Source organism: Triticum urartu, chromosome 6A (assembly GCF_056163025.1).
Source record: "Triticum urartu cultivar PI428250 chromosome 6A, HENAU_Tu73, whole genome shotgun sequence".
In the NCBI taxonomy this organism is placed as follows: Eukaryota; Viridiplantae; Streptophyta; class Magnoliopsida; order Poales; family Poaceae; genus Triticum; species Triticum urartu.
In genome coordinates, this window is record NC_141878.1 from 581202955 (window position 1) to 581274535 (window position 71581).

General features: G+C 43.6%; 2 protein-coding genes, 1 long non-coding RNA gene, 1 other non-coding gene and 1 pseudogene across 6 annotated transcripts; 2 read left to right on the forward strand and 3 right to left on the reverse strand.

Annotated features, from left to right (window-relative positions):
• The first annotated feature begins 23787 nt into the window (after positions 1-23787).
• On the forward strand, positions 23788-25045 carry LOC125512981 (uncharacterized). Its single transcript, XR_007285625.2, has 2 exons — positions 23788-24173; positions 24700-25045. It is a non-coding gene; the product is annotated as an uncharacterized LOC125512981 (long non-coding RNA).
• Positions 25046-26148: 1103 nt separating this feature from the next.
• On the reverse strand, positions 26149-30628 carry LOC125515355 (protein FAR1-RELATED SEQUENCE 5-like). Of its 3 annotated transcripts, none has more exons than XM_048680807.2 (7): positions 30283-30628; positions 29965-30008; positions 29268-29357; positions 29115-29189; positions 28289-29031; positions 26698-27573; positions 26149-26621 (listed from the first exon to the last, which is right to left on the reverse strand). In XM_048680807.2, the coding sequence occupies exons 3-7, from the start codon at positions 29349-29351 to the stop codon at positions 26588-26590; spliced, it is 1812 nt and encodes a 603-aa protein (XP_048536764.2). In that variant the 5' UTR covers positions 29352-29357; positions 29965-30008; positions 30283-30628; the 3' UTR covers positions 26149-26587. The 3 variants fall into 3 exon arrangements, with proteins under 3 accessions (XP_048536764.2, XP_048536762.2, XP_048536763.2); XM_048680805.2 differs by having other exon boundaries at positions 29965-30016; positions 30283-30627; XM_048680806.2 differs by lacking the exon at positions 29965-30008 and having other exon boundaries at positions 30283-30626.
• Positions 30629-37441: 6813 nt separating this feature from the next.
• On the forward strand, positions 37442-48083 carry LOC125517014 (F-box protein PP2-B11-like; annotated as a pseudogene).
• A 1763-nt stretch (positions 48084-49846) lies between these two features.
• Positions 49847-51993, reverse strand: LOC147966616 (F-box protein PP2-B11-like). The gene is made up of 4 exons (XM_087530890.1): positions 51940-51993; positions 51687-51805; positions 51038-51370; positions 49847-49949 (listed from the first exon to the last, which is right to left on the reverse strand). The coding sequence occupies exons 2-4, from the start codon at positions 51800-51802 to the stop codon at positions 49847-49849; spliced, it is 552 nt and encodes a 183-aa protein (XP_087387016.1). The 5' UTR covers positions 51803-51805; positions 51940-51993.
• A 1048-nt stretch (positions 51994-53041) lies between these two features.
• TRNAV-CAC (transfer RNA valine (anticodon CAC)) lies at positions 53042-53115 on the reverse strand. Its single transcript has one exon. It is a non-coding gene; the product is annotated as a tRNA-Val (tRNA).
• Positions 53116-71581: the final 18466 nt, after the last annotated feature.

The following is a 71581-nucleotide window of genomic DNA, read 5'->3' on the forward strand; positions in this document are numbered from 1 at the left end:
ATATATTGTTCTTCGCTTATTTACTTTTCTGTTGCTATTGTTATCATCACTACAAAACACCGAAAATATTACTTTTGCTACCGTTACCTTTTACCACCGTTACGACTACTATCATATTACTTTGCTACTAAACACTTTGCTGCAGATATTAAGTTTCCAGGTGTGGTTGAATTGACAACTCAGCTGCTAATACTTGAGAATATTATTTGGCTCCCCCTGTGTCGAATCAATAAATTTGGGTTGAATACTCTACCCACGAAAACTGTTGCGATCCCCTATACTTGTGGGTTATCAGTGACCTGCCCTGGCCGGCCCTCTCTCTCTCTCCACTAAGGCCCATGTGGCCCATTACTTCTCCCGGGGGGGGTTCCGGTAACCCTCCGGCACTCCGGTTTTCTCCGAAATCACCCAGAACACTTCCGGTATCCGAATATAGTCGTCCAATATATCAATCTTTGTGTCTCGAACATTTCGAGACTCCTCGTCATGTCCGTGAACAATTCCGGGACTCCGAACTACCTTCGGTGCATCAAATCACATAAACTCATAATACCGAACGTTAAGCGTGCGGACCCTACGGGTTCGAGAACTATGTAGACATGAACGAGACATGTCTCCGATCAATAACCAATAGCGGAACCTGGATGCTCATATTGGCTCCTACATATTCTACGAAGATATTTATTGGTCAAACCGCATAACAACATACGTTGTTCCCTTTTTCATCGGTATGTTACTTGCCCGAGATTCGATCGTCGGTATCTCAATACCTAGCTCAATCTCGTTACCGGCAAGTCTCTTTACTCGTTCCGTAATGCATCATCCCGCGACTAACTCATTAGTTGCATTGCTTGCAAGGCTTATAGTGATGTTCATTACCGAGAGGGCCCAGAGATACCTCTCCGATAATCGGAGTGACAAATCCTAATCTCGATCTATGCCAACTCAACAAGTACCATCAGAGACACCTTTAGAGCACCTTTATAATCACCCAGTTACGTTGTGACGTTTGGTAGCACACAAAGTGTTCCTCCAGTAATCGGGAGTTGCATAATCTCATAGTCATAGGAACATGTATAAGTCACGAAGAAAGCAATAGCAGTAAACTAAAATGATCAAGTGCTAAGCTAACGGAATGGGTCAAGTCAATCACATCATTCTCCTAATGATGTGATCCCGTTCATAAAATGACAACTCATGTCTATGGTTAGGAAACATAACCATCTTTGACCAACGAGCTAGTCAAGTAGAGGCATACTAGTGACACTCTGTTTGTCTATGTATTCACACATGTATTATGTTTCCGGTTAATACAATTCTAGCATGAATAATAAACATTTATCATGAAATAAGGAAATAAATAATAACTTTATTATTGCCTCTAGGGCATATTTCCTTCAGTCTCCCACTTGCACTAGAGTCAATAATCTAGATTACACAGTAATGATTCTAACACCCATGGAGCCTTGGTGCTGATCATGTTTTGCTTGTGAGAGAGGCTTAGTCAACGGGTCTGCAACATTCAGATCCGTATGTATCTTGCAAATCTCTATGTGTCCCACCTGGACTTGATCGCGGATGGAATTGAAGCGTCTCTTGATGTGTTTGGTTCTCTTGTGAAATCTGGATTCCTTTGCCAAGGCAATTGCACCAGTATTGTCACAAAATATTTTCATTGGACACGATGCACTAGGTATGACACCTAGATCGGATACGAACTCCTTCATCCAGACTCCTTCATTTGCTGCTTCCGAAGCAGCTATGTACTCCGCTTCACACGTAGATCCCGCCACGACGCTTTGTTTAGAACTGCTCAAACTGACAGCTCCACCGTACAATATAAACACGTATCCGGTTTGCGATTTAGAATCATCCAGATCAGTGTCAAAGCTTGCATCGATGTAACCATTTACGACGAGCTTTTTTTCACCTCCATAAACAAGAAACATATCCTTAGTCCTTTTCAGGTATTTCAGGATGTTCTTGACCGTTGTCAAGTGATCCACTCCTGGATTACTTTGGTACCTCCCTGCTAAACTAATAGCAAGGCACACATCAAGTCTGGTACACAACATTGCATATATGATAGAGCATATGGCTGAAGCATAGGGAACACTTTTCATTTTCTCTCTATCTTCTGCAGTGGTCAGGCATTGAGTCTTACTCAACTTCACACCTTGTAACACAGGCAAGAACCCTTTCTTAGCTTGATCCATTTTGAACTTCTTCAAAACTTTATCAAGGTATGTGCTTTGTGAAAGTCCAATTAAGCGTCTTAATCTATCTCTATAGATCTTGATGCCCAATATATAAGCAGCTTCACCGAGGTATTTCATTGAAAAACTCTTATTCAAGTATCCTTTTATGCTATCCAGATATTCTATATCATTTCCAATCAACAATATGTCATCCACATATAATATTAGAAATGCTACAGAGCTCCCACTCACTTTCTTGTAAATACAGGCTTCTCCAAAAGTCTGTATAAAACCATATGCTTTGATCACACTATCAAAACGTTTATTCCAACTCCGAGATGCTTGCACCAGTCCATAAATGGATCGCTGGAGCTTGCACACTTTGTTAGCACCCTTTGGATTGATAAAACCTTCAGGTTGCATCATATAAAACTCTTCTTCCTGAAATCCATTCAGGAATGCAGTCTTCACATCCATTTGCCAAATTTCATAATCATAAAATGCGGCAATTGCTAACATGATTCGGACAGACATAAGCATAGCTACAGGTGAGAAGGTCTCATCGTAATCAACTCCTTGAACTTGTCGAAAACCTTTCGCAAAAAGTCAAGCTTTGTAGACAGTAACGTTACCATCAGCGTCAGTCTTCTTCTTGAAGATCCATTTATTCTCGATGTCTTTCCGATCATTGGGCAAGTCAACCAAAGTCCACACTTTGTTCTCATACATGGATCCCATCTCAGATTTCATGGCATCAAGCCATTTTGCGAAATCTGGGCTCATCATTGCTTCCTCATAGTTCATAGGTTCATCATGGTCAAGTAACATGACCTCCAGAACAGGATTACCGTACCACTCTGGTGCAGATCTTACTCTGGTTGACCTACGAGGTTCGGTAGTAACTTGATCTGAAGTTTCATGATCATCATCATTGGCTTCCTCATTAATTGGTGTAGGTGTCACAGGAACTGGTTTCTGTGATGGACTACTTTCCAATAAGGGAGCAGGTACAGTTACCTCATCAAGTTCTACTTTCCTCCCACTCACTTCTTTCGAGAGAAACTCCCTCTCTAGAAAGGATCCATTCTTAGAAACAAATGTCTTGCCTTCGGATCTGTGATAGAAGGTGTACCCAACAGTCTCCTTTGGGTATCCTATGAAGACACATTTCTCCGATTTAGGTTCGAGCTTATCAGGTTGAAGCTTTTTCACATAAGCATCACAGCCCCAAACTTTAAGAAACGACAACTTTGGTTTCTTGCCAAACCATAGTTCATAAGGCGTCGTCTCAACGGATTTGGATGGTGCCCTATTTAACGTGAATGCAACTGTCTCTAAAGCATAACCCCAAAACAATAGCGATAAATCAGTAAGAGACATCATAGATCGCACCATATCTAATAAAGTATGATTACGACGTTCAGACACACCATTACATTGTGGTGTTCCAGGTGGTGTGAGTTGCGAAACTATTCCGCATTGTTTCAAATGAAGACCAAACTCGTAACTCATATATTCTCCTCCACGATCAGATCGTAGAAACTTTATTTTCTTGTTATGATGATTTTCCACTTCACTCTGAAATTCTTTGAACTTTTCAAATGTTTCAGACTTATGTTTCATCAGGTAGATATACCCATATCTGCTCAAATCATCTGTGAAGGTGAGAAAATAACGATACCCGCCGCGAGCCTCAACATTCATCAGACCACATACATCAGTATGTATGATTTCCAACAAATATGTTGCTCGCTCCATAGTTCCGGAGAACGGCGTTTTAGTCATCTTTCCCATGAGGCATGGTTCGCAAGTACCAAGTGATTCATAATCAAGTGATTCCAAAAGTCCATCAGAATGGAGTTTCTTCATGCGCTTTACACCAATATGACCTAAACGGCAGTGCCACAAATAAGTTGCACTATCATTATCAAATCTGCATCTTTTGGCTTCAACATTATGAATATGTGTTTCACTACTATTGAGATTCATTAAAAATAGACCACTCTTCAAGGGTGCATGACCATAAAAGATACTACTCATATAAATAGAACAACCATTATTCTCTGATTTAAATGAATAACCATCTTGCATCAAACAAGATCCAGATATAATGTTCATGCTCAACGCTGGCACCAAATAACAATTATTCAGGTCTAAAACTAATCCCGAAGGTAGATGTAGAGGTAGCGTGCCGACGGCGATCACATCGACTTTGGAACCATTTCCCGCGCACATCATCACCTCGTCCTTAGCCAATCTTCGCTTAATCCGTAGTCCCTGTTTCGAGTTGCAAATATTAGCAACAGAACCAGTATCAAATACCCAGGTGCTACTGCGAGCTTTAGTAAGGTACACATCAATATCATGTATATCACATATACCTTTGTTCACCTTGCCATCCTTCTTACCCGCCAAATACTTGGGGCAGTTCTGCTTCCAGTGACCAGACCCTTTGCACTAGAAGTACTCAGTCTCAGGCTTAGGACCAGACTTGGGTTTCTTCTCTTGAGCAGCAACTTGTTTGCCATTCTTCTTGAAGTTCTCTTTCTTCTTCCCTTTACCCTTTTTCTTGAAACTGGTGGTCTTGTTGACCATCAACACTTGATGCTCCTTCTTGATTTCTACCTCCGCAGCCTTTAGCATGCAGGAGCTCGGGAATTGTTTTATCCATCCCTTGCATGTTATAGTTCATCACGAAGCTCTTGTAGCTTGGTGGCAGTGATTGAAGAATTCTGTCAATGACACTATCATCCGGAATAACTCCTAGTTGAATTAAGTGATTGTTATACCCAGACATTTTGAGTATATGTTCACTGACAGAACTATTCTCCTCCATCTTGCAGCTGTAGAACTTATTGGAGACCTCATATCTCTATATCCGGACATTCGCTTGAAATATTAACTTCAACTCCTGGAACATCTCATATGCTCCATGACATTCAAAACATCGTTGAAGTCCCGGTTCTAACCCGTAAAGCATGGCACACTGAACTATCGAGTAGTCATCAGCTTTGCTTTGCTAGATGTTCATAACATCTGGTTTAGCTCCTGCAGCAGGTTTGGCACCTAGCGGTGCTTCCAGGACATAATTCTTCTGTGCAGCAATGAGGATAATCCTCAAGTTACAGACCCGGTCCGTGTAATGGCTACCATCATCTTTCAACTTTGCTTTCTCAAGGAACGCATTAAAATTCAACGGAACAATAGCACGGGCCATCTATCTACAACAACATAGGAAAAATACTATCAGGTACTAAGTTCATGATAAATTAAAGTTCTATTAATCATATTTAAGAACTCCCACTTAGATAGACATCCCTCTAATCATCTAAGTGATCACGTGATCCAAATCAACTAAATCATGACCGATCATCACGTGAAATGGAGTAGTTTTCAATGGTGAACATCACTATATTGATTATATCTACTATATGATTCACACTCGACCTTTTGGTCTCAGTGTTCCGAGGCCATATCTGCATATGCTAGGCTCGTCAAGTTTAACCCGAGTATTTCTGCGTGTGCAAAACTAGCTTGCACCCGTTGTATGTGAACGTAGAGCTTATCACACCCGATCATCACGTGGTGTCTCGGCACGACGAACTTTGGCAATGGTGCATACTCAGGGAGAACACTTGTACCTTGAAATTTAGTGAGAGATCATCTTATAATGTTACCGTCAATCAAGCAAAATAAGATGCATAAAGGATAAACATCACATCCAATCAATATAAGTGATATGATATGGCCATCATCATCTTGTGCCTTTGATCTCCATCTCCAAAGCACCGTCATGATCACCATCGTCACCGGCACGACACCTTGATCTCCATTGTAGCATCGTCGTCATCTCGCCAAATATTGCTTCTACGACAATCGCTACCGTTTAGTGATAAAGTAAAGCAATTACAGGGCGATTGCATTGCATACAATAAAGCGACAACCATATGGCTCCTGCCAATTGCCGATAACTCCGTTACAAAACATGATCATCTCATACAATAAAACATAGCATTATGCCTTGACCATATCACATCACAACATGCCCTGCAAAAACAAATTAGACGTCATCTACTTTGTTGTTGCAAGTTTTACGTGGCTGCTACGAGCTGAGCAAAAACCGTTCTTACCTACGCATCAATACCACAACGATATTTCGTCAAGTTAGTGCTGTTTTAACCTTCAACAAGGACCGGGCATAGTCACACTCTATTCAACTAAAGTTGGAGAAACTGACACCCGCCAGCCACCTGTGTGCAAAGCACGTCGGTAGAACCAGTCTCGCGTAAGTGTACGCGTAATGTCGGTCCGGTCCGCTTCATCCAACAATACCGCCGAACCAAAGTATGACATGCTGGTAAGCATTATGACTTGTATCGCCCACAACTCACTTGTGTTCGACTCGTGCATATAACATCTATGCATAAACCTGGCTCGGATGCCACTGTTGGGGAACGTAGTAATTTCAAAAAAAATCCTACGCACACGCAAGATCATGGTGATGCATAGCAACGAGAGAGGAGAGTATCATCCACGTACCCTCGTAGACCGTAAGCGGAAGCGTTATGAGAATGCGGTTGATGTAGTCGTACGTCTTCACGATCCGACCGATCCAAGTACCGAACGTATGGCACCTCCGAGTTCAGCACACGTTCAGCTCGATGACGTCCCACGAACTCCAATCCAGCAGAGTTTCACAAGAGAGTTCCGTCAGCATGACGGCATGATGACAGTGATGATGTTGCTACCGACGCAGGGCTTCGCCTAAGCGCCGCTACGATATGATCGAGGTGGATTATGGTGGAGGGGGGAACCGCACACGGCTTGGAACAATCAACTTGCGTGTCCTAGGGTGCCCCTGCCCCCGTATATAAAGGAGCAAGGGGGAGGCTGTCCGGCCCTTGCAGGGCACGCCAGGAGGAGGAGTCCTCCTCCTATTAGGAGTAGGACTCCCCTTTCCTACTCCTACTAGGAGGGGAAAATGAAGGAGGAGAGGGAGAAGGAAAGGGGGGCGCCGCCCCCCTTCCCTAGTCCAATTCGGACCAGAGGGGGAGGGGGCGTGTGGCCTGCCCTGGCCGGCCCTCTCTCTCCACTAAGGCCCATGTGGCCCATTACTTCTCCCGGGGGGGTTCCGGTAACCCTTCGGCACTCTGGTTTTCTCCGAAATCACCCGGAAACACTTCCGATATCCAAATATAGTCGTCCAATATATCAATATTTATGTCTCGACCATTTCGAGACTCCTCGTCATGTCCGTGATCACATCCGGGACTCCGAACTACCTTCGGTACATCAAATCACATAAACTCATAATACCGATCGTCACCGAACGTTAAGCGTGCGGACCCTACGGGTTCGAGAACTATGTAGACATGACCAAGACACGTCTCCGGTCAATAAACAATAGCGTAACCTGGATGCTCATATTGGATCCTACATATTCTACGAAGATCTTTATCGGTCAAACCGCATAACAACATACGTTGTTCCCTTTGTCATCGGTATGTTACTTGCCCGAGATTCGATCGTCGGTATCTCAATACCTAGCTCAATCTCGTTACCGGCAAGTCTCTTTACTCGTTCCGTAATGCATCATCCCGCAACTAACTCATTAGTTGCATTGCTTGCAAGGCTTATAGTGATGTGCATTACCGAGAGGGCCCAGAGATACCTCTCTGACAATCGAAGTGACAAATCCTAATCTCGATCTATGCCAACTCAACAAGTACCATCGAAGACACCTGTAGAGCACCTTTATAATCACCCAGTCACGTTGTGACGTTTGGTAGCACACAAAGTGTTCCTCCGGTAATCGGGAGTTGCATAATCTCATAGTCATAGGAACATGTATAAGTCATGAAGAAAGCAATAGCAGTAAACTAAAACGATCAAGTGCTAAGCTAACGGAATGGGCCAAGTCAATCACATCATTCTCCTAATGATGTGATCCTGTTTATCAAATGACAACTCATGTCTATGGTTAGGAAACATAACCATCTTTGACCAACGAGCTAGTCAAGTAGAGGCATACTAGTGACACTATGTTTGTCTATGTATTCACACATGTATTACGTTTTCGGTTAATACAATTCTAGCATGAATAATAAACATTTATCATAAAATAATGAAATAAATAATAACTTTATTATTGCCTCTAGGGCATATTTCCTTCAAATAGGACATATGAGTTTGCTCAAAATTCACCGAAACAGAAATAAATCGACATTTCGGCAAAACATAAGAAACTCGAGGGCATTAATGGGGAGAGAAGAGAGGTGTAGGAGAAAGAGAGAGGCCATTTATGGAGGAGGGTGCCATTAATGAGGAGAGAATAGAGGTAGGAGGAAGAGAGAAGAAGAGAAACAATGGTGGAGCTAGAGTGGAGAGGGGAGAGGGGAAAGGAGGGGGGAGGGCAAAGTGGGGGAGAGGGATGGGAAGGGGTGGAAAAGGTGGCACCAGTCGCAACTAGCAGTAGCGCCGCTTTGCAAAAAGCGCTGCTGGTATTGGACTTAGTAGTAGCGCTTTTCAGGAAAAGCGCTACTACTAAGGAGGGCGCACTAGCAGTAGCGGCGCATAAAAACGGAGCGCTACTACTAAACTGTTAGTAGTAGCTCTTTTTTCTGTACGCCGCTACAACTACGAAAACATTCGGTGGCCTGGTCTGGTCCCACATAGTAGTAGCGCTTTTGTAACACCCCGGATATGATTTTCCCAATTTGTAATCCAACTCTTGCCATTTTCGGCGTAAGTTATTTTATTTTCTCGGGTTCGGGTCTTTGTCTCCGTGTGTTGTTATCATTGTCATGCATCTCTTATCATGTCATCATGTGCATTGCATTTGCATACGTGTTCATCTCTTGCATTTGAGCATTTCCCCGTTGTCCGTTTTGCATTCCGGCGCTTCGTTCTCCTCCGGTGGTCATTTCTAGCTTTCTTTCGTGTGTGGGGATTAAACATTTCCAGATTGGACCGAGACTTGCCAAGCGGCCTTGGTTTACTACCGGTAGACCGCCTGTCAAGTTTCGTACCATTTGGACTTCGTTTGATACTCCTACGGTTAACCGAGGGACCAAAAAGGCCTCGTGTGTGTTGCAGCCCAACACCCCTCCAATTTGGCCCAAAACCCACCTAACTCTGCTCCATCATCTAGAGCGTTCGATCACGACCGTGTGGCCGAAAACCACACCTCATTTGGACTCTCCTAGCACCCTCTATGCCTATAAATAGGTACCCTCCGTTTTCGGATCTCCTTCCTCCCCGAAACCCTAAATTCACAACGCGCGCGCCGGACATGTCCGCTTCTCGCCGGACACGACGCGCCGCCGCCCCGAGCCAGTGAACGCGCGCCACATGGCGCCGCGCCCAGCCGCTTCCGCTGAGGCCCGCCGGGCCCAAGCCGGCCCCCGAGGGCCCAGTCAGCGCGCCGCCCTCCCGCCTTCGTCCTCCACCGAGCCGTCGCCGCCTCTCCGCCGCGAGCCGCAGCACGCCGCGCCCAGCCGCCCCTCGCCGGCGCCCGCTCGCCCTCGTCGTCCGAGGCCCCACCGGCCGCCGCCGCCACCTCGCCCGGCCTCGCCCCGTCGCCTCTCCGGCGAGCCCGTAGCCGGATCCACCCCGCCGTGGCTCCCCGTCTCCGGCCGCCGTCGCCCCGTCTCCGGTGAGGTCTTCCCCGGCCATCTTCGGGAACCGCACCGCCGGTGAACAGTGCTCTCGCCCGATCCAGATCTGGGGAACAGTAAACCCTAGGTCATTTTTTCCCTAAGTCCTGAAATTTGTAGATCCATGTGCCCTTTTTCATCATGCTATATCTCCGCATCCGTAGCTCCGATTCATGCATATAGCATATCAAAATGTTCGCCTCAGAGGGTACATCATTTCATTCCATTGCACCATTTTCATTTGAGCTCATCTTGATGCCCGAAATGCTGTTAGAAGAGGGCTACTTGAGTTAATTGTCAGATCTGCTACTCCATCTTAGACATTTGTCATTTTTGCCATGATTATTGTGTGCATGATATGCCCATGAGTTCTACATATGTTTTGTTAAGGGTTTTGTCATCTTTCCATAGGTGCAACCCATGTATTTTTGTGATGTGTGTGGTGCCTAGTGCAAGCTTGCAAAGTGAGGCACCCGTTAAATCTGTTTTCAGGGACTTAGTAATTTCACTAAGTCCTGGGATTGTTTAGTTCATGATGCCATATGTTCATGTTGTTTCCTAGTGATCCGTGCCTCTTTTGAGGATGATCAGTAAAGGAGTGTTGTTAATATTTTAGTGCTCTATCCATCTGGGTCTTTGTTAGCATATATGGAGCAGCCTAGCTTGAGTCAATCGAGCTCTACTTTTGCTTCGTTGTGAATCTGGGCATATCGTCAACTTGTTTGCGATTTTGCCGACGTTATTGTAATTGATCCGTGCATGCTATGCTATTGTTCTTGCCATGTCTAGCTTGCATTTTGTGCCTTCTTAATGGAAGTATGCTTGTCTTACCATGAGTTGCACCGTGGTGAGTGCATCGAGCTCGTAAACATGCCTACTTGAGTTATGTTTCAGCATGTCCCAGTTTTCACTAAGTCTCAAAACTGATTATGTTTTTGCTATGTTCGTGTGCTTGTTAGTATATTTTGTGATCCCTTTTGGCTCAAGTTCACTAAGGGACTTTTGTTAAACTTGTTGAGTAGCTCCATGCCATGTCTTACTTTGTCATGTTCAGGTCCTGTAGCATGTTGTTTTGTTGCTCCGAAGAGGGCTATATGATCTGAAATTCCAGACAAGTGTTAATTTCACTAAGTCTGAGATCTGTTTACCATTTGCATTTTTTCCATACTTGTTTGAACCTGTTAATGGATGAATTGGCCGTATCTCAGTGCTAGACTTTTGTTAAGCATCTTGAATGCTTCCCTTCCATGTATTTTGATGCCATGTTTGAGTGCTGTAGCATGTTCATCTCATTGCATTTAGATGCCTACTTGCTGTAAATCGCAGACCGGTGTCATATTTGAATCGCTTGCCATTTCCAAACCGTAACTCCGATTCCGCTGATCTTTATATAGTTTTCAAGCGATTTCAGCTCATCTTTCCAGTGGCACACTTGGTTTTCCAAGTTGAGGCCAGGTTCATGAATTTCCTATCATATCTTGCATATGCATACCGCATTGCATCCCGCATAGCATACCATGTTTGCATCTTCTTGTTTGATCCTTGCACGTGGTTGATTGTGTTCTTGTTGCTTGTTTGTCTTGTTTTGGTAGAGCCGGGAGACGAGTTCGCTATCGAGGAGCCCGTTGAGTTTGCTTTCGAGGATCCAGGCAACTCTGACAACTTTGTAGGCAAGATGATCATACCCTTGAAATCACTATTATTTTTGCTATGCTAATTTGCTCGCTCTTTTGCTATGCCAATGCTACGATGCCTACCACTTGCTTTCAAGCCTCCCAAATTGCCATGTTCAACCTCTAACCCACATTGTCCTAGCAAACCGTTGATTGGCTATGTTACCGCTTTGCTCAGCCCCTCTTATAGCGTTGTTAGTTGCAGGTGAAGATTGGAGACCGTTCCTTGGTGGACCATTTATTTAATTGTTGGGGTATCATTATCTTGCCATGTTATCTTAATGCATCTATATACTTGGTAAAGGGTGGAAGGCTCGGCCTCTCGCCTAGTGTTTTGTTCCACTCTTGCCGCCCTAGTTTCCGTCATATCGGTGTTATGTTCCCGGATTTTGCGTTCCTTACGCGGTTGGGTTATAATGGGAACCCCTTGATAGTTCGTCTTGATTAAAGCTTTTCCAGCAATGCCCAAACTTGGTTTTACCATTTGCCACCTAGCCCTTTTTCCCTTGGTTTTCCGGAGCCCGAGGGTCATCTTATTTTTAAACCCCCCCCCCCCGGGCCAGTGCTCCTCTGAGTGTTGGTCCACCTGTCAGCTGCCGGTGGCCACCAGGGGCAACTCTGGGCTGGCCTACCCGTACCTAAGACAATCTGAGTGTGCCCTGAGAAAGAGATATGTGCAGCTCCTATCAGGATTTGTCGGCACATTCGGGCGGTGTTGCTGGTCTTGTTTTAACCTGTCGAAATGTCTTGTTGTACCGGGAGACCGAGTCTGATCGGAATGTCTCAGGTGGAGGTCTATTCCTTCGTTGACCGTGAGAGCTTGTCATAGGCTAAGTTGGGACTCCCCTGCAGGGATTTGAACTTTCGAAATCCGTGCCCGCAGTTATGGGCAGATGGGAATTTGTTAATGTCCGGTTGTAGATAACTTGAACCTTAACTTAATTAAAATGAATCAACCGTGTGTGTTACCGTGATGGCCTCTTCTCGGCGGAGTCCGGGAAGTGGACACGGTGTTGGAGTAATGTTTGCGCAGGTTGCTCTCTAGTTTCTCGCTCGCGCTTTGCCTCCTCTTCTCGCTCTCTTTTGCGAATAAGTTAGCCACCATATATGCTAGTCGCTTGCTGCAGCTCCACATATATTTACCTTACCCTACCTATTAAGCTTAAATAGTCTTGATCGCGAGGGTGCGAGATTGCTGAGTCCCTGTGGCTCACAGATTACTATTACACCAGATGCAGGGCCAAATGATACAGCTCCAGATGGCGCGCTTGAGCTCAAGTGGGAGTACGACGAGGACTCTCAGCGTTACTATGTTTCTTTTCCTGATGATCAGTAGTGGTGCCCAGTTGGGGTGATCGGGACCATGTCGCTTGTTGGGTTATCTTTTATTTTGGCACCGTAGTCGGGCCATGAGTGTTTGGATGATGTATGTTATTTATGTACTTGGTTGACGTGGCGAGTGTAAGCCAACTATGTTATAACTTTTATTTACCTATATTACATGGGATGTTTGTGATGATTGCCTGACTTGCGACATATGCCTTCAATGCGATTATGCCTCTAAGTCGTGCCTCGACACGTGGGAGATATAGTCGCATCGAGGGTGTTACAAGTTGGTAATTAGAGCCTTCCCCGACCTTAGGAGCCCCCACTGATTGATCCTTTTTAGCGGCCGAGTTGTGTCTTGAAAAATGTTTTGAGTCATTTAGGAATTATATATCGGAGAGCTTAGGAATTCTTTTTACTTCCCAGTCTCCTCATCGCTCTGGTAAGGCATCCTGACATAGAGTTTTGACTCTTCTCTTCTCAAATTTCACTAACAAAAATTTTAGGATCATGCGGGTATCTTGGAATCGTTCCGATGGTTTTATGATGAGAACATTATCTTGGTGCCTCCTGTCAGGGGTTTAGTGGAAGTGTCCCGGGGAGTTGAGCTCTGAGGTGTTGTCATCATAATTTTATCGTTGCAGTTCTGGAATACCTGAGTTTAGTACGCCGACATTGAAAATCTCTTTTATGCAGTTCGTTGGTGAGATAACCTCGACGCCACCCAGTACTGGGGCGGGAGTTCGGGAGTATCGCCATAACTTGTATAACGGATGTTTTTCGAAGGTTGAGGTAGATGGTTCCCGAAGGTTTCTTGGTTATGTGTTGAAGGATGGATACAGCTGGATGTAGGATTTGCTAGTTTGGGTGAGATATTATGCTTCCCCTGTATCCCCAACACCTGATTGCATAACCGGAAAGGTTCGGGAGTTTCATAGGTGGGAATTCTTGTAGCTCTAGTTCTTCTTCCATGGATATTGGTTTGAGATTGGGATTTCTTACCGATTATTCGTTCTTGGTCCGTACCTTGTTTATTTACTTCTTCTACCTAATTCTATGTGGCTTCGCAATTTATGGATATGTGACCATTTCAAGAGGAATGCATTCATTCATTTTGTTCGGATGTGAAGACTTTATGTTGCTATTTTCATTCCGTTGGATTCAGCTTCATTTGTCTATCAATGTGCTAATGGATGTCAACCTCTTCAGGATGGCTCCTCCAATGCGCACGACTCCGAATCAAGATCCGCCACCACCTCCACCTCCTCCGGAGGCATGGCAAGCTGTGTGGCCGCAACCAATGCAAACACGCAGTTGATCATGCAAATCCTCCAAGAGCACAATCAAGGCAACAATCAGTACCACTTTGCTACACTGAACCAGTTCCTTGCTAATGGGCCAAAGACGTTCAGCAATTGTGTTGAGGCAACCGATGCTGACGATTGGCTTGTGGATCTGTGTAAGCATTTTGAGTGCAGCAACGTCAGGCCTGAAGATTTCGTCAAGTTCGTTTCCTTCCAACTCAAAGATCAAGCTGCAGAATGGTTCCAGCAGTACAAGGATTCCAGAGGTGGACGTCTGATCACTTGGGATGAATTTCGTCAAGATTTCCGAGCTCATCACATCCCTCAAAGTGTGACTGAAAGTAAGCGTGAGGAATTCCGCAACTTGAAGCAAGGCTCTTTGTCTGTCTATGACTACAACAAGTTGTTCTAGAAGCTCGCCCGCTTTGCCAAGCAGGACGTACCTGATGAGAAGAGCATGATATACCAGTTCAGGGGTGGTCTCAGAGAAGAAATTCAGCTCGCTCTTGTCCTCTTTGAGCCGTTGAGGTACGATGAGTTCGACAACATGGCACTGAAGCAAGAGGCTGCTCAGTTGAGGTGTGATGCTTCCAAGAAGCGAGTCAGAGATGTTACTCCTTTTTCCTCTAGTCAAGTGGCCAAGCAGCAGAAGTATTGGCTTCCTCCTCCTCCGTTCCGTCAGCCGTATCAGAAGAGCAAAGGTGGCAGTGGTTCTTCCCACCCACCCAACCCTGGCTTTCAGAACAAGACTTCGTCGCAAGCTCCAAGATCGAGTGCTCCGTACCACCGTCCGCTTTCAGAGGTCACGTGCAACAAGTGCCAACAGAAGGGTCACTATGCCAACAAGTGTTTCAACCAGAGGCGTCTTCCTCCTCCTCCTCCTGTCAGATCGGCAAGTACAATAGTGGTCAAGCATAACCCCAAGCAAGCCAAGGTCAATTTGATGAATGCAGCTCAGGCAGAGGATTCGTCAGATGTCATCATGGGTAACCTTCCTGTTAATGATATTCCCGCAAAAGTTCTTTTTGACACGGGTGCATCGCATTGTTTCATCTCGAGACCGTTTTCATCTAAGCATGGTTTGGCTTTGCAAATTTTGCCTAGTCCATTAGCAGTTGTCTCTCCCGGTAGGCGCATGCAGGCTAACTCCATTGCTTCGGATGTTACTATCACCTTGGGGAACTACAAGTTTCTGGCTTCTCCATCGGTTCTTGGTGACTCGGATATTGATCTTATTCTCGGAATGGATTGGCTCTCTAAGCACAAGGCTCAGCTTGATTGTGCAGCCAGGCAGATTCAATTGACTCATTCGTCTGAGGATGTAATTTTCTTTGCCGCTCATGATGATACAATCCGGTTGTTTTCTCTTAATGAGAAGGGTGAACTGGATGCTATCTCGCAAATTCCAGTCGTTTGCGAATATCAAGACTCTTCCCAGAAGAGCTTCCAGGAATGCCTCCGCACCGGCCAGTTGAATTTGTCATTGATCTTGAGCCCGGTACGGAACCTGTGTGCAAGCGTCCTTACAAGCTCGGACCTGAAGAGTTGAAGGAGCTGAAGAAACAACTCGATATTCAAGAAAGAATGGGTCTCATCCGGCCTAGTTCTTCTCCGTGGGGTTGTGGTGTTCTTTTTTGAAGAAGAACGATGGAACGGATAGACTTTGTGTTGATTACCGTCCATTGAACAAGAAGACCATCAAGAACAAATACCCACTTCCCAACATCAACGAGCTGTTCGAACAACTCAAGGGTGCCCAAGTATTCTCCAAGCTTGATCTCCGTATGGGTTATCATCAGATTCGAATCTGTGAGCAAGATATTCCCAAGACGGCCTTCAGGACAAGCTATGGGTCATGTGAATACACTGTCATGTCTTTTGGCGTCATCAACGCTCCTCCGACTTTCTCTCGCATGATGAACTTCATCTTCAACCCCTACACCAATGACTTCGTTTTGGTCTATCTCGACGACATTCTGGTTTTCTCGAAGAACAAGGAAGATCATGCCAAGCACTTGCGTTTGGTTCTTGATAAGCTGAGGGAACACCAGTTCTACGCCAAGTTCTTCAAGTGTGAATTTTGGCTCGATGAGGTTCTTTATCTTGGTCATATCATCTCTGCCAAGGGCATTGCCGTGAATCCTGAGAAGGTGTCTGCAATTGTGAATTGGGAACCTCCTCAGAACGTGAAGCAACTCCGTAGCTTCCTCGGTCTCGCAAGCTACTGTCGAAGATTCGTTGAAAACTTTTCTAAGATCGCGAAGCCTCTCTCAAATCTCCTCCAGAAGCACGTCAAGTACGTTTGGTCTCCGGAGTGTGATATTGCTTTCAACACTTTGAAAGAGAAATTGATCACTGCTCCAGTTCTGACTCCGCCTGATGAATCCAAGCCGTACGAGGTCTTTTGTGATGCCTCTCTCCAAGGTCTTGGTGCAGTATTGATGCAAGAGAAGAAAGTTGTTGCTTATACCTCTCGCCAGTTGAAGCTTAATGAGAAGAACTACCCCACTCATGATCTCGAGTTGGCGGCAGTTGTGCATGCTCTTTTGACTTGGAGACATCTTCTATTGGGAAGAGAAGTGGACATTTTCACTGATCACAAGAGTCTCAAGTACATCTTCACTCAGCCTAATCTCAACCTCAGGCAAACTCGATGGGTCGAAATGATTCAAGAGTATAATCCGAGTATCGAGTATACTCCAGGCAAGGCCAATGTGATTGCTGACGCTTTGAGCAGGAAAGCGTATTGCAACAGTCTGATTCTCAAGCCTTATCAACCCGAGCTTTGTGAAGCTTTCCGCAAACTTAATCTTCAAGTTGTTCCTCAAGGTTTCCTCGCCAACCTTCAAGTCTCTCCTACCTTGGAAGACCAAATTCGCCAAGCCCAGCTTCTTGATGCTATGGTGAAAAAGGTGAAGATTGGGGTTGCCAAGAGTCAATCCAAGTACAAGTGCTACCGCCTTGATGACAAGGACACTCTCTTATTTGAGGATCGAATTGTTGTACCCAAAGGTGACCTCCGCAAAGTGATCATGAATGAGGCTCACAATTCTCTCCTCTCCATCCACCCTGGGAGCACGAAGATGTATCAGGACCTCAAGCAAGCTTATTGGTGGACTCGAATGAAGCGCGAGATTGCTCAATTCGTGAATGAGTGTGATGTCTGCAGAAGAGTGAAGGCAGAACACCAAAGGCCAGCTGGTCTCCTCCAACCTCTTGCCATTCCAGAATGGAAGTTTGACCACATTGAGATGGACTTCGTGACTGGCTTTCCAAAGTCCAAGCGTGGCAATGATGCTATATTCGTTGTCATTGACAAACTCACTAAAGTGGCTCATTTTCTGCCTATCAAAGAGTCGGTCACTGTAGCGCAATTGGCGGAACTCTATACCTCTTGAATTGTCTCTCTGCACGGTATTCCTCAGGTGATCTCTTCAGACCGTGACAGCATCTTTACCTCCAAGTTTTGGGATTCTTTTCAGAAGGCCATGGGCACCAACATCCGCTTCAGCACAGCTTTCCATCCTCAAACAAGCGGTCAAGTTGAGCGTGTCAACCAGATTCTTGAAGATATGCTCAGGGCTTGTGTGATCTCCTTCGGCATGAAGTGGGAGGATTGTCTTCCTTATGCTGAATTCTCCTACAACAACAGTTTTCAAGCAAGTTCGGGCAAGGCCCCATTTGAAATTCTGTATGGCAGGAAGTGCCGTACCCCTCTCAACTGGTCCGAAACCGGTGAACGTCAGCTGCCGGGTAATGACTTAATCACAGAGGCAGAAGAAATGTGCAAAGTCATTCGTGATAACCTCAAAGCAGCCCAATCCCGTCAGAAGAGCTACTATGATAGTAAGCACCGTGATTTGGCTTTCGAGATCGGAGATCATGTTTACCTCCGCGTCTCTCCTATGAAAGGGACTCATCGTTTCGGTATCAAAGGGAAGCTTGCCCCTAGATACGTGGGACCTTTCAAGATTGTCAGCAAGAGAGGCGACCTCGCCTATCAACTCGAGCTTCCGTCAAACTTTGCAAATGTTCATGATGTGTTCCATGTCTCTCAGCTCCGAAAGTGCTTCAAGACGCCTGATCGCACCGTCAACTTCGAGGACATTGAGCTCCAAGAAGATCTCTCTTATCGTGAGCACCCAGTTGCTATCCTTGAAGAGACTGAATGCAAGACTCGCAACAAGTCGATCAAATTTCTCAAAGTCAAGTGGTCACACCATTCCGACCGTGAAGCTCCATGGGAACGCGAGGATCACCTCCGTTCTGAGTACCCGGCGTTCTTTCAGTCCTAGATCTCGGGACGAGATCTTTTCGTAGTGGTGGAGTGTTGTAACACCCCGGATATGATTTTCCCAATTTGTAATCCAACTCTTGCTGTTTCCGGCGTAAGTTATTTTATTTTCTCGGGTTCGGGTCTTTGTCTCCATGTGTTGTTATCATTGTCATGCCTCTCTTATCATGTCATCATGTGCATTGCATTTGCATACGTGTTCATCTCTTGTATTCGAGCATTTTCCCCGTTGTCCGTTTTGCATTCCGGCGCTTCGTTCTCCTCCGGTGGTCATTTCTAGCTTTCTTTCGTGTGTGGGGATTAAACATTTCTGGATTGGACCGAGACTTGCCAAGCGGCCTTGGTTTACTACCGGTAGACCGCCTGTCAAGTTTCGTGCCATTTGGACTTCGTTTGATACTCCTACGGTTAACCGAGGGACCAAAAAGGCCTCGTGTGTGTTGCAGCCCAACACCCCTCCAATTTGGCCCAAAACCCACCTAACTCTGCTCCATCATCTAGAGCGTTTGATCACGATCGCGTGGCCGAAAACCGCACCTCATTTGGACTCTCCTAACTCCCTCTATGCCTATAAATAGGTCCCCTCCGTTTTCGGATCTCCTTCCTCCCCGAAACCCTAAATTCACCCCGCGCGCGCCGGACATGCCGCACCGCTGCCCCGAGCCAGTGAACGCGCGCCACGTGGCGCCGCGCCCAGCCGCTTCCAACGAGGCCCGCCGGGCCCAAGCCGGCCCCCGAGGGCCCAGTCCGCGCGCCGCCCTCCCGCCTTCGTCCTCCACCGAGCCGCCGCCGCCTCTCCGCCGCGAGCCGCCGCACGCCGCGCCAAGCCGCCCCTCGCCGGCGCCCGCTCGCCCTCGTCGTTCGAGGCCCCGCCGGCCGCGGCCTCCACCTCGCCCGGCCTCGCCCGCCGCCTCTCCGGCGAGCCCGTAGCCGGATCCGCCCCGCCGTGGCTCCCCGTCTCCGGCCACCGTCGCCCCGTCTCCGGCGAGGTCTTCCCCGGCCATCTTCGGGAACCGCGCCACCGGTGAACAGTGCTCTCGCCCGATCCAGATCTGGGGAACAGTAAACCCTAGGTCATTTTTTCCCTAAGTCCTGAAATTTGCAGATCCATGTGCCCTTTTTCATCATGCTATATCTCCGCATCCGTAGCTCCGATTCATGCATATAGCATATCAAAATGTTCGTCTCAGAGGGTACATCATTTCATTCCATTGCACCATTTTCATTTGAGCTCATCTTGATGCCCGAAATGCTGTTAGAAGAGGGCTACTTGAGTTAATTGTCAGATCTGCTACTCCATCTTAGACATTTGTCATTTTTGCCATGATTATTGTGTGCATGATATGCCCATGAGTTCTACATATGTTTTGTTAAGGGTTTTGTCATCTTTCCAGAGGTGCAACCCATGTATTTTTGTGATGTGTCTGGTGCCTAGTGCAAGCTTGCAAAGTGAGGCACCCGTTAAATCTGTTTTCAGGGACTTAGTAATTTCACTAAGTCCTGGGATTGTTTAGTTCATGATGCCATATGTTCATGTTGTTTCGTAGTGATCCGTGCCTCTTTTGAGGATGATCAATAAAGGAGTTTTGTTAATATTTTAGTTCTCTATCCATCTGGGTCTTTGTTTGCATATATGGAGCAGCCTAGCTTGAGTCAATCGAGCTCTACTTTTACTTCGTTGTGAATCTGGGCAGATCGTCAACTTGTTTTCGATTTTGCCGACGTTATTGTAATTGATCCGTGCATGCTATGCTATTGTTCTTGCCATGTATAGCTTGCATTTTGTGCCTTCTTAATGGATGTATGCTTGTCTTGCCATGAGTTGCACCGTGGTGAGTGCATCAAGCTCGTAAACATGCCTACTTGAGTTATGTTTCAGCATGTCCTAGTTTTCACTAAGTCTCAAAACTGATTATGTTTTTGCTATGTTCGTGTGCTTGTTAGTATATTTTGTGATCCCTTTTGGCTCAAGGTCACTAAGGGACTTTTGTTAAACTTGTTGAGTAGCTCCATGCCATGTCTTACTTTGTCATGTTCAGGTCCTGTAGCATGTTGTTTTGTTGCTCCGAAGAGGGCTATATGATCTGAAATTCCAGACAAATGTTAATTTCACTAAGTCTGAGATCTGTTTACCATTTGCATTTGTTCCATGCTTGTTTGAACCTGTTAATGGATGAATTGGCCGTAGCTTAGTGCTAGTCTTTTGTTAAGCATCTTGAATGCTTCCCTTACATGTATTTTGATGCCATGTTTGAGTACTGTAGCATGTTTATCTCATTGCATTTAGATGCCTACTTGCTGTAAATCGCAGACCGGTGTCATATTTGAATCGCTTGCCATTTCCAAACCGTAACTCCGATTCCGGTGATCTTTATATCGTTTTCAAGCGATTTCATCTCATCTTTCCAGTGGCACACTTGGTTTTCCAAGTTGAGGCCAGGTTCATGCATTTCCTGTCATATTTTGCATATGCATACCGCATTGCATCCCGCATAGCATACCATGTTTGCATCTTCTTGTTTGATCCTTGCACGTGGTTGATTGTGTTCTTGTTGCTTGTTTGTCTTGTTTGGGTAGAGCCGGGAGACGAGTTCGCTATCGAGGAGCCCGTTGAGTTTGCTTTCGAGGATCCAGGCAACTCTGACAACTTTGCAGGCAGGATGATCATACCCTTGAAATCACTATTATTTTTGCTATGCTAATTTCCTCGCTCTTTTGCTATGCCAATGCTACGATGCCTACCACTTGCTTTCAAGCCTCCCAAATTGCCATGTTTAGCCTCTAACCCACATTGTCCTAGCAAACCGTTGATTGGCTATGTTACCGCTTTGCTCAGCCCCTCTTATAGCGTTGTTAGTTGCAGGTGAAGATTGGAGACCGTTCCTTGGTGGACCATTTATTTACTTGTTGGGATATCATTATCTTGCCATGTTATCTTAATGCATCTATATACTTGGTAAAGGGTGGAAGGCTCGGCGTCTCGCCTAGTGTTTTGTTCCACTCTTGCCGCCCTAGTTTCCGTCATATCGGTGTTATGTTCCCGGATTTTGCGTTTCTTACGCGGTTGGGTTATAATGGGAACCCCTTGATAGTTCGTCTTGATTAAAGCTTTTCCAGCAATGCCCAACCTTGGTTTTACCATTTGCCACCTAGCCCTTTTTCCCTTGGGTTTCCGGAGCCCGAGGGTCATCTTATTTTTAACCCCCCCCCCCCCGGGCCAGTGCTCCTCTGAGTGTTGGTCCACCTCTCAGCTGCCGGTGGCCACCAGGGGCAACTCTGGGCTGGCCTACCCGTACCTAAGACAATCTGAGTGTGCCCTGAGAAAGAGATATGTGCAGCTCCTATCAGGATTTGTCGGCACATTCGGGCGGTGTTGCTGGTCTTGTTTTAACCTGTCGAAATGTCTTGTTGTACCGGGAGACCGAGTCTGATCGGAATGTCTCGGGTGGAGGTCTATTCCTTCATTGACCGTGAGAGCTTGTCATGGGCTAAGTTGGGACTCCCCTGCAGGGATTTGAACTTTCAAAAGTCGTGCCCGCGGTTATGGGCAGATGGGAATTTGTTAATGTCCGGTTGTAGATAACTTGAACCTTAACTTAATTAAAATGAATCAACCGTGTGTGTTACCGTGATGGCCTCTTCTCGGCGGAGTCCGGGAAGTGGACACGGTGTTGGAGTAATGTTTGCGCAGGTTGCTCTCTAGTTTCTCGCTCGCGCTTTGCCTCCTCTTCTCGCTCTCTTTTGCGAATAAGTTAGCCACCATATATGCTAGTCGCTTGCTGCAGCTCCACATATATTTACCTTACCCTACCTATTAAGCTTAAATAGTCTTGATCGCGAGGGTGCGAGATTGCTGAGTCCCTGTGGCTCACAGATTACTATTACACCAGATGCAGGGCCAGATGATACAGGTCCAGATGGCGCGCTTGAGCTCAAGTGGGAGTACGACGAGGACTCTCAGCGTTACTATGTTTCTTTTCGTGATGATCAGTAGTGGTGCCCAGTTGGGGTGATCGGGACCATGTCGCTTGTTGGGTTATCTTTTATTTTGGCACCGTAGTCGGGCCATGAGTGTTTGGATGATGTATGTTATTTATGTACTTGGTTGACGTGGCGAGTGTAAGCCAACTATGTTATCCCTTTTATTTACCTATACTACATGGGATGTTTGTGATGATTGCCTGACTTGCGACATATGCCTTCAATGCGATTATGCCTCTAAGTCGTGCCTCGACACGTGGGAGATATAGTCGCATCGAGGGTGTTACAGCTTTTCTGCTTTATAGCGCTACTACTATGGGGTTACTAGTAGCGCTTTCCTGAAAAACGCTACTGCTAAATAGCAGCAGCGTTTACTTCTTTCTCGCGCTACTACTATGCTACTGTGTATAAGCGTTTTTCTAGTAGTGCTTGCCTTATTAATTGCCATGCATGACATAAATTAGTACAACATTTAATATGATACGGTATCATAATATGATATGAAACCACATCCTCTCTTTTCTCATTTAATTATGTGCTACATCATCCAAAAAATCTAGTTGGCATGCATGATACCCCTTAGACTAGCCACAATAGATAGTAACATATACTAATAACATACACATATTTCTAGACGATATTACTATCTTCATAGTGGGTAATAACTTAAGTGTGATAACATGCAAAGATTCATTTATTAGGTTATAGACTCATATTACATTGGAACATGTGATGTTACAGTAACTAGCTAAGTTACTACAACTATCTCTCTCTTTATTAACTCATTGCCACATAAGCAAATTTGCTGAGTTGGACTCGATGTTACTGCTGAAGTTACTCCCACTATGGCTAGTCTTATGATACTTCCATTATGACCAGCCTTATTCCCTACACCAGCCATAGCTCATAGGCCCGCAACCAATAGCACACCAATCCTCCTACGTCCTACATGACTCCTCGAAACAATGAAATATTAACTCATCACTAGCAGACTTGGTCCAACTCACGACCAAGTGATGCCCAGTTCCCTTAACCGCCTCCTGTTGTATCAGAATTCCACAAAATGTTGCTTGTGCTCCCTTTGCCGCATCCAAGAGGCCGCCCACCAAAGGAGGGTGCATCATTGCTAGACTACTTACCCAACATAACTTGAATTTTAGACTCATCTATCTACTTTTTAAAAATATAAATGTTATATATTGTACCCTTTGGATACCCAGTGGGTATGAGTATGAGTATGGGTGTCAATTTGTGTCCATGTATATTGAACTGGATGGGTATATAAAGTTTTTTTGGGTATGAGTTTGGGCAGAAGGGGGTTGTACCCACCCGAGAACGTATCTGGTGAAACGACCGAATTGGTGCACCAGATGCACCAGCTATGTATGGGCCGTTGGATTCGAAAGAAAGGGACATGATTCAGTGCGATGACGGGCCTGATGGTACATTTGCAGACCAGTCCTTGCAGCTCAGCTAAATCCAACGAATTGGCCTCCCCGTACTCAAATCGTCTTCCTCCCCTTTGCCAGATTCTGTACCAGTACATCCTCTTGAAGCTAGGGTTAAGGTCCAGCGAGCTCAAAGATTGATCTCAGAGCTTAACGAAACGCGGCTGTCTCTCCCTCTTCTGTACCACTCAGGCGAATTAGGGCTATTAAATTTCGACGGTCTCTCTCAACAATCCGCCGCCGGCGCCGCCGGCGCCGTCAGCACTATCCAACGATAGCAGCTCAAGGATGTAGGTATGTTCGCTTCTTCCTCTATCCATCTTGTTCCAGTTGACTAAAGGGCATGTTTTTGTTGATTAAGAATTGGAATAGTGTGCTGTGAGCACCAAATTTAGGTATGAGCTGCGACTATATTTCTACAATCTGCGTGCCAATTACAAGGGATGCACTCCCTGTTTTCATCCTTTATTGGTAAACAATATTAAAGAGAACGTGTACTTACAGAGTCTAACTGAATTTCGTGAAAGCATTACGAGTTCATCTTATTGATTTTGTTATCTAGTTCGTCCTTTACTCATCATCAATTTATGTTTTCCATAGTTACAAAAACATTTTTAGCTAACTACTGCTGAGCCAAATCAATATGTATCACCAATGGTGCATCGCTACTTCTCTAGTAGTGACTGTCCTTTGTGTTCTAAAAATGTGATACTTTGGAATCCAATGTTATTTCCACACAGAGATGCCTATGATTGTAGCTTAGGGTGTCACTACTAAGTTTAGCTTGGCTCCCCTGATGCCACCATTATTTTGTTTGAAGGTCATTACGGAGTCTCATTGCCCGGAGCCGGTAAATCTGTTGAAGAGCCTGAGCTATGACTGGGTAATCTTCAGAGGAGTCATCTTCATAGGTCTCCAAGATGGCATTGATGAAACTGATAATTTCACCTCTCATACTAGTCCAGATCGTGTATGGCTGTCTCAGGCTTCAGTTTTTGTAGCACCATGTAATCATCAAGAATGTACATTTGCTAGAAAATCTTGTATGCAGGTTTTCTGTAGTTTACATGAGTGGTTGTTGTACAATATACAGATGCTTGTGTTGTTCCGATGTGAAAGATGTGATGTTCTTGCATAGAAGCATCTAAATAAAATGTATTCAGATATCTTTTGGTTGTTACCGGTACTGATTTAGCAGGGCAGCAATAAAAGTTAATTGATATGATAAAAAAGAATACAGTATGAAGTCCCAGGTTGTGCGTATCTTTCCACTAGATATGTCGATCAAAAATTTCCAGAGATAATGGATGTCGGCTGCACAAATCTTGTGATGTATATCACATCTTCTATATATCCACAGGAAAAGATGTAACTGGGTTACAACAAATAAAAGAAACACCATGTATACAGGCTGACATAATCCTACCGTGGAAATTTAGTAGTTTCTCTTCTCATTTTTCTAACCATAATTTTCACATGTTCATGATCTAATTGTTTCTAAGCTGAGAGACGTAAATTATGAAGCTCTCTATTCACATTCTTTTTAAATGCATCTCTTCAGAAATTTGACATCAGGTTGAATGATTAAAAGTTTACAATTACACTGTATCCTCCAGTTCCTTGCTCGGAAATCCCACGAGTGCCCATGTCATAACCAGAACTCAGAAGATCAGGTTTGTCCGGGTCTGGATTTTCTGCTTTGTCATACTAACGATTTGAAAGCAAATATGCAGCAGATGTCACATTCTTCCAGGTGAAAGAAGAATGCATTATGGTCATCCTCATAGCTATGCAAAAAACCTACTCCAGGCTCCAGACTGAAGACTACTATTCCAGGCCAGATGAGCTAATCTGGTCCTAGGTAGGCTTCTCCAGAATCACTACAGGAAGCTCAAGATCACTCTAACTCCATAAAATGTTACAAAACAAAAGCTCTTTTGTTCACTTACAGAAAAAATCATCACGGCAGTTACTTGTAAAGTTGCATCTTTTATACTTAATATAACAGAGTTATATTTATCAAGCTTTCCACTTAAACATTACATATTTAAAGAAGCAGTACAGATTTCCATACATCTTAAACATTACATATTCTATTGCATTCTTTATTTTCAGATTTCCTGAACTTCAGGCAAGGGTCATGTCAGAATTTTCATCACTTCACTCCTGCAAAAATGCCTAAAAATATCTATTACAGATGAACATGTTCTCACTTATCGAAATTCAGATGATGATGCTAAAGCACAGAGCAACAAAAAACAGAGGAAAATAAATGAACGGTGCTCAATACACATAGTAATAAGGTTGCCCTAATTCGGAAAGTGTTCACATGAGCACGACATATAGCAAGCTGGCTACAGCTGCGACAATAACACAGAAAGACAAACCAAATCTTAAAACCTACATTAAGCTAGGCTTAGCAATTCGTTGCCCGGTCATACAATCTTTTCTTCCTGGTTAAACATGGCTAATGGGACAACATGGTTTACTGTTAGCGACTTCCTGAAGCTAACAGTGACCACATCCAGAGTTACAGACATAGAACATATGCATTCTTCAGTGACACATTTGCAAATGTGAGCTCCTGGAAGCACCAAAAGTCGAAAACCTCATCGCCTATGAATATCACTGCCATTTCCAGCAAGAATGTAGCCAGCTGAATGACTTCACATAATTATTCCAACATCAAATTAGTGAAACCACCGCCCCTACTTATCAGGAACCTTTTGGATGCTATTTGCCCTGTAAAGAATAAGAAAACAACATTAGCAAAATTGTAGAAAGGACATCGACATTTTTTCAAGGTTGCTTACTTTACCTCTTCTTCTTTTGGTTCACTGTTTGCTCTGAACCCCTTTTCAATCTCTTACCACTCCCTTTTGTGTTTGCTACATCTGGTGGATGAATACTGATCACACTTGGGAATGATGTTCCGACGAAGGATTCAAATTCTTGAACTTTACTTTGCTCACTAATGGCACCCATCTGTTCCAATTGCGTGAAGGCATCACCAACAACCTTGTGAAAATATCTCATTTTCTCCTCACAATGTTTCGCCGCATGAAGTGCCAAGCTAAATTTTGAACATGTTTCCGAGTACAACTTTTTTATGGTAGGTGAAAGACATGTAGATGGGCCTTCTAGCTCATGTCCGTTGGCGTCATAGGAAAGCTGACGTGCTGCCATTTTAGTCCACCTATGCAACACATATTGACTAGGAATTTCATTACACCCCTCATTCTTTAGGACAACAATGATGTGACGGCAGATGATACCCAGTGATTCGAACATACTACAAGAACAGTGTGCTGCCTTAGTACTAGTGTTGAAACTAACTACTCTAACTTTACCACTCTTGCTGCTAATACCAATGGTCCGGACCTCACCAACCTGGACAATTGATTTAACATGACAATAATCCCTTGCAGCCACCACCTGACGTTGAAATTCAGCAAAAACCTCATGAGTATAAACATCTCTACCATGACTCTCGATACTCCAACAAGTCTCGAGCATAGGTAGTGTATGAAGGCTGGCATTGTCTTCTTGCAATTCTTCTTGCCGCTGTTCCTCTAAAGCTGTTTCAAACCTGACCCAAAACTCAATCAATGCAAGATTTCGGTTGGCGAAGTGTCTGAAGAATGCATTCTCACTCTCAGATCTTGATGTAGTACTCCCTCCGGTCCTTTTTACTCTGCATATTAGAATTCTCTGAAGTCAAACTTCACAAAGTTTGACCGTATTTATATGAAAAAATATCAATATCTGCAATGCTAAAGTTATACAATATGAAACTTTAAGTCATGACACATTTATTGATATTGATTTCAGATTGTGAATGTTGGTACTTTTTTCTATAAAGTTGGTCAAACTTTACGGGACTTGACTTTAGTCAAATCTTATATGCGAACTAAAAAGGACCGGAGGGAGTACGCAAGATTCCGCCAAGGTGGGTCTCCATAAAATATGCCGGAATCCATGAGTTGCGTGACTCATACTTCTCCTGCAACCATGTATTATCTGCTAGCCCAAAGTCGGAGATTATTGAACACCATTGTGACTCAAACTCACTTGGTGTCTCTGATCCCCAAACACATGACATGAACCGTTCATGAAAATCTGGATTATTTTTCATGGTGGTGCCAACCTTTTCAGTAAGCTTCATGAGGATGTGCCACATACAAAGCCTATGCTTAGTGTTTGGAAAAACTTGTTCTATTCCTATTCTCATGCTTTGGTCTTCATCGGTCATGATGAGCTTAGGCGCAACCCCAGACATTGCTTTCAAAAAAGTCTTGAACAACCATATATAAGATTCTTTTTTTTCATTCCATAAAAAAGCAGCACCAAATGTGACACAAGATTTGTGGTTGTTAACTCCTGCGAAAGGGGCAAATACCAAGTTATACCTATTAAATCGATATGTTGAGTCAAAAGACACAACTTCACCAAACAATGAGTAGTTCTTTCTGCATATGCTATCCGCCCAGAAAATATTTATAAGTTTGTCATTCTCGTCGACTTGGTAATCAAAATAGAATGCTGGATTGGCAGCCTGCTTACTTTTCATTATATCTACTATGATCTGTCCATCTGCTCCCTTAATTGCTCTTTTAAAATCACGGTGAGAGTTTTGGAAGTCACGCTTTGTGCAGCCCACATTTTCCGGACACCCCTTCTCTACACTAAGCAAGCGATATGCTGCAGATGTGCCAACCATTGCTTTATGACATGTAAGTAGTTTGCTCCTCAACTCACTACTTACTTCCCTATTTGACTTGATGAGATGTCTCTTACTTGGCGAAATAAGTTGGTGAGTGTGTGATTGAACAAACCGGGCAACCTTATATTTGCCATCATCCTGCCTCCTCAGTCCAATCAAAGCCTCACAACCACACCTGGTTAACTTGAATTTTCGTTTAGGTTTTATCCTTTCCTCTTCTGGGGCCTCCTTTCTCCAACCCTCCCTAGCACAAACAAACCTCTTCCATAGTACGCCATGTTCATCTTTGTGTGTCGTCCATGTGCGAACCGAGAACCCGACTTCATGAGCATACATTTTGTAGAATGTCATACCTTCCTCCCAAGTGTCAAATTGCATACCAATTACGGGCTGTAAGTTAGGATCACACTCCGGCTCATATCTTGACCCCTGGATATGCAAAATAAAAAGATGTGCGGTTCATAAACTACAGCTCATGCATTGGATGTGCGAAAAAAAACTACTATACTTACACAAAACGGAAGACTGCTAGTTCGTGTTGGCGTGTGGTAGCTATTTTCATTGTTTTCGACCTGCTGGATCGTGCCCTAGAAATTTCAGAAAAAATCATCAGGTGACAGAAACTGTGCGATGTACGTATGTGACCAATACAACAAATGAATTACCATGGCAAAGCTGTTGGCATCATCTTCAACTCCCATTGCCGTAGTTGACCCAATACTTAGAGCACCACTTGTCATGGACTCCATGGCTGACTATTTTTCATGCAAATATAACACAAAACATCACACGCAGGTTAAAAAGTGGATAATTAACCTAGTACCAGGCAAAACACATCAATACTTTTTACTTAAGAGCATAGGTACAATGTGGACATCAGCAAAACAAAATGAGGAACATGAACAACTAGGATTACCATAGAAAGTTTAATTGAACATTGCAAATGCCGTTCCCATTTCATATCAGCGATGTGGAAGAAGTTCATATAGTACATTACTAGTTCATGTACAAGAACCCCGTAGGAACAACCAGTGACTAACCCACTCTTGCCATGTAGTAGGCTCCTAAGAAGTCATTTCTTTCACATACATGCCGAGTTGTCCACCTTACTATCAAGTTAGCAAAGGTATAAAAAAATTGTATACAAAGGAACAGAACACACAGAGCACATCCCCCTCAACTATTTGCACCGGCTGTTGTGATTACTACTAGAATTTTACCAACATCCAACGGATCAATTTTGTGCCCATACTATTCATATTCCCAAATGCCATTGGCTTCAAACACATGGAAACTGAATGGCCTGGAGGAAGCAAATATACTGTACATGGATAACAGAACAACCAAATTCGATGCTCATACCTTGGATCCTGAGCTATAAAGGACGATGGCTAGGTACTATTCAACTGCACAGCTGCACAAACCTTACTTTAGAGTTTGCATCAATATGGTTTTTCTATACTACAAAATACATATTAAGGTTCAGAACACTAGTTATTCAACTTTGCATAGGCTATTTTGCAGTAGAATATCTGCAGTCGTGTATCTCATACAGAAATCAGGTGCTCATACTACTTATTCAAGTCGCAATGATACTAGTTTGGAATAAATTGGGGAAATCCCAAAGGGGAAGAACCCAATATGACCATGATAAATGGATAATGGGATAAGAGAACATACCCTAAAATCCTCGAGGCGCAGAAGATAGCTGACTCCTTTGGGCAGTTCCTCTTCGCCCCCAGGAGCTACAGCACAACTCCTCTACATTTACGTGCTCGCCGGCGGCAATGGCGTCTTCGTCGGGCGCGACTCAGAGGAGAGGAGGGGAGCTCGTGCTTCAACGGCGCCGGAACTAGGTCCAAGATAGAAGTCGGAGAAAGTCCAGGAGAGGGGGCGAGAGAGGCGACGGAGCAGACTTCCCGAACCCTAGCGCGCAGCTGGACGGCCTGGTACAGAGTATGGCAAGGGGAGGAAGACGATGTGGGTACAGAGAGGTCAGATCGCTGGATTTAGCTGTAATGCAAGGACTATTTTGCAAATGTACCGACAGCCCATCATCACACTGAATCCTGTCCCTTTCTTTCAAATCCAACGGCCCATACATAGCTGGTGCATCTGGTGCACCAGTTTAGTCGTTTCACCAGATACGTTCTGGTACCCACCCATACCCTACCATTGCCATCCCCTACAGCTGGAGCCACTCTAGTCTGGTACTCTAACCATTACTAGTGATCATTGATCAACCTTAACTAGTTTGGGTGCTTAGCCAAGTTTGATCGTTTGCTCTTTCTCTTACTTTTGTATTGCCTCATTTTCATGCATCACTTAAGCTCCTCGCCTCCTTGGTCTGATGAGCTGATTTTTCAATTCACTAACAATTGCCCGTGCGTTGCAATGGGAGTATAAACATTCTAGTAGATTACCCCTGACTGCACGTCTATTATTGTATTATTGTTTTTGAGAATCCCCGTATATTATTATATTGATACGCTAAAATCTTACCAAATCTTTGTATGCAATCGCCATGATTTATGTGCCATTTTATTGTTAAGCACTTACTTGGTAAGAATTTAATGACTTGCCAACAAAATATGTGTTTATTTTGGTAAGATAATAAACATGAGACAATTGAATGGATGGGAGAAAAATCAAATATGTGAGGAAAAAATCAAAGAGGATAAGGAAAGAGTGGGACGTATATATAGAAGGTTAGACGAAAGAGAGGTGAAATGGGAACCTTACATTCTTTTTAAGTATTTCAATTCATAAAAGCTTGACGAAAGCGTTCTCCCCACACAAAAAACAAAGAAATAGAGCATGCCGTAGCTAGACAATTATTAGTCTCCTAATCAATCTGATCCACCTGCACCCGCAAAAAAAATTCTGATCCACCTGCCTACCATGCACGCGCGTGTGATCCCTAGCAGCAAGCTAGAGCTAGGAGTTGAAGTGCCGTATTCTGATCATGTGGTTGTTTTGGTGAAGGGATCGGCCGAGCAGGGACCAACAGGGCCTAAATGTCGACGTTATGAGTTGTTCTGGGAGAGAGATGCAACGCTACCGGACATGATAAAAGAGCCTTGGGAGGCTGTAGGTATTGTGCAGAACCTAGGCCAACTGCGTGATGCCCTCACAAAGACTATGGTGACCCTGGGTTCTTGGAGTAAAAATTTTGGTAATGTGACCAGGGAGCTTGCCAAGTCACGATCCCAGTTAGAAGAATTGATGCATATGAATGCAGATTAGCAGGATATTCATTTGGTCACAGATAAAATGAATGAATTACTTTATCAAGAAGAGATGATGTGGTTACAAAGATCTCGAGTCACGTGGCTAAAGGAGGGCGATAGAAATACAAGATTTTTTCAGAATAAGGCTGTCTGGAGAGCACAAAAAAATAAAATTCGTGAGCTGAAGGATAGCATTGGAGTGGTGCATTCTGATTTTGTTGCGATGGGAAAGCTAGCGAACGAGTACTTCCATGGTATTTTCTCAGCGGACCCCTCGCTTGATGCTTCTCCAGTACTTGATCTTCTTGATGCTATGGTGTCGGATGAAGACAATATCAAGTTATTATGTGCACCTTTCACAGATAAAGAAATTGCGGATGCTTTATTCCAGATTGGTCCCCTAAAGGCACCGGGGCCGGATGGATATCCAGCAAGGTTTTTTCAGCGAAACTGGAGCATACTAAAGGACGGTGTCCTTGCTGCGGTGAAGGATTTCTTCATGACGGGTATTATGCCCGAGGGGGTAAATTCCACGTGTATTGTTCTTATTCCAAAAATTTCTAACCCCATAAAAATGTCTGATTACAGGCCCATTAGTCTCTATAATGTGATATATAAAGTTATTTCTAAGTGCCTTGTTAATAGGTTGAGACCCCTTCTGGATGACTTAATTTCTCCATAGCAAAGTGCCTTTATTCCAGGGAGGATGATCACTGATAATGCATTGGTGGCTTTTGAGTGCATTCACTTTATCAAGCAGGAGAAGGATCCTACAAAAAGCTTCTGTGCTTATAAGCTTGACCTGTCAAAGGCATATGATAGGGTGGATTGGGGCTTCTTGAAGCGAGTGATGCAAAATTTGGGTTTCTCTCAGCGATGGATTGATTGGATAATGACGTGTGTCACATCGGTGAGATATTCTGTCAAATTAAACGGAACCCTCTAGGATTCATTTGCACCGGCGCGTGGTCTTCGGCAGGGTGATCCCCTTTCACCTTTTTTATTCTTGTTTGTGGCGGATGGCTTGTCAGCTATTTTGAAAAGTAGAGTACGTACGGGAGACATTACCCCAGTTAAGGTGTGCAGAACGGGCATATCACACTTGCTTTTTGCTTATGATACTTTGTTGTTCTTTGAGGCATCTAGAGATCAAGGGAGAAGTGAAGGCAGCATTGGACTTATATGGTGAGGCCACCGGTCAGAGTCTGAACTATAATAAGTGCTCAATATTTTTTGGTACTGCTTGCCCGACCATGTTACAGGAGCAGGTTAGGGAAGCTCTGAATGTTACGAGCTTGGTGTTCGAGGAGAAGTATCTTGGTCTTCCAACACCGGAGGGACGTATGTCAAAGGGACGCTTTCAGAACCTTCAGGCGAGTCTGACAAAGCGTTTAATTCAGTGGGGTGATGGTTTTCTAGCCCAGCCGGGTAGGGAAGCTCTTATCAAGTCGGTGGCCCTAGCGCTGCCGATGTATATTATGGGTGTTTTTAAACTTCCCTACTCAGTATGTGATGATCTTACGAGGATGGTGAGAAATTTCTATTGGGGGTCCAAGAAAGGGAAAAGGAAAGTTCATTGGAGGGGTTGGGATTATTTGTTAGAGCCCAAAGATAAAGGAGGTGTGGGATTCCGTGATTTCCGGATGTTCAACCAAGCTCTGTTGGCCCGTCAGGCTTGGCGACTTCTTTCCAAACCTGAAAGTTTGTGTGCTCGTGTGCTCGTGTGCTCAAGGCAAGATACTATCCGCAAGGTAACTTAGAGGATAGGTCTTTACTGGAAACGCATCATCTACTTGGCAAGCTATAAGTCATGGACTTAATCTCTTAAAAAAAGGATTGATATGGAGGGTTGGCAATGGAAGAAGCATCAGGGTCTGGAGACATAACTGGATTCCCCGACCTTTCTCTTATAAACCAATATCTCAACGGGAAACTTGCCGTATCCGGTTCCTAACAGACCTTCTGAATAATAATGGCTGATGGAACTATGCACTGCTAGCACAATTTTATGTCCGGCTGATGTTGAGGAAATCTTAAAAATACGGGCTTCTCCAAGATTGAGCGATAATGTGATTGCTTGGGGTCCTGGTAATCTTGGTGTCTTCACGGTTAAATCAGCGTATATGCTGGCGTTTGAGGAGGCACATAGGGGTACAACAGTTTCTTCTAGTACTTTGGCAAATGGAAGTAGACCTTGCTGGCAGTACATATGGAAGAGCGGGGTTCCGCCCACTGTGCGTAATTTTGCATGGCGACTAGCAACAAATGCGCTCCCGACGTGGAAGAATAAGAATAGGATAGGCCTAGAGCAGTCCAGCAGATGCCCAGTTTGTGGTGTGGAGGAAGAGGACAATTATCACCCGTTTTTGAGATGTCAATTTGGTCGTGATCTGTACCTGGCTATGGCCAAGGTGTGGAATCTGCCGGCAATTGAATCGATTAGTCCTAATGGGAAAGAATGGCTTCTTCATGCTCTGGCTCCACTTGGTGAGTTTGATCGTATATTGATGTTGCTAATTTTCTGGAGAACCTGGTACATCCGTAATGAATTAGTTCACTACAAACCAGCGCCGCCCATGCAAGTGTCAATCTGTTTTCTTCAGAGGTACAGAGAAGAGTTGTTGTGCATTAAGCTGAACCCACATGCAGATCCAGTGAAAGGAAAGTCGATCATTACGCTCGACCGGGCCGCCAGACAACCTAGTGTTGCCGCGCCAGAGAAGGATTTAGCTTGGGTCCCTCCAGTACTTGATTGGGTTAAACTAAATACGGACGGCTCCTTTGTATCAAGTTCTAGTGCAGTTGCAGGGATGACTCTGCGAGATAATATGGGCTCCATCATTTTTTCGGCTTGCAGAGCACTATGGTCTTGTAGAGATGCTTTGGAGGCGGAGCTGTGTGCGTGCATGGAAGGACTGTCTCTGGCGTTACAGCGATCTGATCTTGCTATAGCCATTGAGATGGACTCGAGCATGGCTGTGTCTATGATCTCATGTGCGACATTGATCGCTCAATTTATGCTTCCCTGATGAATGAAATCAGACTTCTTTTAAGTCTTAGGCAGACTTCTATTACTCATGTTTCTAGACTACAAAATAAAGTAAGTGATAGACTAGCTAGCTTTGCTAGAGTTGAAGGTCGGACTATGACTTGGCTAGGGTCTGGTCCAGTAGAGGTTTTGGAACTAGCTCAAAGTGATTGTAAGGACATTGTGATTGAGTAATACAAGTTCTGTTGCCGCAAAAAAAAAGTGTTGAAATATCGTGCCAAAAACCTGCCTTGTCTTAAGGCAGAAATTTGTCATGGAGCTGTTAGCTGTCGCGAAGAAAAAAAACAGGTCGTGGAGAAAAGTCGGAGCTAATTGCATGTAATCATGGGCTGGGCCGTATCTTCTTGTGGCACTGCGATCAGTTTGGCTCAATCCTACAATCGAATCGCCTTAGCGGTATCAAACCTACTGGACACATACTGTTTGGCTTCGGGACAGAGGATAAATCACGATAAGTCATCAATCTTTTTCAGCAGAGGCTGCCCGCAACAGGTTAGAGAGGATACGAAGAATATTCTGAATGTACAAAATGAGTCACTCAGTGACAGGTACCTGGGTATGCCAACGGAGGTCGGACACTCGAAGAATGGGACTTTTAAGTACTTGCGGGATTGTGTTTGGGAAAAGGTGAAAGGTTGGATGGAGAAACTTTTATCCTCCGCAGGGAAAGAAGTACTAATCAAGGCGGTTGCTCAAGCAATTCCAGTATATTCTATGGCATGCTTCCGTCTTCCTCGAGGCCTATGCGAGAGTGTTACTTCGCTAATCAGGCAATTCTGGTGGGGGAGCAAACAGGGCAAGAGGAAACCTAGCTGGGTGGCTTGGGACGTGATGACATTACCAAAGAACCTTGGAGGCCTTGGTTTTCGAGACATGGAGATCTTTAACTTGGCCCTCTTAGCTCGGCAGTCCGGGCGCATGTTGCAAAACCCCTTGTCTTTGAGCGCGAGGATCCTGAAAGCAGTCTACCATCCTGATACAGATATCTTCGGTGCAACCTTGGGATCACACCCCTTGCAGATCAGGCGAGCCATCCTGGATGGCCGGGACATTATGGTCCAGGGCTTGGTGCGCAGGATCGGAGATGGGGAATCAACCAATATCTGGGAGGACAACTGGCTGCCGAGATCACAGGCGAGAAGGCCGATTGCTTCCTTGATCCCTGATCCACCGAGGAAGGTGGCGGAGCTGATCGACCATACCTCGTCCACCTGGAACGAGAACTTGGTGCGCTCGGTGTTTATACCGATAGACGCTGAGGCCATCTTACAAATTCCTCTATGCACAAGACAGATAAATGACTTTTGGGCTTGGTCCGAGGATCGAAAGGGTATTTTTTTTCAGTGCGTTCAGCGTATCGGATGATTCAACGGACAAAGCTGGGCCGGGAGGCATGGCTGTACGAGCAAGGAGGCTCCTCCGACTCCCAGGGTGCCGACCAAGGCTGGACTGATCTTTGGCGGATCAGGGTTCCCTCCAAGTTGAAGTTTTTCCTGTGGAGGCTCGCTAGAAACTCTATTCCCACAGCTGCACTTCTCCACTACAGAAACATGTCATCTTCCAGGGCTTGTTGCCTTTGCGGGGCAGTCGATACTTGGCGACATGCCTTGATGGACTGCTCGGTCTCCAGGAGCACTTGGGCACTCTCAAAGGAAACTGTTTTGGATAAACTGAGTACTTGCAGAGAGGAAAATCCAAAGAGGTGGTTGTTCGTAATGTATGAAGCTCTCAACCAACAGGAGGATTTCCTTAATTTTGTGGTCACCCTATGGGCGTTGTGGAGTTCACGGAGAAAGGCCATGTACGAGGATATTTTCCAGACACCCTTTACCATCAACAGCTTTGTTACATCATACATAGCAGACCTAAAATCTCTACAGCAGCCTGGAGTGGTCAGAAGGGGGCCGCCCCAACGCCGCCCAAACCATTGGATTGCACCTCCGGATGGGCTAGTTAAACCCAATGTAGACGCAGCAGTGGGACGATCGCGTGGAGCCGTGGCAGCTGTTTGCAGAGATCGTGATGATGTTTTCTTGGGAGCATCGGTGGTGGTTTTCCCAATTTATCAGATCCTGGCATTCTGGAAACGCTTGCCATCAGGGAGGCACTGGCTTTATCTGATGATCTCTACGTTCGAAGGATCTATGTGGCATCGGATTGCAATGTGGCCGTCGACGATATCCATCAGCATTACAAAGGGAGCTACGGTGCAATTGTGCAGGAGATTTTCCAATATAGATCGTCTTTTGAAACGTGTAATATTATTCATGAATTTAGGAGTTCGAATATCGAGGCCCACAAACTGACAAAGCACGCTTTATCTTTTGGGACTGGCCGCCATACTTGGTTAGGCCAGCCCAACGAACTTGATTTCGTCCCTGTAAACATTGTGACGATCTAATAAAGCTTTACAGTTTGTCTAAAAAAAATACAATCGAATCGCCTCCAAAGTCCAACCCAACGAAGCAATTCGCAGCATCCTGTACGTCTCCTCCGATCTAGCAGCGTCCAACGTAACCAGATCGCCGCGAGCGAGCAACAGGTAGGGATCCATCCCTTCATGGATGCTGACGGCAGCGAGATCTCGCGCCTGCCGGCGGAGCTCCTCGCGTCGATCGTCTCCCTCACGTCGCCGCCTGACGCGGGACGCTGTGCCGCCGTCTCCCGGGCCTTCCTCGCTGCGGCGGACTCCGACGCCGTCTGGTCCTGCTTCCTGCCCCGCTACCTCCCACAGCTCGCTAAAAGCGTGCTCCGCCGCGCGCCGCCGTCTGAGAACAAGAAGGGCTTGTTCCGACGCCTCTCCGACCAACCGGCGCTCCTCCCAGGCAAGCTCGTGGTACGTACAGATCCTATATGTATCATCCTCAACCCATTTACGTAGCAGAGGGCTAGCTGCTTCCTTCTTAGCTTGATTCAAATTCCAAAATTGGGTGATGGATCGATCCATCTACCGGCTTTCTTTCTTTGGTGCAGAGCATGCGGCTGGACAGGGCTACTGGCGCCAAGTGCTACATGCTTTCGGCAAGGGCGCTCAATATTTCGAAGGGCGAGACCCGATCATGCTGGGAATGGATCGACCTCTGTTATGATGAGATCCAAGGAAACACGAGGTTCAAAGTCGTTTCAATGGGTATTTGGGGAAAACCTATTTTAGTCACCACTAACCATATATACCCTCGTATTAATTTGCGGCATCTTCCGTGAAGCAGCTCAACTTCGGGGAGTTTGGTCATTGGAAATCCGTGGCAAAATACATAGCAGAATGCTCTGCCGAAACTCCATGTACGCTGCTTACATGCTGTTCAAGCTAGCCGATGGGTACACCATGATGGATTTCCCGTTTCAAGAGGCATCCATTAGCTATGGAGGCACTAGCTCAAAACGGCAAGTTTGCCTCCAAGCCTACATGGAGGATGGGGATGACGGCGTACCTCGCAAACATATTTTGAAGTCAAGTTGGGAAAGCCGACTGCCTCATAGCTATTGTCTCACAGATGACGTCATGGTCCCTTGGAAAAGGGCCAACGACTAGATGGAGGTCGAGTTGGGCGAGTTCTACAATCACTAATAAAAAAGGGGGCAACGGTCCAGGCCGGGTCAGCTCATTAGTCCCGGTTCAATCTAGAACCGGGACCAATGGGGGCATTGGACCCGGTTCATGAGCCCAGGGGGCCGGCCGGGCCACGTGGGCCATTGGTCCTGGTTGGTGGGACGAACCAGGACCAATGGGCCTGGCTCCTGGCCCACCACCTTTGGTCCCGGTTTGTGGCATGAACCGGAACCACAGGGTCCCCTTTGGTCGGCTCCGCAGGGCTTATAAACCACTCTAAGCCTTTCTCGGCTAGCGAGCTGGGACTAAACATCCCAACGCACCGCGGCAATTGCAGTACACGCCATTTGGTCCCGGTTGGTGGCACCAACCGGGATGAAAGGGAGCCTTTGGTCCCGGTTCGTGGCACCAACCGGGACTAAAGGCCGCCGCTTCCCGCCATTTGGGCTGCCGAAAAGTGGTCTTTGGTCCCGGTTCGTGGCACAAACCGGGACGAAAGGGGTGCATTGGTCCCGGTTTGTGCCACGAACCGGTACCAATGGCTTTGCTATATAAGTAAAGACTTGGGAGATTTTCACATTTCCCTCGCAGTTGCCCCCGACGACGTCGAGCACATCGACGCCGCCAGGCTGCCCCAACGCCGTTCGCCGCCCCTGCCGTCGCCCCCGACCGCGCCGTCGCCGTCGCCCGTGCCTCGCCGTCGCCGTCGCCGCCCCGTGCCCCCTGGCTCCTCGCTGCTGACGCCGTGCCCCTCACCGTCGCCGTCCGCCGCCCCTGCCGTCGCCCCCGACCACGCCGTCGCCGTCGCCGCCCCTGCCCCCCTGCCTCCTCGCCGCCGACGCCGTGCCCCTCCTCGTCGATCGCCGCCCCGGCTTGCGTAATTTCCTAATTTAGAATGTATAGTTAATTTAGTTGTATAGTTAGGATGTATAGTTAATTTAGATGTATAGTTTAGATGCAAAAGTTAGAATTTTTTTCTGTTCATACATTTTTTTCATGATATTATTGTTGCATATGCAAAAGTTTGTGTGTTCATATATATGCAAATAATATGTCAATTTTTTCATAGAATTTTTATGATTTTTTTGTTGTAATTTTGTTCATAGAATTTTTATTTTGTTCATAGAATTATTATTTTTTTTTCTGTTGTAATTTTGTTCATATTGTGTAGGAATCTGAACGTTATGTATGATCAAAGTCATTTATGTATATGTTCATATTTAGAAGAAAAAGAAGGAGAGAAAAAAGGAAAATAAGAAGAGGAAGAAGGAGAAGAAGAAGAAGAGAGAAATAACAGGAGAAATAAATAAGAAGATGAAAAGGAAGAAAAAAAATGAAGAGAAGAAGAAGGAATAGAGGAGAAGAAGAAGAATTCTTCTTGTTCTCCTCTATTATTCCTTCTTCTTCTCCTTTTTTTTTCTTTTTTTTCTTCTCCTTTTCCTTTCTTCTTCTCCTCTTTTCTTCTTCTTCTTCCTCTTCTTATTTTTTGTTATCGGGTATGTCGTTGTCGACATACCCCCCCTCCCCGATAATTAACTTTTAGTAATTAGTACTACTTAGAAAGTGTTTAATGGAATTAGTTAGAACTAGGTAAACTTGTTTATTATTTTTTTCTGTTGTAATTTTGTTCATATTGTGTAGGAATCTGAACGTTATGTATGATCAAACTCATTTATGTATATGTTCATATTTAGAAGAAAAAGAGGAGAGAAAAAAGGAAAATAAGAAGAGGAAGAAGGAGAAGAAGAAGAGGAGAGAAATAACAGGAGAAATAAATAAGAAGATGAAAAAGAAGAAAAAAAAAGAAGAGAAGAAGAAGGAATAGACGAGAAGAAGAAGAATTCTTCTTGTTCTCCTCTATTATTCCTTCTTCTTCTCCTTTTTTTTTCTTTTTTTTCTTCTCCTCTTCCTTTCTTCTTCTCCTCTTTTTTTCTTCTTCTTCCTCTTCTTATTTTTTGTTATCGGGTATGTCGTTGTCGACATACCCCCCTCCCCGATAATTAACTTTTAGTAATTAGTACTACTTAGAAAGTGTTTAATGGAATTAGTTAGAACTAGGTAAATTTGTTTATTTTTTTTCTGTTGTAATTTTGTTCATATTGTGTAGGAATCTGAACGTTATGTATGATCAAAGTCATTTATGTATATGTTCATATTTAGAAGAAAAAGAAGGAGAGAAAAAAGGAAAATAAGAAGAGGAAGAAGGAGAAGAAGAAGAGGAGAGAAATAACAGGAGAAATAAATAAGAAGATGAAAAAGAAGAAAAAAAAGAAGAGAAGAAGAAGGAATAGAGGAGAAGAAGAAGAATTCTTCTTGTTCTCCTCTATTATTCCTTCTTCTTCTCCTTTTTTTTCTTTTTTTTTCTTCTCCTCTTCCTTTCTTCTTCTCCTCTTTTTTTCTTCTTCTTCCTCTTCTTATTTTTTGTTATCGGGTATGTCGTTGTCGACATACCCCCCCTCCCCGATAATTAACTTTTAGTAATTAGTACTACTTAGAAAGTGTTTAATGGAATTAGTTAGAACTAGGTAAACTTGTTTATTATTTTTTTCTGTTGTAATTTTGTTCATATTGTGTAGGAATCTGAACGTTATGTATGATCAAAGTCATTTATGTATATGTTCATATTTAGAAGAAAAAGAAGGAGAGAAAAAAGGAAAATAAGAAGAGGAAGAAGGAGAAGAAGAAGAGGAGAGAAATAACAGGAGAAATAAATAAGAAGATGAAAAAGAAGAAAAAAAAAGAAGAGAAGAAGAAGGAATAGAGGAGGAGAAGAAGAATTCTTCTTGTTCTCCTCTATTATTCCTTCCTCTTTTCCTTTTTTTCTTTTTTTTCTTCTCCTCTTCCTTTCTTCTTCTCCTCTTTTTTTCTTCTTCTTCCTCTTCTTATTTTTTGTTATCGGGTATGTCGTTGTCGACATACCCCCCCTCCCCGATAATTAACTTTTAGTAATTAGTACTACTTAGAAAGTGTTTAATGGAATTAGTTAGAACTAGGTAAACTTGTTTATTATTTTTTTCTGTTGTAATTTTGTTCATATTGTGTAGGAATCTGAATGTTATGTATGATCAAAGTCATTTATGTATATGTTCATATTTAGAAGAAAAAGAAGGAGAGAAAAAAGGAAAATAAGAAGAGGAAGAAGGAGAAGAAGAAGAGGAGAGAAATAGCAGGAGAAATAAATAAGAAGATGAAAAAGAAGAAAAAAAAAAGAAGAGAAGAAGAAGGAATAGAGGAGGAGAAGAAGAATTCTTCTTGTTCTCCTCTATTATTCCTTCCTCTTTTCCTTTTTTTCTTTTTTTTCTTCTCCTCTTCCTTTCTTCTTCTCCTCTTTTTTTCTTCTTCTTCCTCTTCTTATTTTTTGTTATCGGGTATGTCGTTGTCGACATACCCCCCCTCCCCGATAATTAACTTTTAGTAATTAGTACTACTTAGAAAGTGTTTAATGGAATTAGTTAGAACTAGGTAAACTTGTTTATTATTTTTTCTGTTGTAATTTTGTTCATATTGTGTAGGAATCTGAACGTTATGTATGATCAAAGTCATTTATGTATATGTTCATATTTAGAAGAAAAAGAAGGAGAGAAAAAAGGAAAATAAGAAGAGGAAGAAGGAGAAGAAGAAGAGGAGAGAAATAACAGGAGAAATAAATAAGAAGATGAAAAAGAAGAAAAAAAAGAAGAGAAGAAGAAGGAATAGAGGAGGAGAAGAAGAATTCTTCTTGTTCTCCTCTATTATTCCTTCCTCTTCTCCTTTTTTTCTTTTTTTTCTTCTCCTTTTCCTTTCTTCTTCTTCCTCTTCTTATTTTTTGTTATCGGGTATGTCGTTGTCGACATACCCCCCTCCCCGATAATTAACTTTTAGTAATTAGTACTACTTAGAAAGTGTTTAATGGAATTAGTTAGAACTAGGTAAATTTGTTTATTATTTTTTTCTGTTGTAATTTTGTTCATATTGTGTAGGAATCTGAACGTTATGTATGATCAAAGTCATTTATGTATATGTTCATATTTAGAAGAAAAAGAAGGAGAGAAAAAAGGAAAATAAGAAGAGGAAGAAGGAGAAGAAGAAGAGGAGAGAAATAACAGGAGAAATAAATAAGAAGATGAAAAAGAAGAAAAAAAAGAAGAGAAGAAGAAGGAATAGAGGAGAAGAAGAAGAATTCTTCTTGTTCTCCTCTATTATTCCTTCTTCTTCTCCTTTTTTTTTCTTTTTTTTTCTTCTCCTCTTCCTTTCTTCTTCTCCTCTTTTTTTCTTCTTCTTCCTCTTCTTATTTTTTGTTATCGGGTATGTCGTTGTCGACATACCCCCCCTCCCCGATAATTAACTTTTAGTAATTAGTACTACTTAGAAAGTGTTTAATGGAATTAGTTAGAACTAGGTAAACTTGTTTATTATTTTTTTCTGTTGTAATTTTGTTCATATTGTGTAGGAATCTGAACGTTATGTATGATCAAAGTCATTTATGTATATGTTCATATTTAGAAGAAAAAGAAGGAGAGAAAAAAGGAAAATAAGAAGAGGAAGAAGGAGAAGAAGAAGAGGAGAGAAATAACAGGAGAAATAAATAAGAAGATGAAAAAGAAGAAAAAAAAAAGAAGAGAAGAAGAAGGAATAGAGGAGGAGAAGAAGAATTCTTCTTGTTCTCCTCTATTATTCCTTCCTCTTTTCCTTTTTTTCTTTTTTTTCTTCTCCTCTTCCTTTCTTCTTCTCCTCTTTTTTTCTTCTTCTTCCTCTTCTTATTTTTTGTTATCGGGTATGTCGTTGTCGACATACCCCCCCTCCCCGATAATTAACTTTTAGTAATTAGTACTACTTAGAAAGTGTTTAATGGAATTAGTTAGAACTAGGTAAACTTGTTTATTATTTTTTTCTGTTGTAATTTTGTTCATATTGTGTAGGAATCTGAATGTTATGTATGATCAAAGTCATTTATGTATATGTTCATATTTAGAAGAAAAAGAAGGAGAGAAAAAAGGAAAATAAGAAGAGGAAGAAGGAGAAGAAGAAGAGGAGAGAAATAACAGGAGAAATAAATAAGAAGATGAAAAAGAAGAAAAAAAAAAGAAGAGAAGAAGAAGGAATAGAGGAGGAGAAGAAGAATTCTTCTTGTTCTCCTCTATTATTCCTTCCTCTTTTCCTTTTTTTCTTTTTTTTCTTCTCCTCTTCCTTTCTTCTTCTCCTCTTTTTTTCTTCTTCTTCCTCTTCTTATTTTTTGTTATCGGGTATGTCGTTGTCGACATACCCCCCCTCCCCGATAATTAACTTTTAGTAATTAGTACTACTTAGAAAGTGTTTAATGGAATTAGTTAGAACTAGGTAAACTTGTTTATTATTTTTTTCTGTTGTAATTTTGTTCATATTGTGTAGGAATCTGAATGTTATGTATGATCAAAGTCATTTATGTATATGTTCATATTTAGAAGAAAAAGAAGGAGAGAAAAAAGGAAAATAAGAAGAGGAAGAAGGAGAAGAAGAAGAGGAGAGAAATAACAGGAGAAATAAATAAGAAGATGAAAAAGAAGAAAAAAAAGAAGAGAAGAAGAAGGAACAGAGGACGAGAAGAAGAATTCTTCTTGTTCTCCTCTATTATTCCTTCTTCTTCTCCTTTTTTTTTCTTTTTTTTCTTCTCCTTTTCCTTTCTTCTTCTCCTCTTTTTTTCTTCTTCTTCCTCTTCTTATTTTTTGTTATCGGGTATGTCGTTGTCGACATACCCCCCTCCCCGATAATTAACTTTTAGTAATTAGTACTACTTAGAAAGTGTTTAATGGAATTAGTTAGAACTAGGTAAATTTGTTTATTATTTTTTTCTGTTGTAATTTTGTTCATATTGTGTAGGAATCTGAACGTTATGTATGATCAAAGACATTTATGTATATGTTCATATTTAGAAGAAAAAGAAGGAGAGAAAAAAGGAAAATAAGAAGAGGAAGAAGGAGAAGAAGAAGAGGAGAGAAATAACAGGAGAAATAAATAAGAAGATGAAAAAGAAGAAAAAAAAGAAGAGAAGAAGAAGGAATAGAGGAGAAGAAGAAGAATTCTTCTTGTTCTGCTCTATTATTCCTTTTTCTTCTCCTTTTTTTTCTTTTTTTTTTCTTCTCCTCTTCCTTTCTTCTTCTCCTCTTTTTTTCTTCTTCTTCCTCTTCTTATTTTCTGTTATCGGGTATGTCGTTGTCGACATACCCCCCCTCCCTGATAATTAACTTTTAGTAATTAGTACTACTTAGAAAGTGTTTAATGGAATTAGTTAGAACTAGGTAAACTTGTTTATTATTTTTTTCTGTTGTAATTTTGTTCATATTGTGTAGGAATCTGAACGTTATGTATGATCAAAGTCATTTATGTATATGTTCATATTTAGAAGAAAAAGAAGGAGAGAAAAAAGGAAAATAAGAAGAGGAAGAAGGAGAAGAAGAAGAGGAGAGAAATAACAGGAGAAATAAATAAGAAGATGAAAAAGAAGAAAAAAAGAAGAGAAGAAGAAGGAATAGAGGAGGAGAAGAAGAATTCTTCTTGTTCTCCTCTATTATTCCTTCCTCTTCTCCTTTTTTTCTTTTTTTTCTTCTCCTCTTCCTTTCTTCTTCTCCTCTTTTTTTCTTCTTCTTCCTCTTCTTATTTTTTGTTATCGGGTATGTCGTTGTCGACATACCCCCCCTCCCCGATAATTAACTTTTAGTAATTAGTACTACTTAGAAAGTGTTTAATGGAATTAGTTAGAACTAGGTAAATTTGTTTATTATTTTTTTCTGTTGTAATTTTGTTCATATTGTGTAGGAATCTGAACGTTATGTATGATCAAAGTCATTTATGTATATGTTCATATTTAGAAGAAAAAGAAGGAGAGAAAAAAGGAAAATAAGAAGAGGAAGAAGGAGAAGAAGAAGAGAAGAGAAATAACAGGAGAAATAAATAAGAAGATGAAAAAGAAGAAAAAAAAGAAGAGAAGAAGAAGGAATAGAGGAGAAGAAGTCCTTTTTTTTCTTTTTTTTTTCTTCTCCTCTTCCTTTCTTCTTCTCCTCTTTTTTTCTTCTTCTTCCTCTTCTTATTTTTTGTTATCGGGTATGTCGTTGTCGACATACCCCCCCTCCCTGATAATTAACTTTTAGTAATTAGTACTACTTAGAAAGTGTTTAATGGAATTGGTTAGAACTAGGTAAACTTGTTTATTATTTTTTTCTATTGTAATTTTGTTCATATTGTGTAGGAATCTGAACGTTATGTATGATCAAAGTCATTTATGTATATGTTCATATTTAGAAGAAAAAGAAGGAGAGAAAAAAGGAAAATAAGAAGAGGAAGAAGGAGAAGAAGAAGAGGAGAGAAATAACAGGAGAAATAAATAAGAAGATGAAAAAGAAGAAAAAAAGAAGAGAAGAAGAAGGAATAGAGGAGGAGAAGAAGAATTCTTCTTGTTCTCCTCTATTATTCCTTCCTCTTCTCCTTTTTTTCTTTTTTTTCTTCTCCTCTTCCTTTCTTCTTCTCCTCTTTTTTTCTTCTTCTTCCTCTTCTTATTTTTTGTTATCGGGTATGTCGTTGTCGACATACCCCCCCTCCCCGATAATTAACTTTTAGTAATTAGTACTACTTAGAAAGTGTTTAATGGAATTGGTTAGAACTAGGTAAACTTGTTTATTATTTTTTTCTGTTGTAATTTTGTTCATATTGTGTAGGAATCTGAACGTTATGTATGATCAAAGTCATTTATGTATATGTTCATATTTAGAAGAAAAAGAAGGAGAGAAAAAAGGAAAATAAGAAGAGGAAGAAGGAGAAGAAGAAGAGGAGAGAAATAACAGGAGAAATAAATAAGAAGATGAAAAAGAAGAAAAAAAAGAAGAGAAGAAGAAGGAATAGAGGAGAAGAAGAAGAAGAATTCTTCTTGTTCTCCTCTATTATTCCTTCTTCTTCTCCTTTTTTTTCTTTTTTTTCTTCTCCTTTTCCTTTCTTCTTCTCCTCTTTTTTTCTTCTTCTTCCTCTTCTTATTTTTTGTTATCGGGTATGTCGTTGTCGACATACCCCCCCTCCCCGATAATTAACTTTTAGTAATTATACTACTTAGAAAGTGTTTAATGGAATTAGTTAGAACTAGGTAAACTTGTTTATTATTTTTTTCCGTTGTAATTTTGTTCATATTGTGTAGGAATCTGAACGTTATGTATGATCAAAGTCATTTATGTATATGTTCATATTTAGAAGAAAAAGAAGGAGAGAAAAAATGAAAATAAGAAGAGGAAGAAGGAGAAGAAGAAGAGGAGAGAAATAACAGGAGAAATAAATAAGAAGATGAAAAAGAAGAAAAAAAAGAAGAGAAGAAGAAGGAATAGAGGAGAAGAAGAAGAATTCTTCTTGTTCTCCTCTATTATTCCTTCTTCTTCTCCTTTTTTTTCTTTTTTTTCTTCTTCTTTTCCTTTCTTCTTCCTCTTCTTATTTTTTGTTATCGGGTATGTCGTTGTCAGCATACCCCCCCTCCCCGATAATTAACTTTTAGTAATTAGTACTACTTAGAAAGTGTTTAATGGAATTAGTTAGAACTAGGTAAACTTGTTTATTTTTAGTAAGTACTACATTATTCTATTTATAGTAAGTGCTTAGTAGTTGAACTAGTTGATTTAATAAAACTGGTTTATTTTACTATAGAAGTAGTTTATTTTTAGCAAGAAAATTAATAAAACTAGTTTATTTTTTTCTTATAATTGAAGGCATCCTAATTTGAATACTACTTTATTTGGCGATTTGATTTTTCTTATTGAATGCTCAAATTGGAGAGCACTATGCAAAGTGGAGACATGACAATCAAAGGATGGGAAAAATGTATGGACAGTCGTAAGGAGCTTCTTGGAAGCAAAAGGAAGCGAGGCGCAGGAATTGGAGACAAGATGATCTCCATTCTTCATAATGGAGAGTCAGGGTCTATATTATTTTATGCTATTTTACCTTAAGTGTGTTTAGGTCCTACCTGATACTGATGATCATGTGCTAAGAACAATTATGTAGGGTTGGGTTCGATGACTATGAGGATGATGATCGTATGACTTATTATTAATAATGAGTAGAAGTTGTATGATGATGCTTGATTAATTAGTAGGACTTGTTATTATATATGATGATGTATGATGCGAGCATGCATGAGTTATTATATATATATATATCTGCGGGTGAAATGAACATAGCAGTAGCGTAGGTAAACCAAGGATGAAGATATAAGAGAGGACGCTTCTCTCTATTAGCTAGCTAATAACAACCTAAAAATAACCCCCTAAACCCCTAAAACAGCCACTTTTTTTTAAAAAAAAATAAAAACCTCAGCTCCAGCCAGATGCTGACGCGTGGAAGCCTATTGGTCCCGGTTTATGTCATCAACCGGGACCAAAGGCCCCCCTGCCTGGGCTGCCGGCACTGCCCACGTGGAGGCCCATCAGTCCCGGTTCTGGATTGAACCTGGACTAAAGGGTCGGGGCATTAGTACCGACACTTTAGTCCCGGTTCAGGAACCGGGACTAAAGGCCTTTACGAACCGGGACTATAGGCCCTTTTTCTACCAGTGAATGGGGAAGCCTGCGACGGTGAGGTGTCTGTGAGCCTAAAGGAGACTGAAGGAGGGGTTTTCAAAATTGGTCTTGTTGTGTGGTGTATCGAGATTAGAACTAAACAATGATGTTATTGAACATTGTTGGATTCAGAGCCGTTGTCGTACATTTCTTTACTTTATACCGAAACGATATGCATGGAAGAACAATCAATACAGTTATAGTACATAATTTGTCATGAATGGAGCAGCATTCACCAAAGTGACAGAAAAATCCTGGCTTTGGTGCTGCACACAATACCTGGTTCAGGTGCCTTCTCAACGAGAAATATTGTGCATGTGTGCTCGAAAAACTAGAGCTAGTTGCCAAGCCAAAAAACCCTATAGTTACTTCAAGATCAAATCGTTGTAATTGGGACATGTTCAAACTGAAATCTATTGTTCACGACATATACTGAAAAGTATTGTTCGATGTTTCTTAAAAAATTCAGGTCAATCCTACAAATAGATCACATGGTGCACAACAACTCTCTTTAGATTTCCTCCCAAATGATGGCATTTGAGGGGTAGGCGTGCTTTGCCGCGTTGGCTACCGTTAGGGCTGGTAGCTTAGCACTAAGCCAGCGCTGGCTAACTACCACACTGACTAAGCAAACCAAGAGCAACATTCTGAAAGTATGAAAACCCAACTCCTGTAGCACAAATAATCAAACTTCAGAAATTAATTTTTGCAAACTAAATAAATCAGGTAGCAAAAAAATCTAAAACATGACACAAGCGGTCAATCTGAAAGGCCATGTCGTAGTAATGTTCAACAAAGATAGAGATGATATACTCAGATCATCTGTATAGATTATTCATTCGCTCTTTTTTTTGTGGGGAGGGGGGTGGCTTTAAAAAGGGGGATTTGTGTTTCATAAGAAATCACCTCACAGGAACATAAATTGTTGTTGCTGCTCCTCATACATATGAACCCTAAATCTTGGCACCATGACAACAGGCTCTTTATAACAAGCATAAGAAATCTGGCAAGTTCCGCCTCTTCACTGTGACTTGTGAGTTGCATCGATTTCGTCTCTTCATTGTGAGTTGAGTAGTAGATTAGGAGTGAGGATTTTTGGAGGCCGAGCTCCAGTGAGCTCGGTATTTTGAAAAAAATCAAAAAGCGTATTTAAAAGTTCCAAAAAAATCTGAAAAAAATATCATGAAAACTTATATGTATTCTGAAAGAACGTGTTAAATTTCGTCGAAAAATGTTGTGATTTGTAGGCTGTACAAAAATAACAAATTTCTGGCCCAATAACAAAAATAAAAGGCCCATTAAAAAATGTGTATTTGTCTTTTTCCTGTAGGCCGCATGTAAACGTATAACACTGTGAAATTTTGCATATACATAGTATACATGTGCATGTGTGTTCAAAAAATAAATTTGGAATTTTTCGTGTTTCAAAAAAATAAAAAATAAAAACGAGCTCACTGGAGCTCGGCCTCCGTTGGCATTTTCCGAGTAGATTAGCCCCTACCTTCATTTTCATCTCTTTTGTCTTTGGTGTTCCTGACTTCTATTGTCGATGACCTGAATTACGAATAAAGTGTTCCCAGGGGCAAACAAAATAATGTAATCTGGAAAGGTAATTTCATCCATGTTTTCATCATATATACCAGGGAACATTCCATTCAGGTTTTAGTCATTTCGCAATGTGTAATTAAAATATCACTTATGCCATTGTCGATGATCCATGAAGGTAACTACACACGTCATGTTACAGCAAGCCAATCCAATAATGCGCAATATATCAACAAAACACTTCATCATAGCGAAAAATCACTTACGTAACCAAAGACACTTCAAAAAGATCGTTTTAACTCCCACGGGTTACTTAATGGTAATTCTACAATTGTGTCGGCTTTTGTTGCTTACTTCTGAGCTCAATGCCCAGCACGGTAAGACCAGACTTGCTTTCTCCCATGAAGCTCACGGACACCTCGTCACCAGTCCAGGGACGATTCCAAGGGGGGACGAGGGGGGGCGAGACCCCCCCTATCGATCACGTTGGCCCTTGATAGCGATTAGGTATAGCAGCTTTTTTTGCGTACGCAGACACTTTGTGGCCTGTCTCGCCCCCCCTGTGGCTCCCATAGTCAAAGGCTCAAAGCCCATGAATTGTCTGCAATTAGTAGTAATCCATGGGAGAGAAGGCCCAAATATCAGTAGAAGGAATAAAAAAAAGCCCACTGTGGAAGAGAAGGACCCAGGCTCAAGACGCTACCGTTCCATCTCTAATCGCTTCGTTTCCGATCTGCTAGTTCTTGCGATCCAAAACACCTCCTCGCGCGCTGCAGCCGGCCGCCTGTAGATCGGCTACCGTCGAGAAGGGAAGGGCGGAAGGCGACAGGGAAGCACTCCCTCGTTGATCCACAGGTGCATTGGCCGGCCGCTCGGATGAGGAAAAAAGGTCAGTCCCGGAGAATCTTAAAGATCTGTTTCTAGCTGAGTGTAATCCTACCCATTGAGTAGCTTGTTACTCATTGGTTCTCAAAAAAAAAGATTAGTTTTTGTCTTAAGAGATGTAGAACGACAGACATTGAAAACTAGTTTGAATTTTCTCGATTGCCTAATTGTGTTTGTGTAGATCTGAGGAAGATAGCTGAATCAATTCATAAAATTTCCAAGCCAATTGGTTCATGGCCTCATGCTCTCAGCTATGTGAACATGACGTCTTCTATGCTCGATGGTACGACCTCTCTCATCAACTTCAACTTCAACTCTCTAAAAAAAATTGTCTAACATGAATGATCCTTGGTTGGTGCACATGAAAATTGGATTAGAATCAATATTGGTACTACAGTGTACCTAATTTTGCTATATTAAATAAAAAAACTGATCTGCTTTGTCAAAGATGGACAATTTGGTAATCTTCTTCAAGTATTTACATCAATGAAAACATGATTTCAGTGTAGGCCTTTTTCACGTGCTAATTGTTTTATGCCTGGATCGATGCTGATTGGTTTGTAAAAATTCAAGTGTGGAACTCGCCCCCCCCCCCCCCCCTATATCAAATTCCTGGCTCCGCCCCTCACCACCGTCACACTCCTCGTTACGGAACTCACCCAACTCCACCTCCATCCAACCATCGTCTTTTTCATGAGGGAAATGAACTTCCTCTCCGGGAGGATTTGCGTCACAATTAAGACTCCCTCTGCAACCTTGCACACAAACTTGCCGGGTCGACTCCCTCCCGGTAACACCAACGGAAGTCACCTCGTATGGGAAATCGAACTCATTGTATACATATGCTGGCTTGAACACCAAGTATACGGCATATGTTGTGCTTTGTGAGAGCATCTTCCTCTGTATCTTGCCTCGGATTTCCAACTCATTGACACGATAGAACTGAGTGTCTTCGGAGAAGAACCTGCACGTTGCAACCCACAGTTCATAAGTAGTAAGTAGCGAAAAGCATCAAAGGCAAAGGCACTAAATTCGCTATGGTAAAATTAAATGAGTATTGTATAAGATTCGAGGCTTGAACCTTTTGTCTTCTTTGCTGCAGTTAGGGGGTGTTTGGTTCAGGGACTTTTTAGTCCCAGATACTAGAAGAAGTTTCTAAAAAGTCCCTATGAACCAAACGGGAGGGATTTTTTCTACAGGGACTAGAAAAAGACTCTACTGGAGAGTCTTTTTTGATTAGTCCCTGGACTAGAAAAAGTCCTAGGACTTCTGAACCAAACACCCCCTTAGAAAGTGCACATAAACTGGCCCGGTGCCAGCCCTTGCACCGCGGAATCTGCAGCGCCCTCGCAGAAATCGTGAAGTGCTCGACACCGGTAGCCCTGTCCAGCTGCATGCTCTGCACGAAGTAGTTAAACGGAAAACGACATCAGATTGATCTTATTAAACTGCAAGAACGTATCGCATGGACGATTGAAAAACATTAAGCAGCATCTGACTAGCTAGCTGAGTTCGTCGGTATATATAATGTACCACTAATTTGTGTGGGAGGAGAGCTGGCTGGTCGGAGAGGCGTCGGAACAACTCCTTCTCTTCGTATGGACGCGGTTCTGCGATTCTGTTCTTAAGACGTTGTGGAACTTGATCATATATATGAGCCTGGCATGGTACGTAAATCAGACCGAGACCATGGCGGAGTCGGTGAGCTGAATAGAGGCGCCAAACCAACGTGGTGAGAGAGAGAGAGAGACGCGTCCGGAAAGCTGAATAGAAGCACCAAACTGCACTCTATTGTGCACGGCACGTACTTTTTTTTGGACGAAATGCTGACGGTGCAGTATTTCATTGATTTCAGTTAGAAGGAGAGAATGTTGTTACAGATGTTACAAGTAGTGGTTACAGAGGCAGTACCCCACCACGGCACGTACTGAAAAGAATAATTTGACATAACCTAAAACTTTCAGGTCAAGTCCTACAAATAGATCACATGATGCACAGGAGGGAGCACTTAGATTTCCCTGGCATTCCAGAGCTAGCACTAATGGCTACAAATAATATTAGTCAATAGGATCGCCTCCCATACATCAATTATAGACAGGAAAATAACTAAGAGGAGCAAGAGCTCATGGACAGCCAGCCGTGGACTGTGAAGCTGTGCTGAGCATCACCCTGGACGACTGGCACTCACGGGTCACGGGTGGCAACGGGCAAGGAAGAATTCATCTTGAGAAATTGCGAAAACAAAGGAATGTCAAAACAAATCATCTGAAGGATAAGATATGCCGTACAGGCAGAAGATAGGGTGACTCGTCCTCGTCGCGCTTGCGATGGGGAAGACGAACAGCACGGGAAGGATTGAACTTGAAGGAGAAGACATGCATGGGTGATGGGTCGCCCTTGCAGTCGGCGTTTGGATCAGCAGCAATTCAGGTTTACTAATGACTAGCCACAGTTGATGCTTAATTACAAGGAAGGAAGTAGGTTGACACTAAGCGCACACATACGCACACAAATGATACAAAAATGGTAATCCACCCATTGATCGTATATAGGAGTAGATTATAGATTGGAGTATTATTTTGTTGCAAAGGAGAATCCCCTCAAAAAAAATTGCAAAGGGAAGAAAAAGAATTGATGTCTGAGCCCAGGTTCGAACTGGGGACCTTTAGTGTGTGAGACTAACGTGATAACCAACTACACCACCCAGACAATTTGTTTGCTTCTCGAACGACAGGCTATTTGAATATTCATCGGCGGGTGCACGAGCGCATCCAACTGGATTACGTATGGGCCTCTGGCGGCAGTGCTTTTGGGGCCTCTCGAAGCCGATCAAAGATGTTGACACTTGACAGAGAAAAAGGCCTACTACTACCCCTCAAAAAAAATTTGTGTATATCCCGTAGAGGTCATCCTGCGTCGCTTCCCAGCGAGACGAGCGGTATGGGTTATAATTAGAGAGAATTCCTTATTTGGCCCTTTCTTAAAATTTGTTTCTTTTTTTGGCTCAAAAAATATTTCTCTTCCTTTTTTGACACTCAAACTTCATTTTATGCCCTATTTGACATTTTCATCCATTTTTCCATCCAACTGTGTTAACTGGCACGTGCAATTACAATTTTACCTCTGGTGATGGTATGTCATCACAAAGAGAAGAGAAGGGGCCTCAACCAAGATAAAAGAGAGGATGGGGGGGGGGGCATCGAGAGTGCTACCTGTAATGTCGCTAGCAGTAGCACCGCTCCTGTGTCGCTGGAGCTTGCCATGTGCTCGTGCGCGTCGATGTTGCTCCTAGATAATGTTCGACGAAGTCAACCACACTCACTATATCTCCCACATGCACGTCGGCGCGCTCACGCAATACACTTTCTGATGACGAGGTGCGACCATGAACTGACGACGATAATATCGATGAACCAAGCTCTGGACGATGCACGCACCGTAATACAGAGCTGGCTTCCTGAATCCCTAATCGATCCTTTGCTTGAACGTTTACTAGCTAGTAGTACTAGTATGTACGAGCACTTCTAACAGGACGCATTCCAATCGTTCTAGCTAGCACATACTGCCGGAGAGCAAGCTGCAGACGGCCATCCCGGCGCGTCGACGATGCTCGGAACCCGCGAACCTTCCGCACCGTGGCGTCGCTTCCGAAGAGGGAGTAGCAGTGGCAGCCGCCCTTCGGCCAGCGGCGCCGCACTGCAAGAGGTCGGCAAAGCCGGGCGCGCGCGCCAGGATCTCCCGCTCGACGTCTTCCGGCAGCCTCACCAGCGAGAGCACAGCGCGTGTGTGCATGTCATCGCTGGTATGCGCACGTACGCATCAGGCAAGCATGATTAGTTTTTTCCTCTAATTAACCTAGGTACGTATCCAATGGACGCTATCTAGCTAAGAGATGCATGCATATCAGACAAGATTAGCTACAAACCTAATTGCTATACATAAGAATAATATGTGAAATTGTTGCTTATACTGAATTTTCTTTCTTTCCTCGCAAAGAAACCTCATTTTTACTATTTTTAGGTCTATTACTACTATTGAATATTTGAACCACATAAATTTGTTGAAATTTGAATCATATAATTTTGTTGAATTTAATTTCTACCATGATAAAAATTTCCGCAGTAACGCGGAAGGAATCATCTAGTTTATTCAACACCACAAAACATATCACATCATTCATGTGTTTGTATATAAATAATCTGATCACAAACTACACTAGGGGTAAAACAGTCTTTTTAGTTCAGACTTAACACCGTTAGTGGCCAAAACTGACGGAAGTGTCACATAGAGAATAAAATGAAGTTTGAGTGTCAAAAAGGGAAGAACAGAAAATTTTGGGCCAAAAAGGGAAGTAAAATTTAAGAAAGGGCCAAATAAGAAATTCTCTCTTATAATTACGGGCTGACTTATCATTAAATGGTTGGAAATAAGGCGGGCTGTCGGGCTTTCCTCGGTGATATTAGGGGGAAGGAAAATGGGAGGAGAGAGGAGGGTATGTGGTCATATTGATAGCCTCCATAAAGCGTGTGGAGCATGTTCCATAATATTATGGAGGTTGCCGAGGCAAAGCACCAATTCAGAGTCATATTGCGGCATTCGTATCTTTTTTTTTGTTGCCTCAACTTATTAGGCACAAACTTAATTTGAGGGATGGAACACTAGTAGAAAAAGGGTCAAACGTGAAGCACATTAGTGCCGGTTTATATTTGAGCCGGCACTAATGTATACATTAGTGCCGGTTCCAACGGCTAGCCGGGCCGCTTTCATTAGTACCGGTTCGTGGCGAACCTTTAGAACCGGTTCGTGCCACGAACCGGTACTAATGAGAGTGGTGGCAGGATGTTGTCAGAATGGGGCCCCTCCAGCCCCTTAGTACCGGTTCTTGGCACAAACCGGTACTAAAGGTCGTCCTACATAAACCCTTCGTCCACCCGAGCTCGCTCTGTTCTTCCCCTTTCCCCTCTCCTCTCTGTTCTTCCCCTCTTCCTCTCGAGCTCATCACACATTTTGCCCAAAATTTGTCAAGATTTGAAGGCCCCCATCCATTCAAATGATCACAAAGGTTAGCAACTTTGTCCTTTCATCTCTCATTGCTAGATTAGCTCTTGCAATGCTTTATATAGTGATTAATTTGTGAGTTTAGTAATTTGGGAGGATATATATATATATGTGTGTGTGTGTGTGTGCTAGTATTTGATTTATATGCAATTTGAGGTCAAAAATAACACTTAGTTTGCATATGTAGGTGTGGTTTACTTAGTGCCTTCTAAATCTCCATCGTAGCCACCGTCGATCGCCCGCACCGTCCCGTCGCCGGCACCACCTTGTGGTGAGCCTCTTGTTCATGAAATTTTATATAAAAATTGATGTTTGTGTGATTTGGATATATAGTTACTCGTATAATTATCTTACACGTACGTTGTTTGTTATACATATAGTGCCATGGTTTTGATATCCGTCCCCGTCGGCCCTAGTCCTTGTTATGATTCGGATGTGGTATGTATATTCTCTTTTAAAACTAGTTGCATTTCGTGTTTATGACAAATTATGCCCATCAAGTTGACATAGAAATTTTTTCTAGGAGGTATGTGAACCGGAAATTCCAACCGACCCTATTGCCGAGAGGTTAAATTTAGTTGAAAGAGGAAACGAGTACTGGAAAGAAAAATTGAAAAGAATTGAGGGGAGAAGATGGAATTGGAGTTGCATGTTGCCGATGTCGTCGATGATCACAAGATCAAGATGGAGAAAATGCGCTTGAAGATTATAAAGATTAGAAAATATGCCATCGATAGTGAGGCTTGGTATCATTATGCTGTTGGATCCATTGTTACCTTAGTTGCGATCTTGATCGTATTTGTTGTTGCATTTAAATGCTTTAGCTAGAGAGTTATTTGTTTGTTGCATTTAAGTGTTGTATGAACTTTATGTATGAACTTGTATTAATTTGGTCTATTCGGTGTTGTGTAATGAAGATGAGCCGGCAATGGATGTACGATGACCGATGCTCTCCCCAGTTCGTTGAGGGCGTGCATACTTTTCTGCTTGCGGCTGAGGCAAACAAGCGGGCGGATGGTTTTATGCCTTGTCCATGTGCTCGCTGTAAGAATGGTCACAATTGCTCTACGTCAAGAACCATTCACGTCCACCTGTTTAAGTCCGGTTTCATTCCCCATTATAATGTTTGGACCAAGCACGGAGAAAGAGGGGTTATGATGGAAGACAATGAAGAAGAAGAGGACGACGACAGCTATCCTGGCCATGGGTTCCCTGAATACGATGATACAACAATGGGGGAAGAAGCTGAGCCGGTAATGCGGGAAGAAGCTGAGCCGGCAATGCGGGAAGAAGCTGAAGAAGAGGCATCAGATGAGCCCGTTGATGATCTAGGTCGGGCCATTGCCGATGCAAAGAGAAACTGCGCAAGTGATTTGGAGAAGAAGAAGTTGCAGCGCATGTTAGAGGATCACAAAAAATTGTTGTACCCGAATTGCGTAGGTGACAAGAAAAAGCTGGGCACCACACTGGAATTGCTGCAATGGAAGGCAGAGAATGGTGTATCTGACAAGGGATTTGGAAAGTTGCTGGTAATGATAAAGGATATGCTTCCAAAGGACAACGAATTGCCCGAGAGTACGTACGAAGCAAAGAAGGCTGTCTGCCCTCTAGGGTTAGAGGTGCAGAAGATACATGCATGCCCTAATGATTGCATCCTGTACCGCGGTGAGTACGAGGATTTGAATGCTTGCCCGGTATGTGGTGCATTGCGCTATAAGATCAGCCGCGATGACCCTGGTGATGTCGAGGGCCGGCGCCCCAGGAAGAAGATTCCTGCCAAGGTGATGTGGTATGCTCCTATAATACCACGGTTGAAATGTTTGTTCCAAAACAAAGAGCATGCCAAGGCGATGCGATGGCATAGAGAAGACCGTAAGAAAGACGGAAAGTTGAGAGTACCCGCTGACGGGTCGCAGTGGAGAAAAATCGAAAGAAAGTACGGGAAGGAGTTTGCAGATGACGCAAGGAGCGTATGGTTTGGTCTAAGCGCAGATGGCATTAATCCTTTTGGGGAGCAGAGCAGCAACCATAGCACCTGGCCTATGACTCTATGTTTGTATAACCTTCCTCCTTGGTTGTGCATGAAGCAGAAGTTCATTATGATGCCAGTGCTCATCCAAGGCCCTAAGCAACCCGGCAACGACATTGATGTGTACCTAAGGCCATTAGTTGAAGAACTCTTACAACTGTGGAATGGAACAGGTGTACATGCGTGGGATGAGCACATGGGGGAAGAATTTGACCTAAAGGCGTTGCTGTTCGTGACCATCAATGATTGGCCTGCTCTCAGTAACCTTTCAGGACAGACAAACAAGGGATACCGCGCATGCACGCACTGTTTGGACGATACCGACAGTATATATTTGGCTAATAAGAATGTGTACCTGGGACATCGTCGATTTCTTCCGAGCAGGCATCCCGTAAGAAAGAAAGGCAAGCATTTCAAAGGTGAGGCGGATCACCGGACGAAGCCTCGCCACCGTACTGGTGCTGATGTACATGATATGGTCAAGGATTTGAAGGTGGTCTTTGGAAAGGGTCCTGGTGGACAACCTGTTCTGAATGACGCTGACGGACGCGCACCCATGTGGAAGAAGAAATCTATATTTTGGGACCTGCCCTATTGGAAAGACCTCGAGGTCCGCTCCGCAATCGACGTGATGCACGTGACGAAGAATCTTTGTGTGACCCTGCTTGGCTTCTTGGGCGTGTATGGGAAGACAAAAGATACACCTGAGGCACGGGAGGACCAGCAACTTATGCACGGAAAAGACGGCATACATCAGGGTCATGCAAGCTACGTTCTTACCAAAGAAGAGAAGGAAATCTTCTTTGAATGCCTGCTCAGTATTAAGGTACCGTCTGGCTTCTCATCGAATATAAAGGGAATAATAAACATGGCAGAGAAAAAGTTCCAGAACCTAAAGTCTCATGACTGCCACGTGATTATGACGCAACTGCTTCCGGTTGCATTGAGGGGGCTTCTACCGGAAAACGTTCGATTAGCCATTGTGAAGCTATGTGCATTTCTCAATGCAATCTCTCAGAAGGTAATCGATCCAGAAATCATACCAAGGTTACAGAATGATTTGGTGCAATGTCTTGTCAGTTTCGAGTTGGTGTTCCCACCATCCTTCTTCAACATCATGACGCACGTCCTAGTTCACCTATGCGAAGAGATTAACGTTTTGGGTCCTGTATTTCTACACAATATGTTCTCCTTTCAGAGGTTCATGGGAGTCTTAAAGAAATATGTTCATAACCGTGCTAGGCCAGAAGGAAGCATCTCCAAGGGCCATCAAAATGAGGAGGTCATTGAGTTTTGTATTGACTTTATTCCTGACCTTAAGCCGATTGGTGTTCCTGAATCGCGGCATAAGGGCAGACTGGATGGAAAAGGCACGCTAGGAGGGGAACAAATAATATGTATGGACGGACATTCTCTCACTGAAGCACACTACACAGTTCTACAGAATTCCTCCTTGGTGGCTCCGTATATGGATGAACACAAGAATTTGCTACGCTCCAAACACCCAGAGCGGTCTGATGACTGGATTACACGTGAACAAACCAGGAGTTTCGCCAGCTGGTTGCAAGCACGTACCATGCATGACACCTCTATTGAAGATGACATGTACTTGCTGTCCCAATTACCATCTTCGAATATAATGACTTTCAAACGGTACGAGATAAATGGTAATACATTTTACACGATCGCCCAAGATAAGAAGAGCACCAACCAAAACAGTGGTGTCCGCTTTGATGCAGAAACCAAGACGGGAAAGGAAACATATTATGGTTATATACAGGACATATGGGAACTTGACTATCGACGTGGTTTGAAGGTCCCTTTGTTTCGGTGCAAATGGGTCAATATGACACGAGGCGGGGTAACGGAAGACCCGCAGTACGGAATGACAACAGTGGATCTCAACAATCTTGCGTATGCAGACGAACCATTCGTCCTAGCCAATGATGTGGCACAGGTTTTCTATGTGAAGGACATGTCTACCAAGCCAAGAAAAAGAAAAGATAAGGAAGCGAATGCATCGTACGATGAGCCAAAGCGGCACATAGTTCTTTCTGGGAAGAGAAACATCGTGGGAGTGGATGACAAGACAGACAAGTCAGAAGATTATGAAAAGTTTGATGAAATTGCTCCATTCACAGTGAATATTGACCCGAGCATCCCGTTAAATGATGAAGATTTTCCATGGTTACGGTGCAAAGGGACACACGCGAAGAAAAAGTTTCACACCCAAAGATCTGGGATGTGATCGGCTTCACTAGCTATCATCACTTTCTTCTGTGTTTCACACCCAGAAGGGAATCTCTGTAATAGTTAGGATAGTTAATTATGTGTTTTGGCATTTGAAACGCGAAGAAATTTTATGTGCAAACAAATTCTTTCATGCCTTTACTGATTTTTAAAGTTAAGTTATTCACAAACTAGTGATTCACACTAATTTCAAATAATTCAAAATTTAAACTATTCAAATTTGAAAACTACGGGCACTAACAGAAAGTTTGTAATTTTTTGTACCTAAAGCAAAAATATTCACAAAGAAACTCTAAATACAAAAAAACAACTCAAAAATAAATAAAGCAAAAAAAGCCCACCTACTAGGCTAGAGCGGCCTGCATACGACTAGAAACCCAACCCGTTGTTGGGCCAGGATGCAGGCCCGCAAAGGCCCAGTAGGCCCACGGGGCAGCACAGCACAGGTAGGCCCAGAAGGCCTGCATTTGAGAGGAGCTCGAAGGAGCAGCCGCGGCTGGGTTTATAAACCAGTGCGGCTGCCCTTCGCTAGGCGAGGTGGGACTAAACTTTGCGCCCCTCGCCTGGCAGCGCACCCCCCTTTAGTACCGGTTCGTGGCACCAACCGGTATTAAAGGGGGGCCTTTAGTACCGATGAGCCACCAACTGGTACTAAAGGGGGTGCTTCCCGCCGCTTGGCCTGGCCAAAACAGGCCTTTACTACCGGTTGGTGGCTCCAACCGGTACTAAAGGTGCCTTCTATATATACATCACTTCGAAAAATTTCATTCTCCCTCTGTTTCTTCCCCTGTTTATCGATCGATCGACACCGTCGCCGCCCCCGTCCTACGCCGCCCCCGTCGCGCGCCGTTGCCGTCGCCGCCCCCATCCTCGTCGCCGCCCTCATCCCTGTCGCCGCACCTGTCCCCGTCGCCGCCCCCGTCGCCGTCGCCGCCCTCGTCTCCGTCGCCACCCCGGGCCCGTCCCCGTCGCGCCGTCCCCGCGTCGCGGCCCCGTCACGCCCCGGCCCGTCGCCACCCCGGGCCGTCGCCTCGCCGTCGTCGTCGCCCCGCTGTGAGCTCTCCCCCTCTAACCCCTCTCCCTCGCCCCCGGTGGCCACCATGGGCGCCGCCCCTCCCCGAGCCCATACACACACACAAGCATGATGAACACACACACACGCACATTTCCTTAAGTTAATTAGTATATACGTATTTTGTATGTTTAATTAGTTTAGATTTTTCAGATTATTATTTTTTCACTAGTATATATGTATGAATGCATGTTAGATGGATATAATTAGTGTTTAATTAGTATGGAATTTTTTTATATAATGTTTTTTTTTTCTGTTTTTAATGGATGTATAGAAGTTGTTTTTTCTGTTTTTAGTGTTAGATGCTTAATTAGTATGAAATAGCATATAGAATTTTGACATATGCAATGATAGCATAATTAGTGTTACATTTGCATATAGTATTTGTTGTCGACGATGCCCGGCCCGCATCCTCGCCGTCGACCCGTTCGCGACGACGTCCTGCTTCAGAGGACCCATGTCCGGGACTGGGCTCCGCCGGGCTGGCACTGGGAGGTGCTACCTTCAGGGGCACGACGCTTGGTGAGGAACCCGGCCCCGGGTCCCGTCGTCGACCCTCATCTCCTTTGGTGGCATTCGCGTGGGCCACTTTCGGTGCGGAGGGAGCCGGCCCTGCCGGAGGTGGTACGTCGCCGTGTCAGGGAGGAGGACGAGCACGTCCATCGCTACATGGCTGCTATGGACGTCAGGTTCTCCAATACCTGGCAGGTTCTTTGGGGAGATCACCCGAGCTATGATCTAGTGATGGTTCCTTCACATTGGTTGTCCACCGCCTAGATTACTCTCTAGTATTCGATCTTTATTAGCTAGTAACTAGCTAGTGATGTATTCGATATATAATATTCGAGATGATTTATTCGAGATTATATATATTATTTGAGACAATGTATTCGAGATTATATCTATTATTCGAGACAACGTATTCGAGATTAAATCTATTATTCGAGACGATGTATTTGAGATTATATCTATTATTCGAGACGATGTATTCGAGATTATATCTATTATTCGAGATTATACTAAATTGTTTTATATTTCTTTTGGCATAGTTAAATAAAAGCTATGGCGGACAATACCGACAGAGAGAGAGAACAGACCATGTTCGATATCATACGCGGGCCAGATGATGATCAGAATGAAGAAGATTTTGACGGCTCCGAATTTCTAAACAACACCGGAGAGGGTGATATGATATTCGATCGCGACGACCGAGAAGATGAAGTCATGAACTACGACGAAGAACATGTTGATCCTGAAACAACAAACACCGGCGAGGTATATATATTTATATAAGCAGGAATCTGGTGATCATCGCATGTTTTAAATGAGTTGAAGATATATTAACGAATCGATCTTTCTTCTTTTAGCCATCCGGATCGTGCAAATCTTCAGGCAAAAGGACGAAACGAGGCCCGAACAAAAAGTTGAAGGAGGGCGTAAAGTACAATATAGAGGCATTCAAACCTAATGGCGAACCATTAGCACCTAAGAAGATTACGGACAAGTTCGTTCGTCAGTGCGGAGTTCTTGTGAAGGACCAACTCCCGATCTCCCTTCAAGAATGGAGAAAGCCAGCAAAGCCACGTCCAAATGTTACTTTTGTCGACGAGAATAAAAAAAACTGCTTTGGGATACTCTCATGGAACATTTCACCCTACCAGATAATTTCACAGAAGCAGATGTGCGGAAAGTCAAGGACGCTGCTTTTAGGAAGATGGCGGTTGCATTCAAGAACCACAAGAGAACGACGTGGGAGAAGTACGTCAAGGAAGGAAGGAAGACTCCAGTATTCGAGGGGATACTAGAGAATCAAAGTGCTCATTGGGACGATTTTGTGAAATTCAAGGATTCAGAATTAGCTAAGGAACGGTCGAGAATAAACAAGAAGAATGCCGAAAAAAAGGATATGTTCCATAAGCTAGGGCCAGGTGGCTACGCGGTGGCAATGCCTAAGTGGGATAAGTCTGAGAAAGAGATGGAGGATGCAAGTGTCATTCCGGTTACTAAGAGCTGGCCCCCCAGGTGCAGGACTTGGTTCTATGCGCATGGGGGGGAGTTGGACCCGAAGACAAGCAATGTTTCGACGAAGGCATGTCTGAACGGAGCCGACGATGCGTTACTTGTTGCAATAGAAGAGGCTCGATCGGGGGTGTTCCAGCCCAACAGAGAGAACGACGAGCTTACGCATGCCCTGGGAAATCCTGAACACCCGGGAAGAACACGAGGCAAGGGCGCTCTTCCGTGGTATGAGGGGTTTTCGGACTGGAACGCCGACTACAGAACCCGTGCGAGAAAGAAGATTGCGGAGGAGAAGAAGAGGAAGATGGAGGAGGAGCAGAGGAAGCGGGACTATGAACGCCTTCAAGGCCTAGAAGCAAGTCAGGCGGAATTGGCAGCTAAATTCCAGCGGCAGCAGGAGCAGATCGACTCACTTAGCCAGCAAAGGGGGTCTCAGCATCTGCAGCAGCTAGTGGATGATCCAGCATTGGATACCACCGCCCCATCCATGCCGAGAAGCAGCGTGGGTTCCGCCCCGGGCGACGCAGTAGTGCTGGATAGATACCCCGTGGATGACATCACGGAGAACACTAACTACGAGCTACACTTCAAAATGAAGAACATATCCATGAAGGTGGCGGACGCCGTTGCTTTTTCAAATTCCCCCGAGGCAACCTTCCATTGCAACCCGATTCCAGCGGGCTATGCTCGTGTCTTGGTTGATGAGGTGGTGGACCCATATTTGGAGCTACAGCTTGACATTCCTGGAGGTGACGACGAGCACACATTGGGAGAGGCCATACATCGTATCATCCTATGGAGAAAGGATTGCATCATCTTTCGAAGGCTACCAACACCGCGTCACCCGACTCCTCGTCGAAGTCCGCCACCGAGTCAGCAGACTCCCGCTCCTCCAAGTCCACCAATGCGTGAGGCCACTCCTCCTCCTCCAAGTCCGGCAAAGTGTCAGGCCACTCCTCCTCCAAGTCCGACACAGCGTCAGACGTCCACTCCTCCTCCAAGTCTGGCACAACCTCAGGCCACTACAAGTCCGGCACAGCTTCAGGCCACTCCTCCTCGTCCAACTCAGCCCCGTCAGCCATCTCCGCCGCCTCAGCAATCGCAGAAGAGACACCCCGCAGCTATGGTGCGTAGCGGTACGAGTCGAGGTCATAGTACAGGAAGTACAGGCGGAGGCAAGCGATATAAATATGGTCCAAACCTCACTACTCCTCTTCCTGTGAGGGCTTACGACAGGACCGAGGAGCAAACCAATGCCATAGTGCAGGCAGAAGTCGACGCCCATTTTGGACCGAAACCGCCACCGCCGCCAAGGGAGAAAGTGCCTGTGGAAGTAGTTGACCACTTCATTCGTATGGCTCAACCACCAGCTCCTAAGCCTGTTGACACAGACTATTAGCGCCACATCAGGAAGTTACATCGACGACGTCTACAGAAGGAGGCGAGCTCGAGCTCGAGCAAACAACAAGCAGCGGCTGTCAAAAAATGTGGGAAAACCGTTGCCCGGCTGGGAAAACAGGCGGCGCAATCGATCCCCCCGCTTGTTGTGCCGCCAACAACACGTGACAGTACACGCGCCCAATATTATTGTGGCCAAACAGTTTACGTTCCCGAGGTGGGCGATGTGGTAATAACCCAGGAGCATATAATGCAGGCTGAAGAACTCAAGATCACTGTTGGACAACTCCTCGAGATCGAGGACATGCCTGGGATTACAGAGGAGGAAATAAAATGGAAATATGTCCGGGGCCAACCTTTGGTCGAGCTAGAAGATGTCAACAAGCTCCCAACGAGAATGTATGAATTGCATCAATGGTACATGGACATTACCAAGAGATCCAATCGAGAGTCCCTCATGGTGTATGTCAAGAAGGATGATTACTACCATGAGAAAGTTGTGGCCGTTGAGTATCCTGAACTGTTTCAGTTATACAATCAAGACGCACTCGACAAATCTATCGTCAGTTGCTATTGTCTGTAAGTGATTTCTTTCTGTAATTTAAGTCTCAAGCTAGCTGTAGTGATCCATTTGATCAATCATTACCTGTAATTATCCTCACTATATTCTTTTCTGTGGTATTATGCAGGATGAAGATGTATGAAATGAGAAAAGGTGGACGCTATGGCATTGGGTTCATTGACCCAAACACCGTTAATGAATACACATGGAAAATAAACAAGCATCAAGAAAAAGAGGTAGAGGACAACATGCTAGAGTTCTTGAAGCGCCTCAAACACAATGAAGATATACTACTTCCTTACAACTTCCAGTGAGTCACACTTTCTTGTACTACAAATTCTCTGTTTTTGCCTACTAGCTAGCTAGCTACATGTTTTTGCTTACATATGCCCGCTTAATTAAGACATGCAAACGTGTGTGCATGCAGATTTCACTGGATCTTGTGTATCATTAAAGTTGACGCCGGAACAGTTGAAATACTGGACTCGCTACTTAAAAAACAAAGTGACTATAACATCTTGTTTGGGATAGTCAACAGGTAATTTCAATCATTATTAACTATATATCTCGGCCTATTTAGTAATTCGTCATTTCATGATATGAACTATTTAATAACCCCTTTATTCATTTTCTTTGTCAGCGGGCAGGGCTTGGGCAAGGTTCATCAGCGTCACGGAAGGCGAATGGAAACCAAAGCTGAAATGGTTTCGATCCAAGGTAAGTAATTAAGTAGTACTAGCTAGCTAGCTAGCTGCCATCTCTTTAATTATCATGCTTGATTAATTATTATCTGATCAAATTAAATTCCATTCTCGTAATAAAGGCCCTGAAGCAGGCGCAGGGGACTGATCTGTGTGCATTCTGCGTTTGCGAGAACATTCGCATGATGGCGTCCAAAAGGAGCAGATCTCAAAGACAGGAATGGGAACGCTTGTCAGAACACTATTCACAATTTTTACACCATTATCGATATCTAGTCACACAACTAATACACATGCATATTGATCTCCTTCTTAACAGTTCAAAGAGGTGCGGGACAAGCTCCTAGAAACGGAGCGCATAGAAGCACTTCAAGAGGAAATAGCGGGATTTTTGCTCGACCAGGTCATAAATCCGAAGGGAGAATACTATTACCCGCTACCGCCCCCATGAACCACTTCCAATTGTCATCGTGCTCCGAAGGCACCAATTAGGCTAATGCCACTGGCTCCGAAGGCAACATGCATATGTAGGAGAAATTGTATATAGCTATACATGTGTGTATGTGTGAATTAATATGGTTTGTGAGACATTGATGATATATATATAATTGGTTCTACTAGAAATTCTATATATATATATATATATATATATATGCATAACGTGTACAATGTGTAGTACCGTAAAATACCAGCAAACGAAAAAGAATTAAAATGGAAAACACAAAATTAAATGAAAAAGAAATCATAAAACCAAAACCCCCCCCCAAACATTTTAGTACCGGTTGGTGTTACCAACCGGTACTAAAGGGCTCCCGGCCCCCGGAGCTGGCTCGTGCCACGTGGTTGCCCTTTAGCACCGGTTCGTGCTGAACCGGTACTAAGGCGGGGGGGCCTTTAGTGCCGAAACTTTAGTGCCGGTTCCTAAACCGGCACTAAAGGGCCTTACAAATCGGTGCTATTGCCCGGTTCTGCACTAGTGGAAGCACTAAATTTAATTAACATTGCATTACAAAGTTCTTCCCTGAGGGAGAAGAAAGGTCGGTTAGCAACATATTCATATCATAGGTGTTCAAATTTGGTTGATTAGCGACTATTGCATGATTTTGAGCCCCACCACGTCGATGGTGAATGTTATGCGCGGGGGCACATGCATATGCGACGAGTCTAGGCCTTGTATTTGTCCCATTCCTACCATGTGCGGTCCTCGAAGTTGGGAATGGTTTGAGCAGCAGGGGCAAGGCCCAAGATGGCATGATTCGCCTTGGCGAATCTCACCATATTCTTGTCAAACTTGCGCCATCTCCAGTGCTTCCTCTCCATGAAATCTGTATGTGCCTCGTAGTGGAACCAGATGACATGATTTTTTCTCTGCCCGACGACTACCCCACGACGATCTCCTCAAAAAAATTGACGGGGTAGAAGGCCGATGTGTGGGCGGCATAAAGCTCATCATATGCATCCTTAACAATAAGAGAAGATAAATCTATTATTTTTTCCTAAAAAGGTATATCACTCAACTATAACCGCTAAACACCCTCTAGACAGGGTAAATTCTAGTAACAAAACAAAAGAGAAATGTAAATTCAGGTCCAAGCATTTCAAGAAGCAATCATAGCCAGGTGCAAGTTACTAAGGTTCGCTAATTGGGCCAAATTGGGTCGGCCCATGTGTTGATGTTTATAATTAATTGGGGTACCAAAACAACTCAAAATATTTGCTAAAAACAACTCAAAATTTTTGTTATGGGATTTTTTATGGAGTCTCTCTGGACTGTAACAAGGCCACACAAAAATATCATAATATTTGAGGTCATTTTAATATTTTCCAAAAAAATAATCTCAAATTATTTAGCTTTAGTGTTTTAACCAGAAAAATCATTTTAAACCTTTAGAAATTGGAGAAGGCCCACATAATAAATATTAGGCCATTGTCAAAGTTAGGGTTTAGGATGAGTATTTTGGACAATTGGCAAACTTTAGGGGTTTTGCCCTTTAAGAAAATCTCATGGGTTGGTTAAATCCTTAGTATAAGCTAAAATTAAAGAATATGATGCAAATGGGAAGTGCTAGAATTTTGTCTACTTTGGACCTAGCCCAATAGCAGTTTCAGAAATTCTTAATAAATCCTAGAGGCCCACGCAGCCCATTCGTGCAAGGCAAGAGGTGGAACTAAAGTTTAGTCCCACATTGCTAGTTTAGAGGGAGTTGAACCTCTTTATAAGGGAGGTTCTTTCCCCACTTGTATGAGCATGAGAACAAGAGGGACATCCACGCGCGATCCTCCTCCGCCGCCCGCCTCGCCACGCCTCGTCACGCCGCGCCGCGCCGCGGGTTGCGGGAATGAGCCGATGTCTAAATTTTTGCCACGCACTACGGGTATACGAAAGGTCACACGGAAGCTGAAAAGATTTTTGCGAAAGTATAGTTCGAATGCGAACGGTGCAGCCCTTCGGCTGCTGGCTGTTCGCTTCATCTCTGTCTCTTCGTTTCACCTCCCGTCGCTGCCCTCTCGCCTCCTTCACTTGCGCCTATAAAAGGGAGGTCTCTCCTCCCGGAGAGACGCACCAGAACTACTCCTTCCCTCGCCATCGGTTCCTTCTCTGAGCTACTATTGTCTTCCTCATCCCGGCTTGCGGCGTGCACCGCACGTCGGGATAGTAGGCCTCCGAAACCGCACCTTTTGAGTCATGTACGGGAGAAGAGTGATAAGGTTTTTGGGGAGCGCTCAGCGTGACTACTGGCTGCTTCATCACGGACAATCCGGTCGCCGACGACTACTTCCCCGACGACGACTTCTTCCCCGACATCCACGACCTCCTCGATGACATGGCAGGCGAGGACACCGACCCCAAGTCCAGCGCTTCTGCTGTTGCTGTCCCGTACGTGTTCTTCTCCTTGTTCTAGTATTAGAGGTCCTGCTACAGTTCCTTGTTCTAGTATTTACCCTAGATATGTTAGACTCTATTTCATATATGCAACTTGCTATACTGTTTGCTCTAGATATGTTTAGTTACAGTTCATATATGAAGATGATGTTTACCTTCTCTTTGTCAACTCGCATGGCTTGTTTTATCACTACTATAATGGTCATGCTTTATCTTGTATTTCTTTTAATAAAATCATTCGGTAAATTGCTCATATTTCCAACAATCCAAAAACCTTATCATAGGCAATTTACCCCAAGTGGTTTTGCTGCTTCCATGAGACCTCCTATGTTTGAGGGTATCCACTATAAGAGGTGGCGCGTGAGAGCAGTCTTGTGGTTTCAAACCATGAGTTGCTATGACTCCACGCTTGGCAAGCCTGAAGGGGAGCTTGATGCCCAACAGGAACAAGCATTTCAAAAAATGGATACTCTGTTTAAAGCTGCTCTCTTGAGTGTTCTTGGTGAGAACATAGTTGATGCTTATGCGTCAATTGGTAATGGAAAAGATATGTGGGACGCACTCGAGGCCAAGTTTGGGGTCTCAGATGCAGGCGCTGAGTTGTACATCATGGAGCAATTCTATGATTACAGGATGACTGAAGAGCGCTCCGTGGTTGAGCAAGCTCATGAGATACAGTCATTTGCTAGAGAACTTGAGCACTTCAATTGTATGCTACCGGACAAGTTTGTTGCCGGAGGTATCATCACTAAGCTTCCTCCTTCGTGGAGGAACTTTGCTACCTTACTAAAGCATAAGAGGCAGGAGTTTTCCGTTCCGGATCTCATTGGCACTCTTGATGTGGAAGAAAAGGCGAGAGCAAAGGACACATGTGCTCGAGGTATTGAGGGAGGATCTAGTGCCAATGTGGTACAGAAGCAGAACTTCCAGCCCCACAAGTTCAAGAACAAGGGCAAGTTTGATGGTAAAGCAAAGTTTGATGGGAAGAACAAGGCTGTCCAGCACAAGAACTTCAAGAAGAAGAATGACAAGAAGAAAGGTGTATGTCATGTGTGTGGGGATCCTGATCATTGGGCTCCTAGTAGCCCTAATCGCTATGACAAGCGTCGTCCTGGGAAAGGCGGCAAGACCCTAATGTTGTCATTGGAGACATTGATATGAAGGATGCTGGGTATGGTATATTTCCCACTATTCTTTCAGTATGTCATTCTCCTAATTGGTTGATTGACACGGGTGCTAATGTGCATGTATGTGGTGATATTTCCATGTTTTCGTCTTATCAGACCGCGGGGACTTCAACCGTGCTGATGGGCAACGGTTCAAGTGCTTCTGTTCGTGGTGTTAGCACGGTCGATCTAAAGTTTACTTCGGGGAAGATCGTGCGGCTGAAGAACATGCATTATGTCCCCTCCATCAATAAAAATCTTGTTAACGGATCTCTTCTGTGTAGAGATGGCTACAAGCTTGTCTTTGAGTCGAATAAATTTGTAATATCCAAGTATGGGACCTTTGTTGGTAAAGGCTATGAGTCAGGAGGCCTGTTTCGTTTATCCTTATCAGATGTTTGCAATAAAGTTGTTAATCATATTTGCAACAATAGTGAATCAAATGTGTGGCATTCACGTATTTGTCATGTTAATTTTGGTTGCATGTCATGACTAGCGAAGTTGAACTTAATCCCTAATTTCACCACTGTCAAGGGATCCAAGTGTCAAGTGTGTGGCAAGCTAAGCAAGCTCGTAAGTCACACACGACTGCGGAAACAAGAAATCTTGCACCACTAGAGCTCATACATTCAGATCTTTGTGAAATGAATGGTGTTTTGACAAAAGGTGGAAAGAAATATTTCATGACGTTAATTGACAAATCCACTAGATACTGCCGTGTGTATCTTCTGAAATCTAAGGATGAGGCTTTGAACTTTTTCAAGATCTATAAAGCTGAAGTGGAGAACCAACTTGATCGAAGAATCAAGAGGCTTAGGTCCGACCGTGGTGGAGAGTATTTTTTCCAATGAATTTGATGCTTTTTGTGCGGAACATGGTATAATCCATGAGAGGACGCCTCCCTACTCACCTCAGTCAAATGGGGCGGCCGAAAGAAAGAACCGTACTCTAACTGATTTGGTTAACACCATGTTAGACACATCGGGTCTCTCCAAGGCATGGTGGGGGGAGGCGATATTGACGGCATGTCATGTCCTAAACCGAGTTCCCACAAAGAACAAAGAGATAACTCCATTCGAGGAATCGGAGAAGAAAAGGTTAAAACTTTCTTATCTACGAACATGGGGTTGTTTGGCGAAAGTTAATGTTCCAATTCCAAAGAAGCGGAAGCTTGGACCAAAGACTGTGGATTGTGTTTTCCTGGGATATGCTTTTCATAGCATTGGCTATAGATTCTTGGTTGTAAAATCTGAGGTACCTGACATGCATGTCGGTACGATCATGGAGTCGAATGATGCGACTTTGTTTGAAGATATCTTTCCCATGAAGGATATGTCTACCTCATCTAATCAGGAGATGCCTGGTTCATCGAATCAGGAACCAGTTACAATTACCAAACCTGGCATTTTGATAGAAAACTTTGAAAATCTTGTGGAGGAGAACAATGAAGTTCCTACTAGGAGCAAGAGACAGAGGACTGCAAAGTCCTTTGGTGATGATTTTCTTGTGTATCTCATAGATGACACTCCCAGTTCTATTTCAGAGGCCTATGCATCTGAAGATGCTGACTATTGGAAGGAAGCAGTTCGTAGCGAGATGGATTCCATCTTGGCGAATGAAACTTGGGAGATAACTGATCATCCTTATGGGTGCAAACCTATAGGATGCAAATGGGTTTTCAAGAAGAAGCTTAGGCCTGATGGTACTATTGAAAAGTACAAGGCTCAGCTCGTGGCTAAGGGTTATACCCAAAAGGAAGGTGAAGACTTCTTTGATACTTACTCACCTGTGGCTCGACTGACCAGTATTTGAGTTCTACTTTCACTAGCTGCCTCGCATGGTCTTCTCGTTCATCAAATGGATGTTAAGTCTGCTTTCCTAAATAGAGAGTTGGACGAGGAAATTTATATGGAACAACCAGATGGGTTTGTACTAGATGGTCAGGAAGGAAAAGTGTGCAAGTTGCTGAAGTCTTTGTATGGACTCAAGCAAGCACCCAAACAGTGGCATGACAAGTTTGAAAGAACTTTAACAGC

Coding starts and splice junctions, on each gene's coding strand:
- LOC125515355 (XM_048680807.2), bottom strand. CDS start 29,351: ATGGAGTCCATGACAAGTGGTGCTCTAAGTATTGGGTCAACTACGGCA. Junction 27,574..28,288: donor TCAACATATCGATTTAATAG/GTATAACTTGGT, acceptor TCTAATATGCAG/AGTAAAAAGGACCGGAGGGA. Junction 26,622..26,697: donor GTGAACCAAAAGAAGAAGAG/GTAAAGTAAGCA, acceptor TATTCTTTACAG/GGCAAATAGCATCCAAAAGG.
- LOC147966616 (XM_087530890.1), bottom strand. CDS start 51,802: ATGCAGCTGGACAGGGCTACCGGTGTCGAGCACTTCACGATTTCTGCG. Junction 51,371..51,686: donor TGTGCACTTTCTAAGGGGGT/GTTTGGTTCAGA, acceptor TGCAACGTGCAG/GTTCTTCTCCGAAGACACTC. Junction 49,950..51,037: donor CGTAACGAGGAGTGTGACGG/TGGTGAGGGGCG, acceptor TCGTCCCTGGAC/TGGTGACGAGGTGTCCGTGA.